This window comes from Pogona vitticeps, chromosome 2 (genome assembly GCF_051106095.1).
Source record: "Pogona vitticeps strain Pit_001003342236 chromosome 2, PviZW2.1, whole genome shotgun sequence".
Lineage (NCBI taxonomy): Eukaryota > Metazoa > Chordata > Lepidosauria > Squamata > Agamidae > Pogona > Pogona vitticeps.
The window spans coordinates 12,896,765-12,964,228 of record NC_135784.1 but is presented as its reverse complement, the minus strand read 5'-3'; the positions used below and the strand labels follow the sequence as shown (position 1 = coordinate 12,964,228).

Sequence of the window (67,464 nt, the reverse complement as noted above, 5' to 3'; positions counted from 1 at the left end):
CCTGCTGGCACTTTGCAAAAGGAGTGGTGGGGACTCCAAGGGGGGGGGCTCCTCTCCCTCCAATCCCATCATGCAACATAAGCCCCCGGGAGGAAATGAATGGACATCGGCTGAGCTTCTCCACGTGGGTCTCCAGCACCTCCTGCCCAAAGAGTTCAATGGGGCAACCCCTGCACTGGCTGCACCATTCATCTTTAGTGATGTAGTGGCCGTAGATGTGTGTGTGTGTGTGTAGGAACCTGTGCAACACTTCCTCATCACCTGCTGCCATCATATGCTCAGCCCCTCCCCCACAAAGGCCTTGGGGGGGAGATGACTGGCCCTCTGTCTCCACAGGCTGCTTCTTTTCCCTTCTTCTTTGGGCTCCTGCACAAGACGTCAGAGCAGGGGGTCTACCACTCTCTCCGAGGCCAGATAAACTCCAGTGTGTGGCTGTGAAAGTGGAATACAGGGGGGTTGCCATGCCTTTCCCCCATTGGGGCACCTCTTGGCTGGTTACACCTCCATCATTGGTGGCTTTAATGGGGGGGCAAAATGTTCCCTATGGGTGGAAAAGGGATGATCCTGCAGAACGAGGGACACTGCAGGGGACAGGCTGGTTGCGACTATTTGTGAGTGCTGAGTCTGCAATGGGACAGCACTACGTTCTCCCAGGTCGCCACCAGAATCCCGCCCCCCCATGCCTGAAGTCTTCTCCTTGATGTCCTTTTGCTCTCTTGCCAGACGACGCCTCGCTCCACGTGCTCTGAGAGATACGCCCCTGGATATGTCAAGGAAACCCAAGAAGGAAAGCCATCTTGCTGCTACAATTGTGCTCGGTGTCCAGAAGAGACCTTCTCCAGTCGGGAAGGTAGGGGACATCCGAGGGAGAGTCATCTAACGTGCACTGGGAGAGAATTAAAGGGAGGCCCCATATTCTGAGACCCTCTTCTGACCCCTCACAACCAGGCGGCCAATATCTGAGCAGTGCCAGGATAGAGTCCCCTAAAAAGAACAGAATCAACTCTTTTCTGGCTGGCTGTTAGCCAGTTTCTCAAATATCCTGCTTTTGAAACAAGGAAAGAGCTTCAAAAGCAGGGAAACGGAGATCAAAGAGCCCTTTCCGATGTCCCTTTTCGCTCCTGTAAAAGTGCCTTAAACTGTTTGAAACCTGTTTTAAATGCTTGGCATCAATAGTCCAGCTTGTGAAACGTATGCAAACTTAATTTGGTGCGTTCAATGGCTTTCAATGGAGAAAACAAAAAATCACCAAAAATTAAGGACGCCTCAGAACAACACCAAATTAAGTTTGCATAGGTTTCAGGAGGTGGGCTAACGATTGCAAGCATTTAAAACACTTTTCAAACAGTTTAAGGCACTTTTACAGGAGCGAAAAGGGACTTCGCAAACCCATTCAAATGCATTGAGTCGGCTTCAATGCATTTCAGTTGGGGAACAGCGTTTCCCTCAACGATGTTTCCTATGGGGATTTTCGCTTAAGGACGGCAATTGTTCCAATTGGAACGGATTAACCGGTTTTCAATGCATTCCTATGGGAAATGGTGTTTCACAGAACGATGTTTCACAGAATGTTTTTTTTTTGAAACCAATTAACATAGTTGTGCGAGGCACCACTGTAGTAACCTCTTCTCTTCCTCTTCCATGACAGATGCAGACTGTTGCACCAGATGTCCAGAAGATCAGCATCCAAACAAGGAGCGAGATCAATGTGTCTTCAAGATGCTCACCTTTCTCTCCTATGAAGAAACTTTGGGGATCACCCTGATCTCCTTTGTCCTACTCTTGTCCTTAATTACTGGTCTTGTGTTAGGAATATTTCTCAAATTCCTAGAAACTCCAGTCGTCAAAGCCAACAACCGGGACCTCTCCTTCCTTCTCCTCGTCTCCCTCCTGCTTTCCTTTGCATCTTCCTTCCTCTTCATCGGCTGCCCAACGAAAGCCACTTGCCTCCTCCAACAAACAGCCTCCAGCCTCATCTTCACAGTTGCCATCTCTGCTGTCTTATTTCCCAACCTTATGCCCCCAAATGTTGTGGGACTACAACTCCCAGAAGCCTTTGCCAGCACAACTAGTGGTGAAGGCTGCTGGGAGTTTTGTTAGTGCAAAACTGGTGGAAATTAGCAGTTTTGTCCAGTCCAGGCAGTCCAAATAACTCATGCACACACAGGCAGCTTCTCCCAACACCAAAGTGTATTTACAGCCTATTTACAGCAGTTCCAACTGGCAGCACGACAGGAGATAGCATTCAAGTAATAGATCAGGATACATCTTCAGTACAACTTCACATATATATACATATACATATCTGCATATAACCATTCACAGCAGAGGTTGCATCACCCATGACTCAGCATGACTCAGTATTCCTGCACACCTGTACAAACACGGCTGCTCATTAATACAAACCTTGTTCTGCCTCAGGTTTTGAAATTATCCTTGACAAGTTTTAGTCCAAGAACATCTGGGGACCCAAGATTTAGAAACCTTGCTCTCGATCTTCTCCAGAGGGTTGGGGTTTAAGGGTGCTGTATTTGGGGAGGGGGGCAGAGAGAATTTTTTCTGGAACCTTTTGCTGGTCTCCTTTCTATCCGTGCACGTATCCAGCTGAACCTTGGCTTCTACTGTAAACCAGTTTTGAGGAATGTTGATATTATCAGACTGTAATGATAATGGTGTATCTATTCAGAAATACTAAATACTGTACCAGAAAAACAACAACATATTGATGCAATATTTGAAAAAGTTACTTTTTGGAATTGCAGTTCCAAGAATCTCCAACATCAGAAGGGCTCCCAGTCATAAGAAAGAGAAGACTGGCTATCTTCAAACAAACAAAGAAAGAAAGATTTCAGTACTAGAACAGTTTACAAAAGTGTCTGTTTGTGGGTATACTTGCAAAAGTGCAGGAATTACTGGGACTTGACTGGATAGCTCAGTGAATCAGCTCCCTGGCTGCTGAGCCACAGGTCAGAAGTTTGATTCTCCACTCACTCTCTAGGAGCAAAGACAGATTGTGTCACTTTGAGCAAGCTGTACAGTCCCAGAATGCCCCCAGACTCCTTATTTAAATAGCAGGAACATCCTGGATTTGTCAAAAACAAATTCTTCGTTTTAGCTTTTTCTTTCCTTGATTAAGCAACCAGCTTAGTAGACTGCAGCCATAACTGATCTTGGTTCCAATAAAGCATATGACAGGGTTTCTGCCCGTCTTTCTTGTAGTGTGCCAAGATGTGTTCCTCTGTTTGTTTAGAATTCTTTATTATTTCAGTGACTTTTTCTCTTAAGTAGTTACTTGCCACTGTAGCCACTTTACAGAACTCCAGTCTTCATTTTGACCGACTTAATCTGGTGTCCTCTAGGGAGCATTTTGTACCAACTGGAATCAAGAGGATGCTTTGACTCCTCTATGAGCAAGAATGGTTTGTTGCACCCTGGGATTGAAGGAAGGCTTTTTGATGATTTTGAGAGGCCCCGCTGCTGGTCAGCTTTTCATTCCTTCCTCCTCCTTCCTCCTATGATCTATGATATCTATTTATTTTTAAGTATCAATCTGCTATTCTTGATGAGAACATGATTGAATTCCAACTGTTCTGACCACTGAAGCAGCAAGATCTTTCTTCCCAGATTTTAAGCAGCAGAACTGGGCCACTTAGGAAGATGACGTTCGTCCAAATACAATTCACATGCTGTTGTCATTGCCTGCCAGCAAATTTATTCAGATTGATGAATGACGAATCTGCAAAAATTTCCTGTCCACAAGAGTCCTGCTCAGCTCTTGCAAACTCGGGTCTGTGGCTTACTTGATGGACTGAATCCACCTCACTGCAGAAGAAGGCACATCATCATCATTATCATCATCATCATCATCATCATCCTCTTGGTATGATTTTTATTCTGTACCTAAGATATAAGGTTGCCCAATAAAAAAGAAAATACAGTTGCGAGTCCCCTCCATGCCCTCCTCAATAATGACATAATGAGTATATTCAGGAACTGCTGGGTACCTCGGTGGTTTAAGGCACTGGTTCTTAACCTTGGGTTACTCAGGAGTTTTAGACTGCAACTCCCAGAAGCCTTCACCACCAGCTGTCCTGACTGGGGTTTCTGGGAGTTGCAGTTCAAAAGCATCCGAGTAACAAAGGTTAAGAACCATTGGTTTAAGGCATCTGGCTGTGGAGCCAGAGGTTGAGAGTTCGATTCCTCTACTGTGCCTCCTTCAGAGGAGCTGGACACGATGATCCACAGGGTCCCTTCCGGCTCGGCAGCTCAAAGGTTATGTTTATTAAACAAGCTTTTTAGCAGAGCAACAAGACTCCTTCAAGGGCCAACAGGGCTGAAGACCACATTCAAGAACGTTAGCGAGCCAGGGAGGTCTCTCCCAAAGTTTTTTGGGGAAGACGAACCCCCTCAGGTCTTTCAGTGGGAGGGCCAGAGTCCAACCTCCTGCCAGTTCTAGAACATTCCTTAAGTGATCAAACACGGAGCGCCACAACACAGGTGCTGTATGCAGTCCATCAGGTGTCCTTAGAGAAGTGTGGAGCAGAGCCCTCTCCCCTGCTACATGTCCATAGTCCCATTTAGTGGTGGCTCTCGCCTAGATTTGATAATCCTCTGGAGAGGAAGGCCAAACTGAACCTGGCCAGGCTCTCCGGCATATCATGGAGCAGAGGGAGGAGATACACCATCCAATGTCAGGTTCATGGCAGTGGATAGTCTCCCAGCCGTCCACCCAATGTTCTGGCCACAGCACTACCTCTTGGGCACCTCCAAGCCTCCCCGTCCAGAGCATCAGCCCGACAGTCCTCCTCTACTGCTTCACGCTCCTGTCAAAATCCCATCCCAGCCATTGCTACACCTTTGGCCTCGAGGGCATCGTCCGTGTCTCTGCCACTGACACTCCAGTCCACAGGTGAACTGAGGCTCAGGAATCTCACCCGGACTCTCAGAAAGGTAGAGAGAGCGCACTCTCATAGATGGAGGGATTGGGGCCAGTCCCACAACAGGAAAAGTCAGCTTGACTGCTACTCAAGACTATAAACCGGAATAGGGAAAAGAAATTCTATGAAATGTGATAAAATATTTAGAAAAGTTATCTGGAACAGTTTAGTTGAGGTGCAAATGAATTAACTGAATTCCCCAATTAAAATTCTTCATTTGAAGAGGAAAGCTTATGGAGAGCTTATCCACAGATAGTCCCTGGTATTTTGGAGTACAGTATCTTTCATGAGGCACCAATGAAAACAGAATGTGTCAGCTGACAGGACAAGCTAGATATTGCGTTAGATCTCTATATATTTGAGATAAAAGTGATAAAAAGCTAAGAAGATTTTACTAATTACACAACTGTTGTGGCAATTTTTTTGTTTCTGTCCATGAAGTTTTATTGGCAAAGATACTGGAGTGGCTTGCCAGTTCCTGCTCCAGGTGTGCACCCATCTCACACACTAGCAAGGCTATGCTCAAAATCCTACCAGGTAGGCTTCAGCAGTATGTGGACCGAGAACTTCCAGAAGTACAAGCTGGATTTCGAAGGGGCAGAGGAACTAGAGACCAAATTGCTAACATGCGCTGGATATGGAGAAAGCCAGATAGTTCCAGAAAAAGATCTATTTCTGCTTCATTGATTATGCAAAAGCCTTTGACTGTGTGAACCACAGCAAACCATGGCAAGTTTTTCCAGTGTGATGTATGGAAGTGAGAGCTGGACCATAAAGTAGGCTGACTGCTGAAGAATTGATGCTTTAGAATTGTGGTGCTGGAGGAGATTCTTGAGAGTCCCCTGGACTTCAAGGAGATCAAGCCTATCCTTCCTGAAGGAAATCAACCCTGAGTGCTCACTGAAAGGACAGATCCTGAAGCTGAGGCTCCAATACTTTGGCCATCTCATGAGAAGAGAAGACTCCCTGGAAAAGACCCTGATGTTGGGAAAGTGTGAAAGCAAGAGGACGAGATGGTTGGAGAGTGTCACCGAAGCTACCAACATGAGTTTCACCCAACTCCTGGAGGCAGTGGAAGACAGAAGGGCCTAGATTGCTCTGGTCCATGGGGTCACGAAGAGTCGGTCATGACTTAATGACTAAACAACAACAAGTGGCAAATCAGATGTCATTCTCTGTGAATCAAACAGTAAATTCATTTCAAATGCTTCAGCTGACAAATGGTTACAATGAATTCCACAGATAGTAGAGATTTTGAGATTGCAACACTGACAATGATAGGTTAATCTCCTGATTTTTGATACTGACAAATTAATGTTCAGACCTAAACTTCCAAAGTGCATTGCTGAGTACATGTATTCATTGACAGGAGTCCAATGGCACATGTGTTAAAACATATCTCTGCAGCCCAAACTTTGCTCAATCCCAGGAAACCAACTTGAGGTTCATTTAGCCTTCCATCCATCCAAAGTTGGCAAATTGAGTATTCAGCTCGTTGTGGAACTGTGCAATGTGTAGCCATGAGAGTGCTTTAAGGGCTATGGGGCAGTATATAAGCAGCACAATGTTTTTTGAATCAAGGGTGGTCATTAAAAACCATCATTGGTGGATGATGACATCCAAGTACAGTGGTGCCTCGCATAGCGATCGTTCCATTTAAAGAAGAAATCGCTTTGCGATGTTTTGGGGAAAATTCACTTTGCGATGATCGCAGGGCAGCGATCATCGCAAAGCCCCCATTTTCGGCCAGCTGATTGGCAGTTCCAAAATGGCCTCCGGGTAAACAAAATGGCCGCCTGCTGTGTTGCCTCGCTTAGCAGCGATTTTTGCTGCACGGATTAATATCGCTAAGCGAGGTACCACTGTACATGAGAAGAGTTTGATAGAAATCTGTCAGGAATTTGGCGACAGTAGAAATACTCAGAGTTATTGAAGACACAAGTTCTTCTTTGTTCCAAGACGGTTGTATTTACAAGTATTTACAGTTATTTACAGGCAGGCATCTCAATAGCATGGCAGGAACTCTTTATACAATCGGACAGCATGCATGGCAGCAAGTGGTGGAAGAGGAAGAGAAAGACACAAAGACACAGTCCACTTATATACATGTACATGGCATATTTTGTCCAATCAGAAGACAGATGACTTCATCCTTTGCACCTGGTCTTCTTCTGGTTTCAAGACATTGCATCATCTCCAGAGTGATTCAGCATTCTCACATCTGTGCTCAATGGCAGCTCGTTAATGAAACACTTATACATGTTCAGGCCTACAACATTTCTATATTCTGACAAAGTCCTGAATGGAAAAGTCTCTACTTAAGCCAAATATAAAACTCTGCATAGAAATGTGTACAGTTGCTGTCAGACAAAATCAGGGAAGCTTGGTAGGGGACAGGAGTGCAAGGGTTTGGACCTGGAGCAGCACAAGATGGTCTGGATCTCTTGTAGAGGGAGGCACAATTCCCTTGCCCTTGTCTCAACAAAGGGCGATCGAGCTGACATTCTTGGTGTTTCTTTGCTTGGCTTTTTCCCTTTGAAACGTGTGCTAGAAGGCCTTTGGATGTCCCTTTGATATGACTGTTAGTCGATAAAAAGCCTATGTTAAGATGAGTTTCTTAAGCGTAGAAGATGCTACCAGACTCTTTGTTGTTATGGCTGGGAAGGGACCTTCTCACTCCCAGATCTTGAAGTGCTGAAAACATGGTGAACTGTCTCAACTTTTGTTTTTCTCTCGCTTTGCACCTGTGCCTTATGTCACACAGAAAATTTGGATCCCACTGTTACATACAGTATTCTCTGTCCCTTATAATTATCCAAATCATAATAATTCAATCCTATCCTTTCTAAAGCTTCAGAGATCTTCTCCCCCCCCCACCCCCCAAGACTGACTGGAACGCAATGATCTACACAATATAATTAAGAGGAACATGCGGAGAAGTATTTTTCAGCACTTTGGCTATAAACATTGACACATGAAATATCTCCGCAGCTGCTAAGAGCTCAGAATCAGGGGAAGACTAGAGAAACTAACCCTGTCTGAGATTTCACAGGAAGTCTTTTCCACCATGAAAGCTACACAACGCACTTAGCCCTTGCATTTTTAGAGTTCTTCATTTCTTCTCAGCAGTAGGCTGAGAGAGGGCGTCAGAAGGGAGATGCAGCCAGGAGGTCAAGCCAATGTGATCCTGGTGTTGCTGATTTTGCTGTTGTTACCTCGTGGGGTGTGTGGGATGCAAAAAAACCACCAGTGCCCCTTGAATCTGGTGCGGGATGACCACCATCAAGTGAATTACTACCGACCAGGACACCTTCTCCTTGGTGCCATCACTGCTGCTCGACATGCTTTAATTCGAGCATCCTCTGATTTCTCTAAACCCCCTTTAATCAATCTAGAGAAGTAAGTGACTCTGTCTTGGCTGCTTCATTGCTCCCCTACCGACTCCCTAGCTGCCTCTGCTCAGTGTAGACAACCGGGAATTTCTGGCACCCAATGTCCCTATAGATCAGCTCTTCGCTCTGATGTGTTATTCTAAGGAGGACTGTGGGCATCCTGGACATGCAGAGTGAAAAACTGATCTCCACTAATTGAGTCCTTCTTCAGCTATAATAAGTGGTTGAATGAGCTGTCAAGTTGGAAATGACAGACAGAAGCCCTAATAAGTCTTTCAAGGTAAGTGGGATATTGAACGAGGTGTTTTCTCAGGGCAAACTCTGCTGCCTCTATGTCTTTCCATGGCCAACTGGGTTAGTCAGAGTAACAAATGTTTTAGAATAGGGGTCTCAGCTGCGGTGGAACCAAATCCTTTGTGGGGAGAAGAATTTGGACATGGTGTATGTATGTGAAGTGCACTGCAGGGTAGTTTGAGGATCAAGGTGCAAATCAGATGTATTTCCCTATGTAGGTACCTTAGTTGGTAAGTGATCTTACCAATTCTGTTTTGTTATGTGCTGCCAAGTCAAAATCAACTCATGGTAATCCCTAAAGGTGAGATACTTAAGGAGTGGTTTTACCAGTTCCAGAACCTCCAGTGAGCTTCCAAGGCTGAGGGAGGATTTGAATCCAGGCTTCATCAGCCCTAGTCTGTGACTCTGTCCACTACACCAGACGGGGTTTCCTATCCACTCAGAAATTACTCAGCATCAATATCCCAGGACTGCCCCTGATTTGGCTGTGGAGCTGAGGATAGAGGAGTTCGCCCAGAGATAAAGGAAAAGACGAGTCTTCTTCTGCACTTGAAGTTACTCCTTTGTGTTGGGCAGAGTGTCATGTTTGATTTTTACTGAACAGAAGCTGCTGGTATGGCATTTGTTTCTTGTTGCTATAGCCAATCTAAAACCCATGGCTATTCCGCATTAGAATTGACCCGATAGACAAATCCTTGAATGGTAGGTGTATTTCTCTGTAGGAATCAACGCTTCTCTCATTTCCCCTGCCTGGAGACGCTTAATGGTTTATGAAAAAAAAATCTAAAACACCGAAATCTGCTTTCTCTTCATTTGTGCAGTGTGTCCCCTGCTTTTCTCTGGCACATCCTGTCCTTCCTGTTTGCCATTCAAGACATCAACCGGAATCCTAAGATCTTGCCCAACCTCACCTTGGGTTACAACATCTATGAGACTCATTTTGATGGAAGAATCACTTCCGATGCTTTGATGGACCTCCTGGCTGGCGGAGGGAACAATATCCCAAACTATAGCTGCAGAAGAGGAAGTCACCTGGTGGCTGTTCTCGAAAGAGGCGAATCTGAGATCTCCACCCATATCGCCCACTTGGTGGGCACCTACAAAATCCCACAGGTAGGACATTAAGAAGTCAGGAGAAAGGGTCATTCCATTGTCATTCCACTCTCTCTACCGAATTGGAGATTGAATGACTGCTCAGTCAGGGAAATCCTTTGGGGATGCAGTGGTAACCCATTCCTTGAACATCTCACTTCCCTTGAAAGCCCTATTAGGGCTCTTAGAAAGGACACGAAGGTCTAGATTTTTCAGGAAACTAGCAGACAAGAAGGTAATTTTGAAGCAACCAACAGAGCTAGATATTAATTAGTCAACAACTGCAGTGGCAATCAAGGTTTCATTCTCTGTGAATCAAATAATTTCAAACAGTAAATTAATTTCAAATGCTTCATCTGACAAATGCTTATAATCAATTCCTCAAATAGTAGCGATTTTGAGATTGCAACACTGACAATGACAGGTTAATCTCCTGATTTTTGATACTGATGAATTAATGTTCAGACCTAAACTTCCAAACTGCATTGATGAATGCAGGTATTCATTGACAGGAGCCTTGTGGCACATGGGTTAAAATGTGGCACTGAAGCCCAAACTTTGATCAATTCCAGATCAAATAGAGGTTCAATCAGCCTTCCATCCATCCAAGGTTGGCAAATTGAGCATTCAGCTCGCTGTGAGATTGTGCAATGTGTAGCTTTAAGGGCTATGGGGCGATTTATAAGCAGCACATGATTTTTTGGAATGAAGGATGGTCATTAAAAATTCATCCTTAGTGAATAATGACATTCAAGAACATCAGAAGAGTTTGATAGAAGTCCTGAACGGAAAGGTTTCTGCTTAAGCCAAATATAAAACTCTGCATAGAAATGTGTACAGTTGCTGCCAGACAAAATCAGGGAAGCTTGGTAGGGGAGAGGAGTGCAAGGATTTGGACCTGGAGCAGCACAAGATGGTCTGCATCTCTTGCAGAGGGAAGCACAACTCTCTTGACCCTGCCCCCAAAAAGGGGGAGAGAAGTGACATTCTTGATGTATCTTTGTTTGGTTTTCCTATTTGAAATGTATGGTTGAAGTTCTTTTCGTCAAGGATGGCCACCCTGAGAGCAGTGTTCTCCCAGTGGTGTCTCTATATATCATTGTTTCGAATGTCAGATCATTATCCATCTCTCTCTGTGTCTTTCTGTGTGTGTGTGTGTGTGTGAAGTAACTGGCCTTAAATAAATTGCTCCGAAATGTCTTTCAGTAAGGCAGGGTTTTTTATTCTGAGATGGCTCCAAGGCAACTCAGACGAATTCATATTCAAGGCACAATGATCAAAGAAGAGGTCCCACAGCTGGGGGGCTAGGGGGACAAGGCCCGTGTGTGTACCCCCCATCCTCTCCCCTTTTTGAGCTCTTGTATGTTGAGGCTCAGTTGGGTTGGAACATGATAGAAAGAAATTCTGCCAGTGTTAATCTTCCCATACAAACAGATGCTGTGTAGACCAGTGGTCTCCAACATTTTCCCAACCGTGGATCTGTTGGGTGTGTATGGTGTGCACATCATGGTCAAGGGGACTGCTAATCTCCCCAGGTAAGAAACATCACTGACTGAGGGAGGGGGGAGGGCATTGAACACTTGGCTACATGTGGAATTCCAAATGACTTTATATTTTAAGGGACACTAATTTATTTTATGTTTTATTTATTTATTGTATTTATATCCCACCCATCTGGTCAATTGACCACCCTGGACGGCTAACAACATTTAAAAATAAAACAATTTAAATATAACAACAATATACAACATCAGTAATCAATTGTTCAAGACAGAAAGAAAAATTTAAAAAATTAAATCAAATAATGGCTGGAGGGAAGGCCTGCTTAAACAGCTAAGTTTCCAATTGGCTTTTGAAAATGCCCAGCGTAGGGGCCATATTCATCTCAGGAGGGAGTTTATTCTAAAGGGTAGGAGCCACCCTTTTCCTTCTGGGCCTCCCTCGGTGTTAAGCTCCTCAACCTTACCTCCTGTCTAGATCAAGTGATACGGGTAGATTTTGGTGGGAGTAGGCATTACAAGGTGTGTTATGAACATCAATGATGCGAAGATACAGCCAAGCAGCCGTGAAATCCATTGTAAAATTTATTCAAATGCTTTTCGCTGCATCAAAATGATTCTTGGCAATTGTCACTGTGTCCAAACACACGGACCTCATCCTTGGTTAGATGTTATCAATTTTCATCCTCTTCTTTGTCCCCAACAAAGTGAAGCAGCTATCGCTTATTTCTGTTACCAGCTCAGTTTTGGCTTCGTTGCTCAAGTCCTTGATGAGAAAACTCGCTTCCCTTTTCTCCACCGGATGATCCCGAGAAAAGAAAGCCAGTATCTGGGGATTGTCCAAATGCTCCTGCATTTTCGGTGGACGTGGGTGGCTCTTGTTGCCTCTGAGAGTGATGATGGAGAAAGGTTCACGGAAGCCTTGACTCTGATGATGATGAGGAGAGGGATTTGTGTGGCCTTCTCAAAAAGGATACCAAAAACCAGCACAAAAGAAATATGGACCCAGTATGAGCTCTCTTTCAATTGGGAAGAAATCAATGTAGTTGTTTTGTATGCCAACACTATTGACTCTTTTGCTCTAATAAGCCTGATAGAGAGTAAACTGGAAGAGTATGGGATTGGGGCCAAAGTCTGGATCACGACAGCTTTTCAGGATATGAACATGGTCTTGTCTTACGAAACCTTGTATTTCATTTATTTCCACGGTACTTTCTCCTTGGAAATGAAAACCCAACAAAGGGCAAAATATGACTATTACGAACCCTTTTCTGCTGCTCTTGAAGAGTTTTGGAAGAAAGCTTTTTCCTGTTCTTATTCCAAGCACGTGTTGGCCGTCAAAGGCTGGACGAGGTGCAGAGAGGCAGAGAACCTGGAAACTCTGCCCCAGGAGGAGGTGGAAAGGGCCCAATCCCAAGATGGCTACAGCACCTACACCAGTGTCAAATGTGTAGCCCATGCCTTGAATGCAGCCTATTCTTCCACATCCAAATGGGGGTCGACGGCAGGTGGAAGAAGCGGGCGGAGCCCTCCACGTCTGCAACCCTGGCAGGTAATCCCTTTTATTTTCTGTGGCCTCATGGGCTGTGTTGCCTAACAATGAAGGATTGTGTTTGGCAGAAGGTGAAAAACACAAGTCTTCCCAGCTCTGATTTTGGAGCTAGAAGCAAGGAGAGCCATGAGGTGAAATTGCTGGTCCTACCTTAGACCAAGTTTGTTCGATTTTACTGCAACCTCACATGCTGCCTTCCAGCTGGTACGACCAGGAGGGACAGACAATCTGCCCAGCAATAGTTATATCCTTGGTTAGGATTCCAAAAGAGACTGCCTCTCTCCTGAGAGTTCATTTTCCTCACAGAGAGTCTGTGGATGTCGGGTGATATTGAATAGCAAAGAAATGTATTTACAGTAAGCCACCAGCTCCCATTTTTCATGGTAATTATAATCTAATGTTGTTGTTTTTATGATGACAATTGCAACTAAACTAGATTAGGCTATCATATTTCAGAACAAGCAGGAAAATCAATCATCTCTTATACATGGATGACCTAAAACTATATGCAAAAAGTTCCACAGAGATAGAATCACTGCTAAATAAAGTACAAATATTTAGTGAAGATATCCCAATGAAATCTGGAATTGACAAATGTGGAACTCTGTCTATACACCGTGGCAAGATCCATAAACTAGATGAAACGGGGTTATAAAATGGCAATATTATAAAATCACTCTCAAGTGATGAAAAATTTAAATACATAGGAATACTAGAAGCAGATAACATCGTACACACAAAAGTTAAAGAACTGACAGAAAGAGATTATATCAAAAAAACTGTGGCAAATCTTAAAATTAAAAGGTAAAAATACCACCAAAGCAATAAACACATGGTAAGTTCCACTCCTTAGATACTAGCTGGAAACATAAATTAGGTCCAAAATGATTTAGAAGAATTAAATGGAAAAATACAGAAACTAATGAACATGCATCACACACTACATCCAAGAAGTGATGTCCACAGATCCTATTTACCACAAAAAATTGGAGGCTGTGGATTACTGCAGATACAGCAGGTAGTACACTGATGAAAACACTGATGTATAGGCAGGCTTTCCCAACAGATAATCCCTGACGATTTTTCTTTTATATTCTTTGATTTCCATTTTTGTCTATTTGTAATGTTTTTAATAATTTTATTGTTGCTCCAATTGTAAGCCACCTAGAGTGGTCTAGTATGACCAGATAGGCGGGATAGAAATAAAATAAATAAATAAAGCCTAAAAGATTATATCAATACAAGCAGAGAAAAATTACTTAGGCAGTGAAAATGGAGAATAATTTGAAAACAAGAGAAACAAAGGCTCAATAAAAGAAACAACAATGTGAAAATAAATTGAACAGATGGAAAAATCAACTGCTACATGGACAACACCTGAGAAATCTTGATGGAAAGCATGATCATAATTCTTGGGCATGGCTAAAACTGGGGATCCTTAAGAAAGAAACTCAACGTTTGATTTTTGCTGCACAAGAACGAGCACTCCGAAGTAATGTGATGAGAGCTAAGAACCAAAGAATTAGTGCTGACAGCAAATGTCGACTCTGCCAAGAAAAGGATGAAACTGTGTCACATGCAGGGCCAGAGCTACCACTAGGCAAACTGGGCAACCTTCTAGAGTGCAGACCTGAGAGGCGCGCAGAACTAACCTGAGAGGGGTGCAAGTAGTTAGTCCTGCTTAGGGTCCAAAAAAGCCTGCCACCGGCCCTGGTCACATGTCATCTGTGATTGTCCAAAGACTGCACAAAATGATTTGAAAATTAAACAAAATAGAGAGTCAAAATAAATGTACTGGTTATTATGCTAAAAATATAATTTGCCAGCCTCCAAAAACTCATGGGAACATCAGGTAGAGGAGGTGTCAGAAAATGACAACGTCAAGATCTTGAGGGAATTCCAGATCCAAATGGACAGACACCTTGAACATAACATGCCAGACATAGCAGTAACGGAAGGAAGAAATGTCTGGATCATTGACATTGCAATTACAGGGAATGCAAGAGCTGAAAATAAAGAATGGCAAAACTAGCAAAGTACAGAGACCTGGCAATTGAAACATCTTGCTTGTGGATGAAACACACTTCAGGGGTCCCTGTTGTCATTGGGGCTTTGGGAATATTATCAAGAAATTTCACGTACAGTAGTACTATAAGCAGTTGCAGATCGCAGAAATTACACCATCAGCTCAAACAAAATGGCAGTATTAGGAACAGCATTGATAATACGTCGATATTAAACAGAAAATTTCGGGTTTTGGTAAAAACTTATATCTGTTATGTATGTAATACCAGCCTAAGTTTTTTATTGACTCTATCTAGTATATTTGAATAATAATAATAGGTTATCTTTGGCGGTGCTGCGGGTTAAACCACAGAAGCCTGTGTGCTGTAAGGTCAGAAGACCAAGCAGTCGTAAGATCGACTTCACCTGACGGAATGAGCTCCTGTCACTTGTCCCAGCTCCTGCCAACCTAGCACTTCGAAAGCATGTAAATGGGAGTAGATAAATAGGTACCACCTCGGTGGGAAGGTAACGGTGTTCTGGATCTAGTCGTGCTGGCCACCTGACCATGGAATAACATTTATCTTTTATACTCTTGGTGTGATTTTTATTCAATACCTAAGATTTTTTTTTTATAAAAAAAAACCTCTTTAAAAAAAGAAAATAGAGTAATATCAGCTGTATGGTAAGCCACTTCTAAGTATTCTCTACCTGGAAAACCCTGAAAAGAGTCTCAATATATTAGAATAGATTTGACTGCACATGACAATTATTGTAGTTTAGAATATTTTATGGCCTTTATAATCATCAAGGAAGGTACACTCTTTATCTTTGACGGTATTTCCATTCTAGCTTCACCATTTCCTGAGAAAAATCTGCCTTCCGAATAGTTCCACAGGCAGACAGGATGGGGACGAGAATATGGTGATGACAACCAACTTTGACGTAGTGAATTGGGTCCTCCTGCCCAATAAGTCTCACGGGAGAGTGAAGGTTGGGAGTCTAGAGGCCAAGTCACCCTCCCAGGTGAAGCTGACCCTTAACCCAGAGCTCATTGCCTGGCCCTTCAGGTTTAACCAGGTAAGGGCGTGATCTGTGTTGTCTATTACACCTGTTCTCCCACACTTAGGATTGCAGAGGTTCTGGGACTACAGTTTCTAGATGTCCTGGCCATGGGCTGCGGTGGTTTCAACGTCTGGAACTTGCAGTCCAAGAATGTTTGGTATGTCAAGATAGGAGATAGTTGATTTACTGTAGTAGAAATCAGAGGTGATTTTGTGATCATTGCCAGGACTACAGGGGTGAAGCCATGGCCGTTCCTGGGGGTGGCTCTGACTTCTGGGGCTAAAATATCTGCGAGCTGGTTGACTTCTTGCATGAGGGAGAGCTGTTATGTTCTAAGGCTTTGTGAAATAAGGCACCTGCAGTCCTAAAGGAAGTGACCGGTAGCTCTCCCTCCCACCCCCAGGAACCCCCAGCGCACCCACAACACACACAATGTCTATAACATGTAGCAACGCATCCTTCATTGGGAAAAACAACGCTTGACCTCAAACCATTCATAATGGCCTCTCGGAGATGCAAACAGCCATGTATGTGTTCCGCTTTGTTACACCTGATTTACACCAATAACCGTTTGTGGTTGTGTGTGTTCCTTCCATGACTGCCCATTTCCCTTTTGACTCAATCAAGCGTGTGTTGCTGGGAATCGGGAGTAAGATGACCAACCACGTTTCCATTAAAGGCACAATCAGTCACAGAAGGCAGATTAAAAAGAGATCGGAGGAGATTTGGGGGCCAAGGGGGAAATCTGGGGAGCTGTGAGAGTCAAGAAGCAACCCTTTGACTTCCCTTATACGGAAAAGGGGCAGGTGGCAACTTCCAGCAAGTGGGGCGGGAGATCCAGCTGGCCCTTTCCAAAGAGAATGGTGGGGGCTCCAGGGGGGGGCTCCTCTCCCTCCAGTCCCATCATGTAATGGAAGCCCCCGGGGGCAAGTGACTGGACCTCGGCTGAGTTTGCCCTCGTGGATCTCCAGCACCTCCTGCCCCAAGAGTTCAATGGGGCAACCCCTGCACTGGCTGCACCATTCATCTTTAGTGATGTAGTGGACGTAGGTCGGGGGGGGGGTCGATGGCCCTGTGCAACATTTCCTCATCGCCTGCTGCCATCATGTTCCCATCCCCCCCACACAAAGGCCTTGGGGGGGGCTGGCCCTCCGTCTCCACAGGTTGCTGCTTTTCCCTCTTTCTTTGGGCTCCTGCACAAGACACCAGAGCAGGGGGTCTCCCGCTGTCTCCGAGGCCAGATGAACTCCAGCGTGTGGCTGTGAAAGTGGAATACAGGGGGGTTGCCATGCCTTTCCCTCCTTGGGGCACCTCTTGGCTGGTTACGCCTGCAACCTGGGTGGCACATAAGGAAGGGGCACAAAGTGTGCCCTGTGGATGGAAAGGGGGTGATCCTGCAGAACGGGGGACACTGCAAGGGACAGGCTGGTTGGGACCGTTCACGAGTGCCGAGGCTGCAATGGGGCGCACTACGTTCCCCTAGGGTGCCACCAGAATCCCCCACATGCCCGAAGTCTTCTCCTTGATGTCCTTTTGCTCTCTTGCCAGATGACGCCTCGCTCCACATGCTCTGAGAGCTGCCCCCCTGGAAATGTCAAGGAAACCCAGGAAGGAAAGCCATCTTGCTGCTACAATTGTGCTCAGTGTCCAGAAGGGACCTTCTCCAGTCGGGAAGGTAGGGGACGTCCGAGGGAGAGTTATCTAATGTGCACTGGGAGAGAATTAAAGGGAGACCCCATATTCTGAGACCCCTCTTCTGACCCCCTCGTAACCAGGCGGCCAATATCTGAGCAGTGCAAAGATAGCACCTCCTAACAAGAACAGAATCCACTGTTTCTGGTTGGCTGTTAGCCAGTTTCTCAAATATCCCGCATTTGAAACAAGTTAGGAAAGCCAAACTGTGAACAAGGCCCTCTCGTTTACCAATGCATCTCCATCCTCGTGGAGAAAGCAATGAGGAAAGTAAAAGCTATGCCCTGCTGTCTAAGGATTTTTTTTGGGGGGGGGAAACACCAATTGACAACTGAAAAAGGTGGTTGGCAGTCCCCTCCTCTCTCCCAAGTTCCCCAACCAGACTATAGAATCATTTGTTGGTATTGCAATAACCTCTCTCTCCTCCACGTCAGACGCGGACCGTTGCACCGGTTGTCCAGAAGATCAGCACCCAAACAAGGAGCGAGATCAATGTGTCTTCAAGATGCTCTCCTTTCTCTCCTCTGAAGAAACTTTGGGGATGACCCTGATCTTCTTTGTCCTACTCTTGTCCTTAATTACTGGTCTTGTGTTAGGAATATTTCTCAAATTCCTAGAAACTCCAGTCGTCAAAGCCAACAACCGGGACCTCTCCTTCCTTCTCCTCGTCTCCCTCCTGCTTTCCTTTGCATCCTCCTTCCTTTTTATTGGCCGGCCAACGAAAGCCACTTGCCTCCTCCGATAAACAGCCTCCTGCCTCATCTACACAGTTGCCATCTCTTGTGTCTTGGCCAAAACCATCACTGTGGTGCTGGCCTTCCTGGCCACCAAGCCACGGAGCAGGACAAAGAAGTGGCTGGGAAGGGCTCTGGCAAAGAACATCATATTTGTTTGCTCTGGTGTTCAAGGGGTGATCTGCTCCACCTGGTTGGGCATCTCCCCACCATTCCCAGACTCTGACCTCCACTCCCGGCCTGGAGAGATAATCCTGCAATGCAACGAGAGGTCTGTGGCCATGTTCTACACTGCCCTTGGCTACCTGGGTCTCCTGGCTGCCATCTGCTTCGTGGTGGCCTTCCTGGCCAGGAAGCTGCCTGGGGCCTTCAACGAGGCCAAGCTAATCGCCTTCAGCATGATGGTCTTCTGCAGCGTTTGGGTGTCTTTCGTGCCCACCTACCTGAGCACCAGGGGGAAGTACATGGTGGCCGTCCAGGTCTTCTCCATCCTGGCCTCCGGGGCTGGGCTTGTGGGCTGCATCTTTTTCCCTAAATGCTACATCCTTGTGCTGAGGCCTCACCTGAACACCAAGGAGCACCTTAGGCTGAAAACAAAAAGATAAATGGTTTCAGACAGAGTATCATTTGCTTTGAGGAAAGGGCTCATTCCATTTTAGCATAAGCTCAAGAGAAATACTTTAAATGTGGTTGATCACATGGACCGGTGATCACTGCACACAAAAAAATAGCTAACAACTCCCATCAATCACAGTGACAGATCATCTCCCCCTTATCACAACGGTACACCCATAACAAAAAAACACCCTGCTCACCATAATCACCCAATCTCCTGAAAAGGACAAAAAGCTGATCCCACAGCTACCAATACTCAACTGCCCCACACACTACACCAGAACACAGACAGAGTTCTAATTCCTGTCCTCTGAAGATGTTGGCCACAGAGGCTGGCAAAACGTTGGGAAGAAAAACCTCCAGAACATAGGCAAACAGCCTGAAAAACCTAGAACAACCATTAGATGCCAGCCCTCAAAGCTTTTGAGAATACTTTAAATTTTCTTTGCAGTGTTCTTCAATGGTTTGTTTCTGCTGCTTTCCCCTTGCGTTTTATGCTGTCTCTGACTAGGATATATTTGGGTCCTTGTGCTGACAGAAAGCAGTTCCAGGAAGGGGTGAGAGCTGGTAAGCGGGGACATGCGCAGATAGCCCATGACTGGCTGACAGCCAGTTAACAACAACAACAACGATAATTTTTAAAAGACATCTTAGTTATCTGGCATGTCAGACAGCCCGGGGCCATCGGCGCATGTCCCTGTTTCCCTGCTGAGAGATGGGGTCATGCGCAGATGGCCCTTGGCCTGTGGTGGGGTTTGTGAGATGGCCGTGGTAGCTGAGGAAGAGGAGGCACTGGCAGGAAAAGGTAGGGAGATAATGGGGGCTGTGGGAAGGGTGCGGGGCGGAGGGGATAGGCTGCGGGCAACAAACCAGAAGTTCATAAATTCACCCAAAATTTGTTGGTTCGGAAAAGTTCAGGAGCTCCAGTTTAGATGATCTCGAACCAATCTGAATCAATGGATTAGCAATGTTGGATGACTCTCCTGGTTCGATTTAAATTCCATCCCCATCTCTAGTAATTTCCCCTTTTTTTTGTTCCTGATGGGGTATGATATAAATCGTGTCTCCCCACCCCACCCCCAGGTCCAGCCCTCCTACCCCTACCCCCAAGCGGCTGGTTCCTGAAAGAAGGGCTGAGTTTCTGGAGCAGATTTTGCTCTGTGCTGGCGCCAGGGGTTGAGGGTCCTGCTCCACGTGGGCACCAGGGCATAGACTGGCCTCCCATGACTTGGTAGGTAGAGGGAGGTGGGGTGACCCAAGTGGGGGAGAAGGAAGAGGGGAAGGAGGGATGCAAGGGCGCCCTATAAATAAGACAAAAAAACCCAAATACAGGCAGTTCTCTCTCTGCATGTTCTGATGCTCACCCACTCCAGAGTCCAGCCAGACACTGGAGAACTGCTGGATAGCTTAGGGGTTTAGGCCTCTGGCTTGGGAGCCAGAGGTTGGGAGTTCAATTCCCCACTATGCCTCCTTGACAGGAGCTGGACTTGATGATTTACAGGGTCCCTTCCATCTCGGCAGTTCTAAAGCCGTTGTTATCCCAGAGGCACCAGAAAAAAAGGTTTCTCCCAGAGGAAGGGATCAGCATCCTTCCATGTGCTCTCTCTGTTTGGCTGCTCCTCCATCCATTGTTCAATTATGTTCTACCTAAGCGGGGCTTCTCAAGACACCCACCTCAAGCCGCCTGAAACTTTTGCCAATGGTGAGTCAGGAGGGGAAGCTACATTGAAGTGGGAAAGGACAGGCTAATAGCACAGCCTCCTAAGCAAAGCAAAGTGTGCTGCTTATATACCGCCCATAGTGCTTCAAGCACTCTCTGGGCGGTTTACAAGTTAATTATGCAGGCTACACATCCTGGGTACTCATTTTACCGACCTCGGAAGGATGGAAGGCTGAGTCAACCTTGAGCCGGCTACCTGGGATTGAACCCCAGGTTTTGAGCAGTTTTGGCTGCAGTATTGCATCGGATTGTCCAGGTCTATATACGGTGGGACGTACGTACGTACGTGTGTGTGTGTGTGTGTGTGTGTGAGAGAGAGAGAGAGAGTGAGTGAGTGAGTGAGAGAGAGAGAGAGAGAGAGAGAGAGAGAGAGAGAAACCACGTTTCATTCTTAAATAAATGCAGGGGACCCTATCCAGAGCAGGCCCTTAGTGATGGGAGTCGGCTGCATTTTTAAAACTCTTGCTTCCTGGATCTGGATTAGGAGAAGCTCGTCTCTAGATCAGATTATCAAAAAGCCAGCCTCTGTATCAAGTTGTTGACTTTGGAGCAATTGAAGTTGACAGTGTGGTTGGGCTCATGACAGGAAGCGAGCGGGGTAGGTCCTTCTTCTGTCACTCTGCATCCAAACCCTACAAGCAAACTAAAATGAACACCCCCCCCACTCTATGACTCCGGGGTGCAGAATATGAAACCACCGTTGCCAAACTACACAATATGTTTTCATCCTTAAAGCAAGTTCAGAGGTTCCTGTTCTCAACTGGGAATTGTGTGTGCATGCGCCCTGTTCCCACATGTTCATTTATTCCGGGTTGCTACTGGTGAGCAGTTCCCGCCCAGGCTGCGTTGAACCAAATCATGCTGGAAGGTCTGGATCAGGGCCAAAGTATGAAATGGGAACCAGAGCCTAGGAAAGACAGCTCAAACTCGGGAGAAATATAATCCCTTGGAAAAAACAGAACTGTCCCCAAAACCTCTTCAGAACAGTCTCTATTTTTGCACAAGGACAAACTTAACGCCCGAAGGCTCCCCAACAGACAAAATCTGGTCCTCCCTGCCCAAAAAAACCCCCCAGAGAAAAGAGACAAAAGAATCTTTCTCCTGAGACATAACTGCTTTTGTTCAACCAGCACCCATTATTCTTCCAGATTGCCTCTTTCCTCATCCCTAACATGCCATTCTGTTGGTGGCGAGCCAGGAACAAGCATGTATATTATTATTTCATTATTATTTTGTTGGCTGAAGGGTTTTTAATCTCAGCGCTCATGCAAGAGGGGTGGGGGTGACTGAGGGAAAGAGAAGGGCAAACAATCAAATGGGCCAAGCGGGAAGAGTCTGGGAAGGACAAGGAAGTACAAAGGTTTTTCACAGGAGTTAAGATTTTGCTTATTCAGCCCCCAAAGAGATTTATTCTCATGATCAGTGGTGTTGATGGAAATTTGTGAGATGCAGTGGCTGAAATCCTGTTACTTAGTGTAGTGAAGTCACTATCTGTCGAATCAATGGGATTCAGCGAGTCAGCTCCTCCGAAAATTCCAACGATTCAGTAGACCTCTTTAGTTGTGACTTACTACGTGAAGCAACAGTAATTTTTCAGCGTCGAGCAGGGAGCTGGACTCCACGGCCTTATAGGCCCTTCCCACCCCATTATCCTATGGTTGTATGAATCTGAGAAGTGTGTCAGCTTGGGAGATGTTGCTCCACTCAAGACATCACTATTTTAAGTTCATGGACACTCCAAAGCGTAGCCAGCATGTGAATTAAAAGAGCAAAGTTTATTCAATTCAATGTTGAAAATAAATCATGCAGTAAAGAACAATAACAAAAAAGAGAGATTTTAACCACAGTGGTGCCTCGCAGTACATTAATTCATTCCAGCAAAATCGCTGTAGAACGAAAATGTCGTAATGTGAAAAGAAAAAACCCATTGAAATGCATTAAAACCCGGGGGTGGGGCCTAGGGGTGGGACTTCCTGCTTTAAAAGAGCGTGTCCCAGGACCCTGGATCCTTTTCCCTAGGAAGCTGGGCTGAGGGCGAAGGCCAGGTCTGTTTGCATGGATACCTTGCTGAGTTTTTTTTCCTGGGCTTTCTTTTTGTCTCCTGACCACATGGCCTGGGGGTGGGGCCTAGGGATGGGACTTCCTGCTTTAAAAGAGCGTGTCCCAGGACCCTGGACCCTTTTCCCTAGGAAGCTGGGCTGAGGGCGAAGGCCAGGTCTGTTTGCATGGATGCCTTGCTGAGTTTTTTTCCTGGGCTTTCTGTCTCCTGACCACATGGCCTGGGGGTGGGGCTTAGGGGTGGGACTTCCTGCTTTAAAAGAGCGTGTCCCAGGACCCTGGACACTTTTCCCTAGGAAGCTGGGCTGAGGGCGAAGGCCAGGTCTGTTTGCATGGATGCCTTGCTGAGTATTTTTCCTGGGCTTTCTTTTTGTCTCCTGACCACATGGCCTGGGGGTGGGGCCTAGGGGTGGGACTTCCTGCTATAAAAGAGCGTGTCCCAGGACCGTGCGCCTAACGGCGTGCGAAATTCTCAAATTGTATCTCTGGCCTTAATATGGTAAATAGGAAAACCAATTAGATTTGCATAAGCCTGGGAGTTAGGAAAGTTTTAAGGATCAGATCATACTTTTGCACTATTAAAGAGCAGGCCGGGTAGGTGGGGCTCGTCAGCCATGGAAGGCAGCCCATCTAGGAGAAGGAAAACTCTGATTTCAAACCTCCACTGCCTTGTGGCTATATCCACTCATGGAAAAGGCTTCAGGAGTTAACCTCGAGGCAAAATCCGGAGCTGCAGTCCCGAAGGCAGCATGTGTTGTTCTGCCAACTCCTGCGACGTTGCTGGAACCAGTTGTATTGGCTCTTGCCTTTCCATTGGACCATTTCAGCAATGTGGAGAGGGGGGATCTGCTGCTTGGGTAACAGCCTATCCTCCATATTACCTTACCCGGGCTTCATGCTCTGGAGAGGACACTCCTCGATTCAGAGCATGTTACCATAGTCTCTCGAGACTGAAGGATGCCTATACAAAATGCGTTCCAAGGGGCTGTAAACTCATCGTCCAGCGAAGATCCTCCATAGGTCGGCCATTTTCGCTGCCTGTGCAGCAAGGAATCCGTCCCAGAAAACAGTGGGGGCCATTTTGTTTACCCAGCAGCCATTTTGAAACTGCAGGTCAGCTGTTGGAAAATCGTTGTTTTGTGAAGAATCGGTTCCCGAAGCAGGACCCGATTTTGCTGGCAATAGGGACTGATCATTCTGAAGCCCTCTCTGTCTCGTGTAAAGGCAGTTCTAAGGAACGCTTTTACCACAGTTCTAAGGAACGCTTTTTTCCTCCTATGATCTATGATGTCTATTTATTTCTAAGTATTAATCTGCTATTCTTGATGAGAACATGATTGAATTCCAACTGTTCTGACCACTGAAGCAGCAAGATCTTTCTTCCCAGATTTTAAGCAGCAGAACTGGGCCACTTAGGAAGATGACGTTCGTCCAAATACAATTCGCATGCTGTTGTCATTGCCTGCCAGCAAATTTATTCAGATTGATGAATGACGAATCTGCAAAAATTTCCTGTCCGCAAGAGTCCTGCTCAGCTCTTGCAAACCTGTGGCTTACTTGATGGACTGAATCCACCTCACTGCAGAAGAAGGCACATCATCATCATCATCATCATCATCATCATCATCATCATCATCATCATCATCATCATCATCATCATCATCATCATCATCATCATCCTCCTCCTCTTGGCATGATTTTTATTCTGTACCTAAGATATAAGGTTGCCCAATAAAAAAGAAAATACAGTTGTGAGTCCCCCCCCCCATGCCCTCCTGCATAATGACACAATGAGTATTTTCAGGAACTGCTGGGTACCTCGGTGGTTTAAGTCGTCTGGCTGTGGAGCCAGAGGTTTAGAGTTCGATTCCTCTACTGTGCCTCCTTCAGAGGAGCTGGACTCGATGATCCACAGGGTCCCTTCCAGCTCGGCAGCTCAAAGGTTATCTTTATTAAACAAGCTTTTTAGCAGAGCAAGAAGACTCCTTCAAGAGCCAACAGGGCCAAAGACCAGATTCAAGAATGTTAGGGAGCCCAGGAGGTCTCTCCCAAAGTTTTTTGGGGAAGAGGAACCCCCTCAGGTCTTTCAGTAGGAGGGCCAGAGTCCGGCCTCCTGCCAGTTCTAGAACATTCCTTAAGTGATCAAACATGGAGCGCCACAACACGGGTGTTGTATGCAGTCCATCAAGTGTCCTTAGAGAAGTGTGGTGCAGAGCTCTATCCCCTGCTACATGTCCATAGTCCCATTTAGTGGTGGCTCTCCCCTAGATTTAATCATCCTCTGGAGAGGAAGGCCAAACTGAACCTGGCCAGGCTCTCCGGCATATCATGGAGCAGAGGGAGGAGATACACCATCCAATGTCAGGTTCATGGCAGTGGATAGTCTCCCAGCCGTCCACCCAAAGTTCTGGCCACAGCACTACCTCTTGGGCACCTCCAAGCCTCCCCGTCCAGAGCATCAGCCCGACAGTCCTCCTCTACTGCTTCACGCTCCTGTCAAAATCCCATCCCAGCCATTGCTACACCTTTGGCCTCGAGGGCATCGTCCGTGTCTCTGACACTCCAGTCCACAGGTGAACTGAGGCTCAGGAATCTCACCCGGACTCTCAGGGAGGTAGAGAGAGCGCACTCTCATAGATGGAGGGATTGGGGCCAGTCCCACAACAGGAAGATCAGCTTGACTGCTACTCAAGACTCTAAACTGGAATAGGGAAAAGAAATTCTATGAAATGTGATAAAATATTTAGAAAAGTTATCTGGAACAGTTTAGTTGAGGTGCAAATGAATTAACTGAATTCCCCAATTAAAATTCTTCATTTGAAGAGGAAAGCTTATGGAGAGCTTATCCACAGATAGTCCCTGGTATTTCGGAGTATCTTTCATGAGGCACCAATGAAAACAGAATGTGTCAGCTGACAGGACAAGCTAGATATTGCGTTAGATCTCAATATATCTGAGATAAAAGTGATAAAAAGCTAAGAAGATTTTACTAATTACACAACTGTAGTGGCAATTTTTTTGTTTCTGTCCATGAAGTTTTATTGGCAAAGATACTGGAGTGGCTTGCCAGTTCCTGCTCCAGGTGTGCACCCATCTCACACACTAGCAAGGCTATGCTCAAAATCCTACAAGATAGGCTTCAGCAGTACGTGGATCGAGAACTTCCAGAAGTACAAGCTGGATTTCGAAGGGGCAGAGGAACTAGAGACCAAATTGCTAACATGCGCTGGATATGGAGAAAGCCAGATAGTTCCAGAAAAAGATCTATTTCTGCTTCATTGATTATGCAGAAGTCTTTGACTGTGTGAACCACAGCAAACCATGGCAAGTTTTTCCAGTGCGATGTATGGAAGTGAGAGCTGGACCATAAAGTAGGCTGACTGCTGAAGAATTGATGCTTTAGAATTGTGGTGCTGGAGGAGATTCTTGAGAGTCCCCTGGACTGCAAGGAGATCAAGCCTATCCTTCCTGAAGGAAATCAACCCTGAGTGCTCACTGAAAGGACAGATCCTGAAGCTGAGGCTCCAATACTTTGGCCATCTCATGAGAAGAGAAGACTCCCTGGAAAAGACCCTGATGTTGGGAAAGTGTGAAGGCAAGAGGACGAGATGGTTGGAGAGTGTCACCGAAGCTACCAACATGAGTTTCACCCAACTCCTGGAGGCAGTGGAAGACAGAAGGTGTGGGGAAAATTTATGCTGTTATGCTGTTACAATGTATATGTCTGTGGCAGTAGCAAATGTATATCTATGACAATGGCAGACCTCATGCTAAAACTGCAAGTCACTAGTTTCCAGTAAGGATGATCATTAACCTGCTGTCTATTGTCTCTGGGTAATGTAGTTACAGTGTCTACCTGAGGAATGTTTACATTGGCTGTGTATTTGAAGTTAGCTGTGTCTGTTTACTGTCTGTTTGCCAGCCTGTCTGTTTACCAACCACTGTGTTTGCTGACGCCTTTGTGTTCAAGGAAATTAGCTGTCTCTGTTTACCAGCACTCTGGTTGCTCTGTTGTGTATTCAAGGAAATTAGTTACCTCTGTATTGATTAACTAGAGCAAATGTAGTAGGGGGATACAATAAAAGAAGAGGAGGCGGGGGAACAGGAGATTCCGCCTCTGAACAGCTGCCATACACTCGAGTGTCCCGTCTTTTCTTTTCCCCCTTGCTGGTCAAGGAGAAAGATCCCTGCCCCTGAGGCTTCATCTGCAAGACCCCTACTTTCCTTCATCTTGCAGATCCCGACAAAATGGTGCCCTCTCTGAGGTAATTCACCTCTCTGAGGTCCATTCTAGAAGACCACCTACTCATCACGCCCGGTATGGAAGGGCTACAGCGCGCGCATGCATCCTCTGGATCCCGATGAGTAGGACTGAGGTCAACTTTCGACAATTCGCACTCATCTCGCCTGGCACAGGCCCCAAGACGCGTCAATCATCCGCAAGGATCCCTCGGGTGAGTGGAATTTGTCAAGTAAGACATCTACACGTTTAGCAACATGGGAACTTCTTTATCAAATCTTCAGGAACAATTTGTAGTGTGTACTTGCCTTCAAGACACACGTAACATCTTTTTCGATCCAGAATTCGAGGCTAATCTAATCAAACAGCTCCCTCAAATTCTGCCTCCGCTCCCTTCAGCCTCTTTGGCTTGCCTGGAGCAGCATGAGAACAATTCCTGGAAAATCCAGGCTGAATTGAAAGCATTGCCATCTCAGGCAACTGAGATTGATAACCATCCTTCAACGGATACAACAGGTGCTTGTGCAGAAACTGGTGTCATTTCTGCCCCTCCTGTCATTGAGGGAGCAGCAGAAGCACAGAGAGATGTGCCAGCTGTTGCTGCTAGTTGTGAATTGTTCCCAGCTCAAGGCATCCACAAACTGCAAAGCAGTAACCAGGACAATGGGATGGACTCTTTATCTGCCCCATGGTTTAATGACTGCAAGGCCTTGACAAAAGATTCCTTTCCACCAGCAGAAGGACTCACTTGCCTTCCAGAATGGCAAGATTTAGCATTTAAGCAAACAAAAATTAATGCTGGTACATCCCCTGATGGTCCTCTAATGTTTATGGGAGGAGCTGCATTTGCTACTACTGTTCAGCAAGGCTCCGCGACAACAGCTCTAACTCAAGCAGTAGGAGTATCTATAAATGCATTCCAATCAGCAAATCAAACTGCATGCCTGACTCCCTTCCTTGCTGGTCTGAAAGAAGCAGCAGCTACCTCAGTATCTCCGCCTGTTCAGCCAAAGTTGCATGATATTTCATGGAATTGGGACCCAGGCCCAGATTTCTTTGATATCATAGACTGGGGGTACAAAGCAGCTTTACAAGCATTTGATGGATCATATAAGGAAGGGGAGAAGGAAGAGAATCTAAGGGGGGTAACTGTTACACACCAACATGAAGCTTGTTTTGAACTGCTTTTTCCATGTGCTAATCCTGTTTGAATGAAAAATCCTACTCAGCCGGACATGGCAGTTATACAGATCACCAAAGAATGCCTCCCACCTGGACAGTAGAGAGACTAATGCTGCATATTGGGGTGGGAGGAGGCGAACCAGAAAGTTTTCCCCCATTACCTTCCAATTTGGAGAAAGCATTGTTTACACCCAAGCCACTTGTAAGGATCCAAATGATGTCCTGCACACTCTAGGTTCCATGTTCTTAGAACTACAAATCACATCACACCTTGCATTGCTGTGAGCATATGGGACTTCATACAAGCCTGCATTCCTGTCTCTGCCTTCCAGGAGTAACAGTGTCACATCCCTGAGAAAATGTTTGTTCCAAATGCTGTAAATTGTCAAAAATGTTTGTTTTTCTTTCTGCAGGAGAAGAGTGCATGACATGTGTGCTCTGTTAGCCAGATCTTAAAGTATTGAATTTTAGAGAAGCAATTCTTAGTTTTATGCGCAGAATTAAATGCAGTTTTAGCCTTTGAGTTTTTCCTAATATGAATTTAATTTTGTTGTAGACACTGTATGTTTATTCTTTTACATGTCACAGTTTTCCTTGAAAATTATTTTCTAATGTAATATGAAAATTGTATCTGTTTATCCCTGAGACAGAGAAGCATATTATTCCCTACAAGTAGGCCCCACAGTAGGCAATTTTGTACACTGTGATGCTGATACATCTGACATGCTTGCCTGTAAAAACATATTTTCAGTCCAAGGGAAATTTAAGGGCACTAGCAGGCAACTTTTTTAATTCAGTCAGTTGTACAGTTTAAGAACTTTGTCCCAGAGCAAGGCAGATGCATACCAGCATCATTCTTTACTACTCATCCCTCAAAATAAGTTGCTGTTCTTTTGCCAAGCTCTATATGTATCTCTCCAGTCAAGTGTCATACAAGAAATTCATGGTGTGTGTGTCTTCAGTGGGGAAGTTGTCTGTGTCACATATTTCTATGCAAAAATTCTGTATACCTTAAAGTTTTTTGCTTTTGCCTCTTAGCAGTATATTGTGCTTATATATCTGAATAATATGCTTTCAATATGTTTTCTTTTCCTGAAAAGTATTAGGTACTCTTGTTATGCATATCTTATTATAATTGTACTTTTAGCTATCCAATATTGTGTTTTCTTTAATCTACACTGTAAATTTAATTCTCTTGCCAAGATTCCAGGTTTATTCCATCAGAACAATGTTTTAAGGTTGTAAAGAGTTTTGGCTCTCAGTGCAACAAGGAAGCAGGTTTGGCTATTGGAATGCTTCCCTAATTCCCAGTGGCCTGGAACATGCTATGCCACCCTCTGCTGAAGATGAACCAGACTGTCTGCTATCATACCTGCACCGGAGCCCCCTGGATTCAGAAGATTCAAGAGTCGACAACAGCCATTGTCTTCAACAAAATAAATAAAAAACGGTTGGGATGTGGGGAAAATTTATGCTGTTATGCTGTTACAATGTATATGTCTGTGGCAGTAGCAAATGTATATCTATGACAATGGCAGGCCTCATGCTAAAACTGCAAGTCACTAGTTTCCAGTAAGGATGATCATTAACCTGCTGTCTATTGTCTCTGGGTAATGTAGTTACAGTGTCTACCTGAGGAATGTTTACATTGGCTGTGTATTTGAAGTTAGCTGTGTCTGTTTACTGTCTGTTTGCCAGCCTGTCTGTTTACCAACCACTGTGTTTGCTGACGCCTTTGTGTTCAAGGAAATTAGCTGTCTCTGTTTACCAGCACTCTGGTTGCTCTGTTGTGTATTCAAGGAAATTAGTTACCTCTGTATTGATTAACTAGAGCAAATGTAGTAGGGGGATACAATAAAAGAAGAGGAGGCGGGGGAACAGGAGATTCCGCCTCTGAACAGCTGCCATACACTCGAGTGTCCCGTCTTTTCTTTTCCCCCTTGCTGGTCAAGGAGAAAGATCCCTGCCCCTGAGGCTTCATCTGCAAGACCCCTACTTTCCTTCATCTTGCAGATCCCGACAAGAAGGGCCTAGATTGCTCTGGTCCATGGGGTCACGAAGAGTCAGACATGACTTAATGACTAAACAACAAGAAGTGGCAAATCAGATGTCATTCTCTGTGAATCAAACAGTAAATTCATTTCAAATGCTTCAGCTGACAAATGGTTACAATGAATTCCACAGATAGTAGAGATTTTGAGATTGCAACACTGACAATGATAGGTTAATCTCCTGATTTTTGATACTGACAAATTAATGTTCAGACCTAAACTTCCAAAGTGCATTGCTGAGTACAGGTATTTATTGACAGGAGTCCAATGGCACATGTGTTAAAACATATCTCTGCAGCCCAAACTTTGCTCAATCCCAGGAAACCAACTTGAGGTTCATTCAGCCTTCCATCCATCCAAAGTTGGCAAATTGAGTATTCAGCTCGTTGTGGAACTGTGCAATGTGTAGCCATGAGAGTGCTTTAAGGGCTATGGGGCAGTATATAAGCAGCACAATGTTTTTTGAATCAAGGGTGGTCATTAAAAACCATCATTGGTGGATGATGACATCCAAGTACAGTGGTGCCTCGCATAGCGATCGCTCCATTTAACGAAGAAATCGCTTTGCGATGTTTTGGGGAAAATTCACTTTGCGATGATCGCAGGGCAGCGATCATCGCAAAGCCCCCATTTTCGGCCAGCTGATTGGCGGTTCCAAAATGGCCTCCGGGTAAACAAAATGGCCGCCCGCTGTGTTGCCTCGCTTAGCAGCGATTTTTGCTGCACGGATTAATATCGCTAAGCGAGGTACCACTGTACATGAGAAGAGTTTGATAGAAGTCTGTCAGGAATTTGGCGACAGTAGAAATACGCAGAGTTATTGAAGACACAAGTTCTTCTTTGTTGCAAGACGGTTGTATTTACAAGTATTTACAGTTATTTACAGGCAGGCATCTCAACAGCATGGCAGGAACTCTTTATACAATCGGACAGCATGCATGGCAGCAAGTGGTGGAAGAGGAAGAGAAAGACACAAAGACACAGTCCACTTATATACATGTACATGGCATATTTTGTCCAATCAGAAGACAGATGACTTCATCCTTTGCACCTGGTCTTCTTCTGGTTTCAAGACATTGCATCATCTCCAGAGTGATTCAGCATTCTCACATCTGTGCTCAATGGCAGCTCGTTAATGAAACACTTATACATGTTCAGGCCTACAAAATTTCTATATTCTGACAAAGTCCTGAATGGAAAAGTCTCTACTTAACCCAATTATAAAAATCAGCATAGAAATGTGTACAGTTGCTGCCAGACAAAATCAGGGAAGCTTGGTAGGGGACAGGAGTGCAAGGGTTTGGACCTGGAGCAGCACAAGATGGTCTGGATCTCTTGTAGAGGGAGGCACAACTCCCTTGCCCCTGTCTCAACAAAGGGCGATTGAGCTGACATTCTTGGTGTTTCTTTGCTTGGCTTTTTCCCTTTGAAACGTGTGCTAGATGTCCCTTTGATATGACTGTTAGTCGATAAAAAGCGTATGTTAAGATGAGTTTCTTAAGCGTAGAAGATGCTACCAGACTCTTTGTTGTTAAGGCTGGGAAGGGACCTTCTCACTCCCAGATCTTGAAGTGCTGAAAACATGGTGAACTGTCTCAACTTTTGTTTTTCTCTCGCTTTGCACCTGTGCCTCATGTCACACAGAAAATTTGGATCCCACTGTTACATACATTATTCTCTGTCCCTTATAATTATCCAAATCATAATAATTCAATCCTATCCTTTCTAAAGCTTCAGAGATCTTCTCCCCCCCCCCACCCCCCAAGACTGACTGGAACGCAATGATCTACACAATATAATTAAGAGGAACATGCGGAGAAGTATTTTTCAGCACTTTGGCTATAAACATTGACACATGAAATATCTCCGCAGCTGCTAAGAGCTCAGAATCAGGGGAAGACTAGAGAAACTAACCCTGTCTGAGATTTCACAGGAAGTCTTTTCCACCATGAAAGCTACACAACGCACTTAGCCCTTGCATTTTTAGAGTTCTTCATTTCTTCTCAGCAGTAGGCTGAGAGAGGGCGTCAGAAGGGAGATGCAGCCAGGAGGTCAAGCCAATGTGATCCTGGTGTTGCTGATTTTGCTGTTGTTACCTCGTGGGGTGTGTGGGATGCAAAAAAACCACCAGTGCCCCTTGAATCTGGTGCGGGATGACCACCATCAAGTGAATTACTACCGACCAGGACACCTTCTCCTTGGTGCCATCACTGCTGCTCGACATGCTTTAATTCGAGCATCCTCTGATTTCTCTAAACCCCCTTTAATCAATCTAGAGAAGTAAGTGACTCTGTCTTGGCTGCTTCATTGCTCCCCTACCTACTCCCTAGCTGCCTCTGCTCAGTGTAGACAACCGGGAATTTCTGGCACCCAATGTCCCTATAGATCAGCTCTTCGCTCTGATGTGTTATTCTAAGGAGGACTGTGGGCATCCTGGACATGCAGAGTGAAAAACTGATCTCCACTAATTGAGTCCTTCTTCAGCTATAATAAGTGGTTGAATGAGCTGTCAAGTTGGAAATGACAGACAGAAGCCCTAATAAGTCTTTCAAGGTAAGTGGGATATTGAACGAGGTGTTTTCTCAGGGCAAACTCTGCTGCCTCTATGTCTTTCCATGGCCAACTGGGTTAGTCAGAGTAACAAATGTTTTAGAATAGGGGTCTCAGCTGCGGTGGAACCAAATCCTTTGTGGGGAGAAGAATTTGGACATGGTGTATGTATGTGAAGTGCACTGCAGGGTAGTTTGAGGATCAAGGTGCAAATCAGATGTATTTCCCTATGTAGGTACCTTAGTTGGTAAGTGATCTTACCAATTCTGTTTTGTTATGTGCTGCCAAGTCAAAATCAGCTCATGGTAATCCCTAAAGGTGAGATACTTAAGGAGTGGTTTTACCAGTTCCAGAACCTCCAGTGAGCTTCCAAGGCTGAGGGAGGATTTGAATCCAGGCTTCATCAGCCCTAGTCTGTGACTCTGTCCACTACACCAGACGGGGTTTCCTATCCACTCAGAAATTACTAAGCATCAATATCCCAGGACTGCCCCTGATTTGGCTGTGGAGCTGAGGATAGAGGAGTTCGCCCAGAGATAAAGGAAAAGACGAGTCTTCTTCTGCACTTGAAGTTACTCCTTTGTGTTGGGCAGAGTGTCATGTTTGATTTTTACTGAACAGAAGCTGCTGGCATTTGTTTTCTTGTTGCTATAGCCAATCTAAAACCCATGGCTATTCCGCATTAGAATTGACCCAATAGACAAATCCTTGAATGGTAGGTGTATTTCTCTGTAGGAATCAACGCTTCTCTCATTTCCCCTGCCTGGAGAGGCTTAATGGTTTATGAAAAAAAAAAAAATCTAAAACACCGAAATCTGCTTTCTCTTCATTTGTGCAGTGTGTCCCCTGCTTTTCTCTGGCACATCCTGTCCTTCCTGTTTGCCATTCAAGACATCAACCGGAATCCTAAGATCTTGCCCAACCTCACCTTGGGTTACAACATCTATGAGACTCATTTTGATGAAAGAATCACTTCCGATGCCTTGATGGACCTCCTGGCTGGCGGAGGGAACAATATCCCAAACTACAGCTGTGGAAGAGGAAGTCACCTGGTGGCTGTTCTTGAAAGAGGCGAATCTGAGATCTCCACCCATATCGCCCACTTGGTGGGCACCTACAAAATCCCACAGGTAGGACATTAAGAAGTCAGGAGAAAGGGTCATTCCATTGTCATTCCACTCTCTCTACCGAATTGGAGATTGAATGACTGCTCAGTCAGGGAAATCCTTTGGGGATGCAGTGGTAACCCATTCCTTGAACATCTCACTTCCCTTGAAAGCCCTATTAGGGCTCTTAGAAAGGACACGAAGGTCTAGATTTTTCAGGAAACTAGCAGACAAGAAGGTAATTTTGAAGCAACCAACAGAGCTAGATATTAATTAGTCAACAACTGCAGTGGCAATCAAGGTGTCATTCTCTGTGAATCAAATAATTTCAAACAGTAAATTAATTTCAAATGCTACAACTGACAAATGCTTATAATCAATTCCTCAAATAGTAGCGATTTTGAGATTGCAACACTGACAATGACAGATTAATCTCCTGATTTTTGATACTGATGAATTAATGTTCAGACCTAAACTTCCAAACTGCATTGATGAATGCAGGTATTCATTGACAGGAGCCTTGTGGCACATGGGTTAAAATGTGGCACTGAAGCCCAAACTCTGATCAATTCCAGATCAAATAGAGGTTCAATCAGCCTTCCATCCATCCAAGGTTGGCAAATTGAGCATTCAGCTCGCTGTGAGATTGTGCAATGTGTAGCTTTAAGGGCTATGGGGCGATTTATAAGCAGCACATGATTTTTTGGAATGAAGGATGGTCATTAAAAATTCATCCTTAGTGAATAATGACATTCAAGAACATCAGAAGAGTTTGATAGAAGTCCTGAAAGGAAAGGTTTCTGCTTAAGTCAAATATAAAAATCTGCATAGAAATGTGTACAGTTGCTGCCAGACAAAATCAGGGAAGCTTGGTAGGGGACAGGAGTGCCAGGATTGGGACCTGGAGCAGCACAAGGTGGTCTGGATCACTTGTAGAGGGAAGCACAACTCCCTTGACCCCGCCCCCCAAAAAGGGGGAGAGAAGTGACATTCTTGATGTATCTTTGTTTGGTTTTCCCATTTGAAATGTATGGTCGAAGTTCTTTTCGTCAAGGATGGCCACCCTGAGAGCAGTGTTCTCCCAGTGGTGTCTCTATATATCATTGTTTCGAGTGGCAGATTAGTATGCATCTCTTTCTCTCTTTATGTTTGTGTGTGAAGTAACTGGCCTTAAATAAATTGCTCCGAAATGTCTTTCAGTAAGGCAGGGTTCTTTATTCTGAGATGGCTCCAAGGCAACTCAGACGAATTCATATCCAAGGCACAATGATCAAAGAAGAGGTCCCACAGCTGGGGGGCTAGGGGTACAAGGCCCGTGTGTGTACCCCCCATCCTCTCCCCTTTCAAGCTCTTGTATGTTGAGGCTAAGTTGGGTTGGAACATGATAGAAAGAAGTCCTGCCAGTGTTAATCTTCCCATACAAACAGATGCTGTAGACCAGTGGTCTCCAACATTTTCCCAACCGTGGATCTGTTGGGTGTGTGTGGTGTGCACATCATGGTCAAGGGGGCTGCTAATCCCCCCAGGTAAGGAACATCACTGACTGAGGGAGGGAGGAGGGCATTGAACACTTGGCCACATCTGGAATTCCAAATGACTTTATATTTTAAAGGACACTAATGTATTTTATTTTTTATTTATTTATTGTATTTATATCCCACCCATCTGGTCAATAGACCACTCTCGGCGGCTAAGAACACCAAAAAATAAAACAATTTAAATATAACAACAATATACAACATCAGTAATCAATTGTTCAAGACGGAAAGAAAAAAATTAATCAAATAGTGTCTGAAGGGAAGGCCTGCTTAAACAGCTAGGTTTTCAATTGGCTTTTGAAAATGCCCAGCATAGGGGCCATATGCATCTCAGGAGGGAGTTTATTCCAAAGGCAAGGAGCCACTGCTGAGAAGGTCTGGGCCTCCCTCGGTGCTAGGATTCTCAACCTTACCTCCTGTCTAGATCAAGTGATACGGGTAGATTTTGGTGGGAGTAGGCATTACAAGGTGTGTTGTTAACATCAATGATGCGAAGATACAGCTAAGCAGCTGTGAAATCCATTGTAAAATTTATTCAAATGCTTTTCGCTGCATCAAAATGATTCTTGGCAATTGTCACTGTGTCCAAACACACGGACCTCATCCTTGGTTAGATGTTATCAATTTTCAGCCTCTTTGTTGTCCCCAACAAAGTGAAGCAGCTATCGCTTATTTCTGTTACCAGCTCAGTTTTGGCTTCATTGCTCAAGTTCTTGATGAGAAAACTCGCTTCCCTTTTCTCCACCGGCTGATCCCGAGAAAAGAAAGCCAGTATCTGGGGATTGTCCAAATGCTCCTGCATTTCAGGTGGATGTGGGTGGCTCTTGTTGCCTCTGAGAGTGATGATGGAGAAAGGTTCACGGAAGCCTTGACTCTGATGATGATGAGGAGAGGGATTTGTGTGGCCTTCTCAAAAAGGATACCAAAAACCAGCACAAAAGAAATATGGACCCAGTATGAGCTCTCTTTCAATTGGGAAGAAATCAATGTAGTTGTTTTGTATGCCAACACTATTGACCCTTTTGCTCTAATAAGCCTGATAGAGAGTAAACTGGAAGAGTATGGGATTGGGGCCAAAGTCTGGATCACGACAGCTTTTCAGGATATGAACATGGTCTTGTCTTATGACAGCTTTTATTTCATTTATTTCCACGGTACTTTCTCCTTGGAAATGAAAACCCAACAAAGGGGAAAATATGACTATTACGAACCCTTTTCTGCTGCTCTTGAAGAGTTTTGGAAGAAAGCTTTTTCCTGTTCCTATTCCAAGCACGTGTTGTCCGTCAAAGGCTGGACGAGATGCAGAGAGGCAGAGAACCTGGAAACTCTTCCCCAGGAGGAGGTGGAAAGGGCCCAATCCCAAGACGGCTACAGCACCTACACCAGTGTCAAATGTGTAGCCCTTGCCTTGAATGCAGCCTATTCTTCCACATCCAAATGGGGGTCGATGGCAGGTGGAAGAAGCGGACGGGGTCCTCCACGCCTGCAACCCTGGCAGGTAATCCCTTCCGTTTTCTGTGGGACTGTTGGCTGTGTTGCCTAACAATGAAGGATTGTGTTTGGCAGAAGGCGAAAATGTTCCACCTCTATCTTGATTCTGAGATGAAAAACACATGTCTTCCGAGCTCTGATTTTGGAGCTAGAAGCAAGGAGAGTCGTGAGGTGAAATTGCTGGTCCTACCTTAGGCCAGGTGTGTTGGATTTTATTACAAGCTCATGTGCTGCCTTCCAGCTGGTATGACCAGGAGGGACAGACAATCTACCCACCAATAGTCATCTCAGTGGTTAGGATTCCAAAAGAGACTGCCTCTCTCCTGAGAGTTCATTTTTCTAACAGAGAGTCTGTGGATGTCGGTTAATAGTGGATAACAAATAAATGTATTTACAGTAAGCCACCACCTCAAGTTTTTCATGGTAATTATAATATAACGTTGTTGTTTTTTTATGACGACAATTGCAACTAAACTGGATTGGGCTACCATATTTCAGGACAAGCAGGAAAAATCAATCATCTCTTATACATGGATGACCTAAAACTATATGCAAAAAGTTCCACAGAGATAGAATCACTGCTAAATAAAGTACAAATATTTAGTGAAGATATCCCAATGAAATCTGGAATTGACAAATGTGGAACTCTGTCTATACACCGTGGCAAGATCCATAAACTAGATGAAACGGGGTTATAAAATGGCAATATTATAAAATCACTCTCAAGTGATGAAAAATTTAAATACATAGGAATACTAGAAGCAGATAACATCGTACACACAAAAGTTAAAGAACTGACAGAAAGAGATTATATCAAAAAAAAAAACTGTGGCAAATCTTAAAATTAAAAGGTAGAAATACCACCAAAGCAATAAACACATGGTAAGTTCCACTCCTTAGATACTAGCTGGAAACCTAAATTAGGTCCAAAATGATTTAGAAGAATTAAATGGAAAAATACAGAAACTAATGAACATGCATCACACACTACGTCCAAGAAGTGATGTCCACAGATCCTATTTACCACAAAAAACTGGAGGCTGTGGATTACTGCAGATACAGCAGGTAGTAGAGGAGGGGAAAAGAAGCCTAAAAGATTATATCAATACAAGCAGAGAAAAATTACTTAGGCAGTGAAAATGGAGAATAATTTGAAAACAAGAGAAACAAAGGCTCAATAAAAGAAACAACAATGTGAAAATAAATTGAACAGATGGAAAAATCAACTGCTACATGGACAACACCTGAGAAATCTTGATGGAAAGCATGATCATAATTCTTGGGCATGGCTAAAACTGGGGATCCTTAAGAAAGAAACTCAACGTTTGATTTTTGCTGCACAAGAACGAGCACTCCGAAGCAATGTGATGAGAGCTAAGAACCAAAGAATTAGTGCTGACAGCAAATGTCGACTCTGCCAAGAAAAGGGTGAAACTGTGTCACATGCAGGGCCAGAGCTACCACTAGGCGAACTAGGCAACCTTCTAGAGTGCAGACCTGAGCGGGGCGCAGAACTAACCTGAGAGGGGTGCAAGTAGTTAGTCCTGCTTAGGGTCCAAAAAAGCCTGCCACCGGCCCTGGTCACATGTCATCTGTGATTGTCCAAAGACTGCACAAAATGATTTGAAAATTAAACAAAATAGAGAGTCAAAATAAATGTACTGGTTATTATGCTAAAAATATAATTTGCCAGCCTCCAAAAACTCATGGGAACATCAGGTAGAGGAGGTGTCAGAAAATGACAACGTCAAGATCTTGAGGGAATTCCAGATCCAAATGGACAGACACCTTGAACATAACATGCCAGACATAGCAGTAACGGAAGGAAGAAATGTCTGGATCATTGACATTGCAATTACAGGGAATGCAAGAGCTGAAAATAAAGAATGGCAAAACTAGCAAAGTACAGAGACCTGGCAATTGAAACATCTTGCTTGTGGATCAAACACACTTCAGGGGTCCCTGTTGTCATTGGGGCTTTGGGAATATTAGCAAGAAATTTCACGTGCAGTAGTACTATAAGCAGTTGCAGATCGCAGAAATTACACCATCAGCTCAAACAAAATGGCAGTATTAGGAACAGAATTGATAATGTCGATATTAAACAGAAAATTTCGGGTTTTGGTAAAAACTTGTATCTGTTATGTAATACCAGCCTAAGTTTTTTATTGACTCTATCTAGTATATTTGAATAATAATAATAGGTTATCTTTGGCGGGTGGTGGTGCTGCGGGTTAAACCACAGAAGCCTGTGTGCTGTAAGGTCAGAAGACCAAGCAGTCGTAAGATCGAATTCACCTGACGGAATGAGCTCCCGTCACTTGTCCCAGCTCCTGCCAACCTAGCACTTCGAAAGCATGTAAATGGGAGTAGATAAATAGGTACCACCTCGGTGGGAAGGTAACGGTGTTCTGGATCTAGTCGTGCTGGCCACCTGACCATGGAATAACATTTATCTTTTATACTCTTGGTGTGATTTTTATTCTATACCTAAGATTTTTTTTTTAAAAACCTCTTTAAAAAAAGAAAATAGAGTAATATCAGCTGTATGGTAAGCCACTTCTAAGTATTCTCTACCTGCAAAACCCTGAAAAGAGTCTCAATATATTAGAATAGATTTGACTGCACATGACAATTATTGTAGTTTAGAATGTTTTATGGCCTTTATAATCATCAAGGAAGGTACACTCTTTATCTTTGACGGCATTTCCATTCTAGCTTCACCATTTCCTGAGAAAAACCTGCCTTCCGAATAGTTCCACAGGCAGACAGGATGGGGACAAGAATGGGGTGATGACAACCAGCTTTGACGTAGTGAATTGGGTCCTCCTGCACAATAAGTCTCACGGCCGAGTGAAGGTTGGGAGTATAGAGGCCAAGTCACCCTCCCAGGTGAAGTTGACCCTGAACCCAGAGCTCATTGCCTGGCCCTTCAGGTTTAACCAGGTAAGGGTGCGACCTGTGTTGTCTATTACAGCTGTTCTCCCACAGTTGGGACCGCAGAGGTGATTTCGTGATCATTGCCAGGACTACAGGGCTGATGCCATGGCCGTTCCTGGGGGTGGCTCTGACTTCTGGGGCTAAAATATCTGGGACCTGGTTGACTTCTTGCATGAGGGAGAGCTGTTATGTTCTAAGGCTTTGTGAAATAAGGCACTTGCAGTCCTAAAGGAAGTGACCGGTAGCTCTCCCTCCCACCCCCAGGAACCCCCAGCGCAGCCCACAACACACACAATGTCTATAACATGTAGCAACGCATCCTTCATTGGGAAAAACAACGCTTGACCTCAAACCATTCATAATGGCCTCTCGGAGATGCAAACAGCCATGTATGTGTTGCGCTTTGTTACACCTGATTTACACCAGGAAGCGTTTGTGGTTGTGTGTGTTCCTTCCATGACTGCCCATTTCCCTTTCGACTCAATCAAAAGAGTGTGTTGTTGGGAATCGGGAGTAAGATAACCAACCACGTTTCCATTAAAGGCACAATCAGTCACAGAAGTCTGATTAAGAAGACAACAGAGGGGATTTGGGGGCCAAGGGGGAAATCTGGGGAGCTGTGAGAGTCAAGAAGCAACCCTTTGACTTCCCTGAGAGGGAAAACGGGCAAATGGTGACTTCCAACAAGTGGGGCTGGAGATCCAGCTGGCCCTTTCCAAACAGAGTGGTGGGGACTCCAAGGGGGAGCTCCTCTCCCTCCAGTCCCATCATGTAATGGAAGCCCCCAGGGGACAAGTGACTGGACCTCTGCTGAACTTGCCCACATGGGTCTCCAGCACCTCCTGGCTCAACAGATTCAATGGGGCAATCCCTGCACTGGCTGCACCATTCATCTTTAGCGACGTAGTGGCTGTAGGCCGGGGGGGGAGTATTGATGGACCTGTGCAACACTTCCTCATTGCCTGCTGCCATCATGTGCTCAGCCGTCCCATCCCCTCACTAAGTTCCTGCAGAACGACACTGCAGGGGACAGGCTGGTTGGGAACATTTGTGAGTGCCGAGACTGCAATAGGGCAGCACTACGCTCTCCCAGGTTGCCGCCAGAATCCCGCCCCCCATGCACGAAGTCTTCTCCTTGATGTCCTTTTGCTCTCTTGCCAGATGACCCCTCGCTCCACGTGCTCTGAGAGCTGCCCCCCTGGAAATGTCAAGGAAACCCCAGAAGGAAAGCCATCTTGCTGCTACAATTGTGCTCAGTGTCCAGAAGGGACCTTCTCCAGTCGGGAAGGTAGGGGACGTCCGAGGGAGAGTCATCTAATGTGCACTGGGAGAGAATTAAAGGGAGACCCCATATTCTGAGACCCCTCTTCTGACCCCCTCGTAACCAGGCAGACAATATCTGAGCAGTGCAAAGATAGCACCTCCTAACAAGAACAGAATCCACTGTTTCTGGTTGGCTGTTAGCCAGTTTCTCAAATATCCCGCATTTGAAACAAGTTAGGAAAGCCAAACTGTGAACAAGACCCTCTCCTCTGCTGTTGCATCTCCATCCTAATGGAGAACGCAATGGGGAAAGTAAAAGCTACGCCCTGCTCTCTAAGGATTTTTTTTTGGGGGGGGGGAGAAGCAGCAATTGACAAGTGTAAAAGGTGGTTGGGCTCCCCTCCTCTCTCCCAAGTTCCCCAATCAGATTATAGAATCATTTGTTGGTATTGCAATAACCTCTCTCTCCTCCACGTCAGACGCAGACCGTTGCACCAGTTGTCCAGAAGATCAGCACCCAAACAAGGAGCGAGATCAATGTGTCTTCAAGATGCTCTCCTTTCTCTCCTCTGAAGAAACTTTGGGGATCACCCTGATCTTCTTTGTCCTTCTCTTGTCCTTAATTACTGGTCTTGTGTTAGGAATATTTCTCAAATTCCTAGAAACTCCAGTCGTCAAAGCCAACAACCGGGACCTCTCCTTCCTTCTCCTCGTCTCCCTCCTGCTTTCCTTTGCATCCTCCTTCCTTTTTATTGGCCGGCCAACGAAAACCACTTGCCTCCTCCGACAAACAGCCTCCTGCCTCATCTACACAGTTGCCATCTCTTGTGTCTTGGCCAAAACCATCACTGTGGTGCTGGCCTTCCTGGCCACCAAGCCACGGAGCAGGACAAAGAAGAGGCTGGGAAGGGCTCTGGCAAAGAACATCATATTTGTTTGCTCTGGTGTTCAAGGGGTGATCTGCTCCACCTGGTTGGGCATCTCCCCGCCATTCCCAGACTCTGACCTCCACTCCCGGCCTGGAGAGATCATCCTGCAATGCAACGAGGGGTCTGTGGCCATGTTCTACACTGCCCTTGGCTACCTGGGTCTCCTGGCTGCCATCTGCTTTGTGGTGGCCTTCCTGGCCAGGAAGCTGCCTGGGGCCTTCAACGAGGCCAAGCTAATCGCCTTCAGCATGATGGTCTTCTGCAGCGTTTGGGTGTCTTTCGTGCCCACCTACCTGAGCACCAGGGGGAAGTACATGGCGGCTGTCCAGGTCTTCTCCATCCTGGCCTCCGGGGCTGGGCTTGTGAGCTGCATCTTTATCCCCAAGTGTTACATCCTTGTGCTGAGGCCTCACCTGAACACCAAGGAGCACCTTGGGCTGAAAACAAAAAGATAAATGGTTTCAGACAGAGTATCACTTGCTTTGAGGAAAGGGCTCATTCCATTTTAGCATAAGCTCAAGAGAAATACTTTAAATGTGGTTGATCACATGGACCGGTGATCACTGCACACACAAAAATACCTAACAACTCCCATCAATCACAGTGACAGATCATCTCCCCCTTATCACAATGGTACACCCATAACAAAAAAAACACCCTGCTCACCATAATCACCCAATCTCCTGAAAAGGACAAAAAGCTGATCCCACAGCTACCAATACTCAACTGCCCCACACACTACACCAGAACACAGACAGAGTTCTAATTCCTGTCCTCTGAAGATGTTGGCCACAGAGGCTGGCAAAACGTTGGGAAGAAAAACCTCCAGAACATGGGCAAACAGCCTGAAAAACCTAGAACAACCATTAGATCCCAGCCCTCAAAGCTTTTGAGAATACTTTAAATTTTCTTTGCAGTGTTCTTCAATGGTTTGTTTCTGCTGCTTTCCCCCTGCGTTTTATGCTGTCTCTGACTAGGATATATTTGGGTCCTTGTGCTGACAGAAAGCAGTTCCAGGAAGGGGTGAGAGCTAGTTTTTTTTTTTTTTTTAATTTTTAATTTTTTAATTAACATATCCATACATAACCATTTCTCTTATCTTTACATAGTCATCATTTCTCCTATTTATTTCTACCCCCTTATCCCACCCCCCCAAAGAAAAAAAAAAAAAAGAAAAAGACCATTTAATTTTAAATCTGCAACCATGAGCACACCTTTTGGAGTTTAACCAATATAACATTATTGGCCCCCCCTTCTCTTACCCATCTTACATATCCCGACCATTTCTTTCTTATCTCTAATGTTTTTTCTTCCCATACCTTATCCTGTGTCAAAATCGACAGTATGTCTGATTGAATCCATTCATATAAATACCAATTCCATCTTTCCAAAGTCCATTTTGATGCATCCTTCCACCCATAAGCTATTACTGCATGTGCTGCTATAATCATAGCTTTAAATAAATTCTGTTTAGGTTTTTTTACTTTATTATTCCCCAGAACTCCCATAAACAAGATTTTCCCAGTCAGCTGCAAGTTAATATTACATACGGCGTTCACCTTTTCTAAAATCAGCTGCCAAAATTCAATAACCTTAGGGCATTCGCACCAAAGATGTGCATAATATCCCTTACTCCTCTTACAATGCCAGCAACTTGAATTCAAACCTTTTATCATATAAGACAACTGAGGGGGTGTCCTATACCATTTCAATATTAATTTCATCTCCAATTCTCTAAATTTATCCATTTTGATTTCCAATATGCCTTCCATTAACCCATCTATTTCGTATGCTGACAATGTCATTTCTCTTTCCCACTTCGTTTGTATTGTCCCAATCATATAATCTTTATCTGTATTTATCAAGTTATACAACTTCCTTGCAATACCCTTCTTATTATCCTCTTTATTATTATATAGTTTTTCTAGCGGGGTATCCTCTTTATTTAGTATTCCAGAATACCTTCTCTGTTTCAAAATATTGTATAAAGCCATAATCTGTAACCAGTATTGTCTTCCAACTTGTCCTACTACATTTTGTGCCGGAATCTGTATCCCCTGAGGGTTGTATAAATCCTTCACTCTATAATAGCCAGTTTCTTTTAGTTTCTTCCAAAAAGTTTTCTCAATTTTCAAATCCTCACCTAGAGATTCTAGTGGGGTCCATTTGGAAAGACTTGGCATCCAATTAAGTTGCCTTTCCCCCCATATTATTAATGCTGTCTGTCTTGGACCTATTGTATTTTTAATGTCTTTTTTAACCTTCTGTGTAAATATTCCAAATTTACCTACTTCTTTATTTATTGTATCCTCCCATCTTACCCATTTCTCCACACTTTTCCCATCTAATTCCAATAGCATTTTAATTTGAAAAGCTTCGTAATAGCTTTCCAAATGTGGGAGACCCCACCCTAAATCTTCCTGTGGTGAATATATTACCCTCTTTACTATTCTAGCTTTCTTCTTCCCAAAAACCCAATTTTTTAATTCTTGGTCCCATACAGCTAATTATTTTTTAGGGATGTACTCCGGGAGTACCTGAAATAGATATAACATCTTTGGTATTATAAACATTTTTATTGCCCTTATTTTCCCTAAAATACTTATATATCTATTATCCCATTCATTTAGTTTTTCCTGTATCCTTCTCCAAGTTATTTTATAATTAGTTCCCATCAAATTTTTAATACTTTTTGTTATTGTTATACCTAAATACTTTAATCTCCTAATTCCTAATTTCATACCTGTCAGCTTTGCTATTTCTTTTTGTTCCTTTAAATCTATCCTTTTAAACATTATTTCTGATTTCGAAATATTTACTCCTAAACCTGAATATTCTTTAAACTCTTCTAAAATTATCAGTAGTTCTCTTATTGCATCAAGAGGATTTTGTAACACCAATATTATATCATCCGCATACAGATTTAATTTAATTACCTCTTTCCCTACTGTATATCCTCTTATTTTACTACTACTTCTAATTTTTTCGGCTAAGGGTTCCATAGATAACACAAACAGCATTGGGGATAAGGGACATCCCTGCTTCACTCCTCTCTGGAGCAAAATTTCTTTTGTATAATTATCATTAACTTTAATCATTGCCTTCCCTTCTCTATAAATTTCTTTTAATGCTATCAAAAAGGGACCGTCAAATCCAAATTTACTTAGTACTTGAAATAAATACCCATGACTTAGAGTGTCAAATGCCTTATATACATCTAATTTTAAAAGGGCAAATCTTCCTTCACTGTTTCCGTGATGTAGAGTATTAATCACATTCCTTATAGGGTGTCCAATATATCTCCCTTTAACAAAACCATATTGATCCTCTCCTATTAATCTTGGGAGTGTTTTCTCTAATCTATTTGCTAAAATTTTTGCAAAAATTTTATAATCCTGGTTTGTTAAACTAATAGGCCTATAAGAGTTGGGGTCCGTCGGGTCTCGGGGTGAGAGCTAGTAAGCAGGGACATGTGCAGATAGCCCGTGACCGGCTGACAGCCAGTTAACAACAACAACAACGATAATTTTTAAAAGACATCTTAGTTATCTGGCATGTCAGACAGCCCGGGGCCATCGGCGCATGTCCCTGTTTCCCTGCCGAGAGATGGGGTCATGCGCAGATGGCCCTTGGCCTGTGGTGGGGTTTGTGAGATGGCCGTGGTAGCTGAGGAAGAGGAGGCACTGGCAGGAAAAGGTAGGGAGACAATGAGGGCTGTGGGAAGGGTGCGGGGTGGAGGGGATAGGCTGCGGGCAACAAACCAGAAGTTCATAAATTCACCCAAAATTTGTTGGTTCGGAAAAGTTCAGGAGCTCCAGTTTAGATGATCTCGAACCAATCTGAATCAATGGATTAGCAATGTTGGATGACTCTCCTGGTTCGATTTAAATTCCATCCCCATCTCTAGTAATTTCCCCCTTTTTTTGTTCCTGATGGGGTATGATATAAATCATGTCTCCCCACCCCACCCCCAGGTCCAGCCCTCCAACACCTACCCTCAAGCGGCTGGTTCCTGAAAGAAGGGCTGAGTTTCTGGAGCAGATTTTGCTCTGTGCTGGCGCCAGGGGTTGAGGGTCCTGCTCCACGTGGGCACCAGGGCATAGACTGGCCTCCCATGACTTGGTAGGTAGAGAGAGGTGGGGTGACCCAAGTGGGGGAGAAGGAAGAGGGGAAGGAGGGATGCAAGGGTGGCCTATAAATAAGACAAAAAAAAAAAACAAATACAGGCAGTTCTCTCTCTGCATGTTCTGATGCTCACCCCCTGCAGAGTCCAGCCAGACACTGGAGAACTGCTGGATAGCTTAGGGGTTCAGGCCTCTGGCTTGGGAGCCAGAGGTTGGGAGTTCAATTCCCCACTATGCCTCCTTGACAGGAGCTGGACTTGATGATTTACAGGGTCCCTTCTAGCTTGGCAGTTCCAAAGCAGTTGTTATCCCAGAGGCACCAGAAAAAGGTTTCTCCCAGAGGAAGGGACCAGCATCCTTCCATGTGCTCTCTCTGTTTGGCTGCTCCTCCATCCATTGTTCACTTATGTTCTACCTAAGCGGGGCTTCTCAAGACACCCACCTCAAGCCGCCTGAAACTTTTGCCAATGGTGAGTCAGGAGGGGAAGCTACATTGAAGTGGGAAAGGAGAGGCTAATAGCACAGCCTCCTAAGCAAAGCAAAGTGTGGTGCTTATATACCGCCCATAGTGCTTCAAGCACTCTCTGGGCGGTTTACAAGTTAATTATGCAGGCTACACATCCCCCCCAGTGAGCTGGGTACTCATTTTACCGACCTCGGAAGGATGGAAGGCTGAGTCAACCTTGAGCCGGCTACCTGGGATTGAACCCCAGGTTTTGAGCAGTTTTGGCTGCAGTATTGCATCGGATTGTCGAGGACTATATACGGTGGGACGTGTGTGTGTGTGTGTGTGTGTGTGTGTGTGTGTGTGTGTGTGTGTGTGTGTGTATGTGTGTGTGTGTCTGTGTGTCTGTGTGTCTGTGAGTGAGTGAGAGAGAGAGAGAGAGAGAGAGAGAGAGAGAGAGAGAGAGAGAACCATGTTTCATTCTTAAATAAATGCAGGGGACCCTATCCAAAGCAGGGCCTTAGTGATGGGAGTCGGCTGCATTTTTAAAACTCTTGCTTCCTGGATCTGGATTAGGAGAAGCTTGTCTCTAGATCAAATTATCAAAAAGCCAGCCTCCGTATCAAGTTGTTAACTTTGGAGCAATTGAAGTTGACAGTGTGGTTGGGCTCATGACAGGAAGCGAGCGGGGTAGGTCCTTCTTCTGTCACTCTGCATCCAAACCCTACAAGCAAACTAAAATGAACACCCCCCCACCACTCTATGGCTCCGGGGTGCAGAATATGAAACCACCGTTGCCAAACTACACAATATGTTTTCATCCTTAAAGCAAGTTCAGAGGTTCCTGTTCTCAACTGGGAATTGTGTGTGCATGTGCCCTGTTCCCGCATGTTCATTTATTCCGGGTTGCTACTGGTGAGCAGTTCCCGCCCAGGCTGCGTTGAACCAAATCATGCTGGAAGGTCTGGATCAGGGCCAAAGCAGGAAATGGGAACCAGAGCCTAGGAAAGACAGCTCAAACTCGGGAGAAATATAATCCCTTGGAAAAAACAGAACTGTCCCCAAAACCTCTTCAGAACAGTCTCTATTTCTGCACAAGGACAAACTTAACGCCCGAAGGCTCCCCAACAGACAAAATCTGGTCCTCCCTGCCCAAAAAAACCCCCCAGAGAAAAGAGACAAAAGAATCTTTCTCCTGAGACATAACTGCTTTTGTTCAACCAGCACCCATTATTCTTCCAGATTGCCTCTTTCCTCATCCCTAACATGCCATTCTGTTGGTGGCGAGCCAGGAACAAGCATGTATATTATTATTTCATTATTATTTTGTTGACTGAAGGGTTTTTAATCTCAGCGCTCATGCAAGAGGGGTGGGGGTGACTGAGGGAAAGAGAAGGGCAAACAATCAAATGGGCCAAGCGGGAAGAGTCTGGGAAGGACAAGGAAGTACAAAGGTTTTTCACAGGAGTTAAGATTTTGCTTATTCAGCCCCCAAAGAGATTTATTCTCATGATCAGTGGTGTTGACGGAAATTTGTGAGATGCAGTGGCTGAAATCCTGTTATTTAGTGTAGTGAAGTCACTATCTGTCGAATCAATGGGATTCAGCGAGTCAGCTCCTCCGAAAATTCCAACGATTCAGTAGACCTCTTTAGTTGTGACTTACTACGTGAAGCAACAGTAATTTTTCAGCGTCGAGCAGGGAGCTGGACTCCACGGCCTTATAGGCCCTTCCCACCCCATTATCCTATGGTTGTATGAATCTGAGAAGTGTGTCAGCTTGGGAGATGTTGCTCCACTCAAGACATCACTATTTTAAGTTCATGGACACTCCAAAGCGTAGCCAGCATGTGAATTAAAAGAGCAAAGTTTATTCAATTCAATGTTGAAAATAAATCATGCAGTAAAGAACAATAACAAAAAAGAGAGATTTTAACCACAGTGGTGCCTCGCAGTACATTAATTCATTCCAGCAAAATCGCTGTAGAACGAAAATGTCATAATGCGAAAAGAAAAAACCCATTGAAATGCATTAAAACCCTGGGGGTGGGGCCTAGGGGTGGGACTTCCTGCTTTAAAAGAGTGTGTCCCAGGACCCTGGATCCTTTTCCCTAGGAAGCTGGGCTGAGGGCGAAGGCCAGGTCTGTTTGCATGGATACCTTGCTGAGTTTTTTTTTTCCTGGGCTTTCTTTTTGTCTCCTGACCACATGGCCTGGGGGTGGGGCCTAGGGGTGGGACTTCCTGCTGTAAAAAGAGCATGTCCCAGGACCCTGGACACTTTTCCCTAGGAAGCTGGGCTGAGGGCGAAGGCCAGGTCTGTTTGCATGGATGCCTTGCTGAGTTTTTTTCCTGGGCTTTCTGTCTCCTGACCACATGGCCTGGGGGTGGGGCCTAGGGGTGGGACTTCCTGCTTTAAAAGAGCGTGTCCCAGGACCCTGGACACTTTTCCCTAGGAAGCTGGGCTGAGGGCGAAGGCCAGGTCTGTTTGCATGGATGCCTTGCTGAGTATTTTTCCTGGGCTTTCTTTTTGTCTCCTGACCACATGGCCTGGGGGTGGGGCCTAGGGGTGGGACTTCCTGCTATAAAAGAGCGTGTCCCAGGACCGTGCGCCTAACGGCGTGCGAAATTCTCAAATTGTATCTCTGGCCTTAATATGGTAAATAGGAAAACCAATTAGATTTGCATAAGCCTGGGAGTTAGGAAAGTTTTAAGGATCAGATCATACTTTTGCACTATTAAAGAGCAGGCCGGGTAGGTGGGGCTCGTCAGCCATGGAAGGCAGCCCATCTAGGAGAAGGAAAACTCCGATTTCAAACCTCCACTGCCTTGTGGCTATATCCACTCATGGAAAAGGCTTCAGGAGTTAACCTTGAGGCAAAATCCGGAGCTGGAGTCCCGAAGGCAGCATGTGTTGTTCTGCCAACTCCTGCGACGTTGCTGGAACCAGTTGTATTGGCTCTTGCCTTTCCATTGGACCATTTCAGCAATGTGGAGAGGGGGGATCTGCTGCTTGGGTAACAGCCTATCCTCCATATTACCTTACCCGGGCTTCATGCTCTGGAGAGGACACTCCTCGATTCAGAGCATGTTACCATAGTCTCTCGAGACTGAAGGATGCCTATACAAAATGCGTTCCAAGGGGCTGTAAACTCACCGTCCAGCGAAGATCCTCCATAGGTCGGCCATTTTCGCTGCCTGTGCAGCAAGGAATCCGTCCCAGAAAACAGTGGGGGCCATTTTGTTCACCCAGCAGCCATTTTGAAACTGCAGGTCAGCTGTTGGAAAATCGTTGTTTTGCGAAGAATCGGTTCCCGAAGCAGGGAACCGATCATCGCAAAGTGAAATTCCCCCATAGGAAACATTGTTTTGCGATCGCAAAAGCGATTGTAAAAAGTTCATCGTAATGCGGTTTCGTCATTAAACGGGGCAATCGTAAAGCGAGGCACCACTGTATACCCTTATGCAAATTGATTGGTAACAACCACAATTGACACACAACAATTTGTTTCTAGTCTACCATGTCTGTACTCGACCTTATCCAGCAGCAACCACTACCGCCTTTCTGTCTTGGGATCTGAAACTTCTCCTCCAAAATGAGGCTATTAACAGAATCCCATAACCTACAGGACTCAGGATCTCTCTGGGTTTCTTTGATGGCCCTTGCTTCTCCTCTTGCTTGAATTCTATGATGTCTCAGATGGTCTGAGCACTGGTTGACGCTCTTTCTCCCTTCCGCACATCTACAGCTCTTCTCCCCTGCTGGACCCCTTAGATGTGAGAAGCCAAGTCAGAACTGGTGCGGCTTCTTCTCTGTGTGGATTCTTTGACCCAATCCAAAGTTCAAGGGAAAGTTCCTTCCATACACTGAACATTTTGTCCTCTGTGTGGATTGTGGATTCTGGAGAACTGCTGGATAGCTCAGTAGTTTATGTCCTATGGACATAAAGTGCGGCACCATGAGTGCTACACAGACCTTCTCCCCACCCCTTGGGCCGGCTGGGCTACTTACATACCTGCTCTCGTGTGTCACTGGGGGTCTCTTGCTCCAGCGGCGCAGCAATCTGAGCAGTAGCTTGGGCTGCTTTTCTCCACCTCCTCCAGCAGCTGACCATTCCATCAACCACTCTTGATTCTCCCTGTGCAGCCAAGGAGCGGTCTGTTGCCTGAGGAGGTGGAGAAGTGCTAGCCAGGTTCCTGCCCAGATTGGCACGCCACTGGAGAAGACGACTCCCAGCGACAACAGGAAAGTGGCCCAGCCATCCCAAGGGATGGGGAGAAAATCCGCGTGTCACCTGTGCTGCCACACTGACAGCTTCATAGGAAGCTGTCAGGTGCACAAAGCACCCATCTCTAGTTTAGGTATCTGACTGTGAAGCCCGAGGCTGGGACTTCTGATTCCCCACAGTGCCTCCCTGAGAGGCTGGACTTGATGATCCATAGGGTCCCTTCCAATTCTGCAGTCCTAAGATTACTATTATTTGATGCTTTCTAAATCTGTATCTCCAGCTGAAGGTCCTCCCACACGCCAGGCATCTTGAGGGCTTGTCCTAGGTGAACTCTCTGGTGCCTTTTAAGGGTGGAGCGTCGGCTGAAGCTCTTGCCACATTCGGCACACCCGTGGGGCTTCTCACCTGAGTGGACGCTTCGGTGCGAGTAAAGATGGGAGCTGCATCTGAATTGCTTGGCGCACTCCGAGCATTTATACGGCTTCTCCCCGGTGTGGATCCTCTGGTGATTTTGCAGACCGGTGCTCCGACTAAAGACCTTCCCACACTCGGGGCATTTATAGGGCTTCTCCCCAGAGTGAGTTATCTGATGGCTCTTCAGGTGCGCTATCCGAATGAAGCTCTTGCCACACTCGGCACATTCGTGGGGCTTCTCCCCCGTGTGGACCCTCTGATGCAATCGGAAGCTGAAGTTCCGGCTGAAGCCCATCCCACAGACCAAGCATTTGAAAGGCTTCTCCCCCGTGTGTATTCTCTGATGGTTCTTCAGGTGGGTGGTGTGCCTGAAGTTCATCCCGCACTCGGAGCATTGGTACGGCTTCTCCCCGGTGTGAATGCGGTGGTGCCTTTTAAGGGTGGTGCTGTAACTGAAGCTCCGACCGCAATCGGAGCATTGATAGGGCTGTTCCCCCGTGTGGATTCGCTGATGCAGCCTCAGGTTTCTTCTCGCACTGAAGGTTTTTCCACATGTGGGGCACATATAGGGCTTCTCGCCTGTGTGGACGTGTTGGTGCCTCTTGAGAGAGGAGCGCAGGCGGAAACTCCTACCACACTCAGCGCACTCACAGGGCTTCTCCCCGGTGTGAAGTTTTTGATGGGAGTAAAGTTCGTTGTTGCATCTGAATTCTTTCCCACATTCCGAGCATTTGTAGGGCTTCTCCCCCGTGTGGATCCTCTGATGGACCCCAAAGCTAAATCTCCAGCCAAAGTGCTTCCCACACTCTGCACATTTGTAAGGTTTCTCCCCTGTGTGGATTCTTTGGTGACTTTTCAGGTGTGCCATCCGAATGAAGCTCTTTCCACAGTCTAAGCATTTATGCGGCTTCTCTCCAGTGTGGGTCCTCTGGTGCCTTCTCAGGTCAGCCGTTCGGCGGAAGTTTTGCCCACATTCTGAGCACGGATAGGGCTTCTCTCCGGTGTGGATTCTTTGATGCAACCGAAAGCTGAATCTCCAGCTGAAACCCATCCCACACTCCAGACACCGGTAGGGCTTTTCCCCTGTGTGAATCCTTCGGTGATTTTTCAGGTGGGTGCAGTTGCTGAAGCTTTTCCCACACACAGAGCATTTGTAGGGCTTCTTCCCTGTATGGATCCTCTGATGCGTTACGAGCGTGGTCCTGTGCCTGAAACTCCTCCTGCAGTGCAAGCATTTATGGGGTTTCTCCTCCGTGTGGATTCTTTGATGGCTTTTAAGGTGCGAGAGTCGAATGAAGCTCCTACCACAGGCTGGACATTTGTAGGGCTTCTCTCCCGTGTGAGTTCTTTCATGCCATTTCAAGCTTGCTTTGTGCCTGAAGCACTTTCCGCAGTTTAAACATTCATAGAACTTTTGCCCGGCGTGAATTCTTCGATGCGACTCAAGGTGTTTGCTCTGAATGAAGGTCTTTCCGCACTCCGAGCACTTGTTTAGCTCCTCGGCAGTCGGGAGCCTCTGATCCAAGTTAAGGCCTAAGCTGGAACCAACTTCCTTCCCACTCTTCAAAGAACTACGGGCTCCAGCTTCCTCTCTACTGCTGTTTCTTTCCTGCTTCCCATCCTCTTCATTCTTCAGCAGGTTCTCGCCAAGGCAAAGATCCCTTTTATTTCCATCACAGAGGCTGACACCTTTAAAAGCAGTCGAATTGTCCCCCCTCAGTCGTTTTAACTGAGAGTTCCTTCTTTGTAATTCACTCACTGTGGAGGCCTTGCTCCCATCACCTGGGAAAAAAGAGAGAGAGAAATTCAGTCAGAAAGTATTAAACCCTTTATAATCCAGGAAGATGAAATGGTCTCTAACTAGGGTGAAAGAAGAAATGTCATTGATCTTCGATAAAAAAAACTTACACGTTTTTAATTTAAAGGAATGCAAATACATGCATGGAGACCATTGATAGCTCAGTACAGTGGTGTCTCGCATTACAACGTTAATTCGTTCCAGCGAAATCGCTGTAGAACAAAAACGTAATGCAAAAATAAAAAGCCCATTGAAACGCATTGAAACCCCTTCAATGCGTTCCAATGGGCTGGAAACTCACAGTCCATTGAAGCTCCTCCATAGGGTGGCCATTTTCGGTGCCTGTGCAGTGAGGAATCCGTTCCAGAAAACAGCAGGGAGCCATTTTATTTACCTGGTGGCCATTTTGAAACCGCCAATCAGCTGGAGGAAAATCGCCATTTTGCGAAGAATCGGTCCCTGAAGCAGGGAACTGATCATCGCAAAGTGAAAAAAAACCCCATTCAGACCATCGTTTTGCGATCGCAATTGCGATTACAAAAAGATCGTCATAATGTGGTTTTGTCGTAATCTGGGGCAATCGTAAAGCGAGGCACCACTGTAATTTAGATATCTGGTCGCGAAGCCAGAGGGTTTGGAGCTCGGTTCCCCACGGGGCCCCCTACGGAAGAAGGGAATGGTGGAGCCCTTCTGAATACTCTCTTACGCAGAAACCCCTGAAAAGAAGTCACCATAAGTCAGAATCAAGGTGGTGGCACATTATTATTATTAAATACATACAAACAGGAGAAACTCAGGGTGAAAGAATTAATAAGAATTGGAAAAAGAAAATCCCACAGCTCTTTATCAAATACTGGGGTCCACAGCCCACAGAAGTACCACAGATAGAACACATGGATCTTCCTTTTTTTAAAAAAAGTATCGGATGGCAGACACATCAAACAGGAGTTGGAACCGCTCGACTAGTAACAAAAAGAGATGCAGATAGGACTGGCTAAACACCACTGACTGTAAATGTTTCCTGAAAAAAGTTAAGAAATTTTTGTGAATTTATTCCCCCGCATGATCACAGACAAACTGAGAGATGATTGGTTTTGATTTCTTAGAATTATTAAAGTACTGCAATATTTTGAGGCATCTATGTCTAAGCCCCTAGATTCCAAAATAGTATTTAAAACTATTCTGCTTTCATCGCACAATGTCAGTATCCTGACCTGGCCATAATCACTTCTGAAGGATGGACAATACAAGATTTAGAACAAGTCCAGACCTCTGCTTCATCATCTCAGCACCAGCAGAAAACCAGTCTCTACTCATTGGCTGACATAGAGGTATTATATACCAGAAAGATCTGTATGTCCCGGACAACCCAGAGAGTGTGGTTGCTGACCTTGAGCCAGACATCCTGGAGAGTGAAGTCAAGTGGGCCTTAGAAAGCCTGGCTAACAACAAGGCCAGTGGAGGTGATGGCATTCCAGATGAACTATTTAAAATCTTGAAAGATGACGCTGTTAAGGTGATACATTCAATATGCCAGCAAGTTTGGAAAACCCAACACTGGCCAGAGGATTGGAAAAAGATCAGTCTACATCCCAATCCCAAAGAAGGGCAGTGCCAAAGAATGCTCCAACTACCGCACAGTTGCACTCATTTCTCACGCTAGCAAGGTTATGCTCAAAATCCTCCAAGGTAGGATTCACCAGTATGAGGACCGAGAACTCCCAGAACTACAAGCTGGATTCCGAAGGGGCAGAGGAACTAGAGACTAAATTGCTAACATGCGCTGGATTATGGAGAAAGCCAGAGAGTTCCACAAAAACATCTAGTTGTTTCATTAACTACGCAAAAGTTTTTGACTGTGTGGACGACAGCAACCAATGGCAAGTTTTCAAGAAACAGGAGAGCTTGACCACCTATCTCCTGACAAATCTACATGTGGGACAGGAAGCAACAGTTAGAACTGGATATGGAACAACTGATTGGTTTAAAATTGGGAAAGGAACATGACAAGGCTGCATTATTTATTTATTTATTTATTTATTTATTTATTTATTTATTTATTTATTTATTTATTTATTTATTTATTTATTTATTTATTTATTTATTTATTTATTTATTTATTTATTTATTTATTTATTTATTTATACCCCACCAATCTGGTCAATTGCGACCAATCTAGGCGTATATTGTCTCCCTGCTTATGTAACTTACATGCTGAATGTATCATGAGAAAGACAGGACTAGAATCCCAAGCCAGAATTATGATGCCAGAAGAAATATCAACAACCTCAGATATGCAGATGATACCACTCTGATGGCAGAATGATTTTACTTTCTTGGGCTCCATGATTACTGCAGATGGTGACAGCAGCCACGAAATTAAAAGATGCCTGCTTCTTGGGAGGAAAGCATCTTAAAAAGCAGAGACATCACTTTGCAGACAAAGGTCCGCACAGTCAAAGCTATGGATTTTCCAGTAGCAATGTATGGAAGTTACAGCTGGACCATAAAGAAGGCTGACTGCCGAAGAACTGATGCTTTTGAATTGTGGTGCTGGAGGAGACTCTTGAGAGTCCCCTGGACTGCAAGGAGAACAAACCTACCAATTTTGAAGGAAATCAACCCTGAGTGCTCAGTGGAAGGACAGATCCTGAAACTGAGGCTCCAGTACTTTGGCCATCTCATGAGATGAGAAGACTCCTTGGAAAAGACCCTGATGTTGGGAAAGTGTGAAGGCAAGAGGAGAAGGGGACGACAGAGGACGAGATGGTTGGACAGTGTCATCAAAGCTACCAACATGAATTCAGTCCTTAAAGGGCAAAATATAAGTAAGAAAAAACCTCTTTGGTTTCCAACTGTCATAATGCAAGCAAGGGAGAGGCTACTGATTCAGAGGACTCCACACTATGAAAAAAAAATGAAATTCTAAAACACTTTATAAAGGAATCCTCCCATGAGTTGTGTCCTAATACACTCAGCAATTGCACTTTCAAGAAAATTAAGGAACATTAAAAAGGGGGTTTAAATCTGGGCTGCATGAGTGTAAGAGGGGCACATCTGTCGTCCCCCTGGTGGGTCATCCATCCACGGGCTGACTATCCGCAAATGTGATTCCCTGCACCCTCTGGTCCAGGTCATTCATAAAAATGTTGAAGAGCACCAGACTCAGGACTGAGCCTTGGGGTACCGCACTTGTTACCTCCTCCCAGTTAGAGAAGGAGCCATTGATAAGCACTCTGGGATTACGATTCTGTAACCAACAGTTTATCCACTGGACCGTTGTTTTATCCAGCCCACACCTAGTTCGTTTGCTAGCCAGAATATCAAGGGGCATTTTGCTAAGGCTTTGGGGTCTGCAACTGGAACCCAGAAGAATAGTTTTTCACTAGTGTTTGCTTTTTAAAGAACTAAAACACATACAACACCCCCACAAACAAACATATGTGCTTAAACTGCTACCCAAAGCCTGCCCCCATCTTCACAGGAACCACACCCCCCACCAGCCAGCAACCACTTTTCTATTTCCACACCTCACCTGAGCGGCCCCCTGTTGATCCCTCTCCATCTGAGGAGTCCTGGACAAATGGATCATCCCCTTCCTCCAGCCGGGAAATGAGGCCAGGTCTGGGAACTTGGGGGGGGGGGAGAGAGAGAGAAACAGATGAGAGTTATCTGCTGTTGAACACAACATGGACACTCGCTTCCCCCTTCTGCCATGAGGGGGTCCCTGCACAAAACAGCAAAGGAAGGACAGATCCTTACCCAGAGAGGCCACATTCCCATAATTCTCCACCAAAACCTGCTGGCAGAGCGCCCGCTGGCCCTGATCCAGGAGGTCCCACTCCCCTTGGGAGAAATACACAGCCACCTCCTCATAGGAGATGGGGAGCTGAAAGAGAAAGGAAACCAGTTTAGCATTAATCCTCTCTGTCCCGAACTTGGCTCCCTCCTAGAAAGTTGTCGTTGAAGAAACAAAGAGGTTTCTTTCCCTCAGAAGTACCTCAGTCCACCTCCTCACAACCCCAGGGAGACCAGGGGGGCAGAGGTGGGAGGGGGCGGCACTTTAAGCTTTCTCTTACCCAAGGGGGCTGCCCGAGAGATCTTGCTGCTCCACCTGGAAGAGGACAAGATCCAGACGGCGTCTCTGAAGCGGTTGTGGTTCCTGTTGTGGAGGACAAAGAAAGAATGAGAAAACTCTTTGGGAGGCGGCTGACGAGAAATCTCAAGAAACAGGGACAGGCAATGCCCGTTTTCGGCACTCCTCCCCCCCCCCGGGTGTGAGAGGGTGGCCTCCACGGCCACTCAGTAGCCATGTTTTGAAACCGGACAGCCATCCACGCTTCTCCACGTTCACCCGCTGGGAATGCTGCCGGATCGAATGATCATTGGAAGTAGGGTGGTACGGCACAGAAGCTGCGCCCATGGCATGGGGGTCTGGTTGGTTGTCCACCTGCCTCCCCGTGGTACCGTCACAAACGGCCACCGTATCCGTTTAGCCCTTGGGGACCCATCCACGGACGACCCGGGGAGGCTTACCCAGAGCAGCCACGTTCTGGAAATTCTCCAGCATGACCTCCTTGTAGAGAGCTCTCTGGCCCGGATCCAGGAGCGCCCACTCCCCCCGCGTGAAATACAGAGCCACTTCCTCAAAGGAGACCGGGCGCTGAAAGGAAAAGCAGGCATTGTTTGTGTAGCCTTTTAGGCGACGAAGTTGGAGGAAGGAGTTCACACTCTTTGAACAAACAACTGCTGTCTTTTTTTTCTTTTTGCTACCCAAAAATCAAAGTGGTAAACTCAGAGCCCTGGCCCCTCCCACAAACTCCACAGAACGTGGCAACGGGGTGGATCAGGGCCTCTTCTGTCCACAGCACAGGCCGGACTGATATGGCCTTACGCAGCTGCTCTGAGGATACGCCAAACGCCCCTTTTTAGGGAAAAGGCAGCTGGTCAAAACAGGAACTGAAGGAGGATGCTACCTGAGCATGTGCAGAGTGCATTTTCTTTCCTTGCGGAGGCTGCTGGGAGGAGGAGATTTAAGGCTCACCAAACCGGCCTTCGTCCTTCATGCCAGTAATAGCCGGCTGGGGGGGGGAGAGAGACTGGCTCCTGCCACCATTCCTCCCACCCCCCTCGCCTTGCTTCTTTAAATGGGTCCCACCAACCCACTTACCCCAAATAATCTCTGGCCCAGCTGCAGGGCTGCTGTTTCCATCCTGCCCCAAAGAGCAGACCGTGTGGAAAGGGGCACGGATGCTGTCCCCACCGCAGGATCACGACCAGGGGCTTCCAGAGCTCAAGCTTCTCTTCATGTGCGATCCCCACCCGTTTCCCAGGTGCTGGTTCTGACCCAGAAGTGCCTGTGTGGGGCAAGGAAGAGAGAGAGGAAGTCATAATCCAAAAATTCCAACCTGGACCGCCAAATACTAAATATAGAAGCTCTCTCTCTCTCTCTCTCTCTCTCTCTGCTTCTTCCTTTGAGGATGCTCAGGGGAGGGAACCCCTAATAAACATATTTTCTCGAGTATTTCTCCCAGGATCCCTGGCCAAGTTGAATGGGGGGGGGAGATCCTGGTACTTGGAACCCTCCAACTGCCGCCGCCCCCTGCAAAAAATGGCATTTCCCAAACTTGACAGAGCTTTTGATTTTCTCTCCTTTTTTCCCTGGCCGGAGAAGGCAAAGACGCAGATTCGCTTCTCTCCCTCTTGCTGTTCCCACGGCCCCTTCTGCATTCGAGGGGCATTTTCTAAAGCACTGGTCCCCGACCTTGGGCTTCCAGATGTTCTTGGACTACAACTCCCAGAAGCCTTCACCACCACTTCTGCTGGCTAGGATTTCTGGGAGTTGAAGTCCAAGAACATCTGGAGGCCCTAGGTTGGGGACCACTGCCCCCCCCACGGGTTGCCTTGTCAAAAACAAACAAACAAACAAACAAAAAACACCTTGTGCAGGGTTCCTATTCTGGCACTCCGATGCTTGTCTTCCGAGTTAGCCCCCCCCCCCCAAAAAGGCCAGGCAGCGAGGGCCTCCTTTGCAGGGGGAGCGTGCAACTCATGGCAAACCCTCTGGTGCGTGTGCGGGGGGGGGGAGGGGAAAGAAGAAGGTCCTCACCCCCTTCCACCCCTCCCCTCCCCTCTGGGATTCCGCCCCGCCCCGCCCACCTCTGATCGCCTCGCCTTTGTTTTTGCCTCCCCGAAGCCTCGCGCCATCCAGCTGTTCCTCCGCTGGACCTCCAAGCGCATTCACGGAGACCACAGAGGTAGGGAAGGAAAAGGCGCGGGACACCGGCTTGTTCTTCCGGTTCCCATTCAGCGAGAGAGACCCATAGGTTCATTTGGGGAGGGGGGGCTGGAAAAGAAGATTGGGGGGGAGGGTCTTCCTTTCCATCTTCAATCTTATTCTGAAGTCAAAACCTTGGATCCCTTTCACGACCCTAAAATTTCCCTTATAAGCTCTTTCTGCTTTCTGTCCATGCGCTGGTTATCATCATCATAGGCATCCTTCAGTCTCGAGAGACTATGGTAACATGCTCTAAGTCGAGGAGTGTCCTCTCCAGAGCATGAAGCCCGGGTAAAGTAATATGGAGGATAGGCTGCTACCCAAGCAGCAGATCCCCCCTCTCCACATTGCTGCAATGGTCCAATGGAAAGGCAAGAGCCAACAATACAAAATATATAGTTTTTGCAATACAGTAATACTGGAGGCGGGAGGCTTTTTTCTGAATGATCCCTTCCCCACCCCCCACCCCGCTTCCGTTTGGCTGCCTTTCATTCCCTCGCTCCGCCTAAGCCTCTCTCCATTCATAAAAACATTCGTAAGAATGTAACAAAGGGAGGGAACGTAGAGCGACGAAAATGGTAGAGCAGCTCCTCCCTTTCATGCATTAAAAAAAAGAACCGGAAATGGAATCAGGGCGCCTGCGGCCTCTCCTGGCTTCACCTCTATGGTTTCCAGAGGACACGGTGGGGGAGGGCGCGCTCTCTCTCTTCGCATCACGACCTGGGAGGAGGTGGGTAGTTGGGGGTCCAGGGAGGGATACGAGGGGTTGCAAGACCCCACTCAGCAGGGAACACCCCCCCCGGGCATCTTCCTGCACCGCTTGCTATGCATCTTGCAAAGTAGGTCTCTCTCTCTCCACCCCCCCTCCCCGCAGTAGCAAGTCGTGTCTGATCCTGTTCATGTTACAGAATTGTATGTTAAATTGTAATTGTATTTTAATTGCCCTGAATTTTTATTGTATTTTAAATGCTGTAAGCCGCCCAGAGACCTTTGGGTAGTGTGGGTGGCATATAAATAAAATAAAATAAAATAAATAAATAAATAAATAAAATAAATCATCAGAACTGGTTGTTTCTATTGGTCTCAGCAACATCACAGGTGCATTTGACGGGGACACGGGAGAGGGCCTTCTCTGTGGCTGCTCCCAGACTTTGGAACTCCCTCCCACTGGAGGCCAGCCGGGCCCCATCTTTGCTGTCCTTCCACCAGCAGGCAAAGACCTTTCTGTTCAGAGAGGATGTCCTTCAGCTACCAGTGTGTGATTTTTTAAATTGATTGTTATAAACTATTGCTTTAGCTAGCTTTTTAGTCCTACTTGTGTTTTCCATTTTTGTATTTTACATTTCTGATAGTGACTTTTTTGTATACTTACTGATCTTTGCCTTAATATTGCCTGTTAGTGTGGTAAGATGCCTCCTTATTCATCGTTCATGGTTTTAAATAATTGTCTTATAATGATGTTAACCACTGTTGTGTACTCATTGTTTTCAGCATTAAACAGTGTCTTTCATTGTTTTTAAGCTACCTTAGGTCCTTTTCACGGAGAAAGGCAGGGTAAATAAATGAATGGATGTTATGGACATTTTGTAAACTGTAGGAAAGTGAATGGGATTTGAGTCAATGAGACAAGAACATGTAGAAATTCCTACAAGCTGAAAATCATAAGGTAGCAAAGGGGACATGAGAGCAATCCGTAAGAGTTATAAATATGGTGATAAGGGACACACCTCCATGAATGAGAAAACATCCATTGCAACTCCACACACTTCGGGTACCAGCCATCAGAGAAAAGGTAGCAGCTTTTTTTTGTTTCCAGATGTTACAAGGACAGCCAGATGGACATTACATTTGGCTGGATAAGAAAATGCCTTTCTGTATGTGGTTTTAACATGCTTAAAGGTTAAGTAATTCTTTATACTTTATACATCTTTACTGTTAAAATTATTATTATTATTATTATTATTATTATTATTATTATTATTATTATTATTATTATTATTATTATTATTATTATTATTATTATTATTATTATTATTATTATTATTTATTTATTTATTTATTTATTTATTTATTTATTTAATTTATACCCCGCCTATCTGGTCGGTGAGGACCACTCTAGGCGGCTAACAACAATAAAATACAATAACAATATAAATAAGGAATTCTAATTAGTAAAAACACTACAATACATTACATAGAGTGCAAAACAGAAACAGTAAAGAGGGAAGAAGGAGGTCAAGAGGAATATGATGGAAAGGCCTGCCCAAACATCCATGTCCTCAATTGTTTCTTAAAGATACCCAGCGAGGGAGACCCACAAATCTCAGGAGGGAGATTGTTCCAGAGGAGAGGAGCCACCGCCGAGAAGGCCCGATTTCTTGTCTTCTCCTTCCGGGCCTCCCTCGGCGTTAGGCTCCTCAACCTCACCTCCTGGCTCGCACGAGTGACATGGGTAGAACTTGTTGGGAGTAGGCGTTCTGCCAGATATCGAAGCCCTAAACCGTTTAGGGCTTTGTACATAAGCGACAGCACTTTGAAGTCGATGCGGAATCGTATGGGCAGCCAATGCAATGCAGCCAGAGTGGGTGAGATATGTTGGAATTTCCTCACTCCACTAAGTAATCTGGCTGCCGCATTCTGCACCACCTGTAGTTTCCGCAGCAGCCTCAAAGGAAGCCCCACGTAGAGCGCATTACAGTGGTCTAATCTTGAGATTACGAGCGCATGTACCAAGATGGTGAGTGCCCCCAAATCGAGGTAGGGCCGCAGCTGGGCTATCCGCCTAAGGTGAAAAAAGGCGGAGCAGACTACCGACGCCACCTGTGATTCCATGGTGAGCACCGGGTCCAGGTGGATCCCCAAGCTGCGAACCCCGTCCTTGGCAGGCAGGGTCACTCCCTCAAAAAAGAGTTTCCCAAATCCCCAACTGTGGGAGGCACCCTCAGGACCTCCGTCTTGTCCGGGTTCAGCCTCAGCCCATTCTCCTGCATCCATTTCAGTATGGTCCCCAGGCAGCGCTGAAGGGACAGAACAGCATCTCCTGCAGAAGGTGGAAAGGAGATGTAGAGCTGAGTATCATCAGCGTACTGATGACACCGAGCTCCCCTGATGACCCCACCCAGTGGCCTCATGTAGATGTTAAATAGCATTGGGGAGATAATCAACCCCTGTGGAACCCCACAATTGAGATTCCATGGGGCCGAGACACTCTCCCCAAGCTGCACTCTCTGGGGACGGTCCTCCAAGAAGGAACGGAGCCAGGCCAAAGCCAGGCCACCTATTCCCAACTCAGAGAGCCTCCCCAGGAGGATACCGTGGTCAATGGTATCAAAGGCCGCTGAGATGTCGAGGAGAACCAACAGGGACACTTTGCCCCTGTCGGCCTCCCTCAGTAGGTCATTGCACAGGGCGACCAATGCTGTTTCTGTACCATGGCGCGGCCTGAAGCCCGAGTGAAATGGATCCAGGGCATCTGTTTCATCCAGGAGTGCTTGAAGCTGATCGGCCACCACCCTCTCCACCTTGCTTAAGAAAGAAATGTTGGCGACGGGTCTATAATTGCCAATTTCATCCGCCGCCAAACTAGGTTTCTTCCTAATGGGCCTAATGAGTGTCTCCTTGAGGGCAGATGGGAATCCATTGATTATTACCGTGGCCCATTCCGTTGTTAAAGGCCTGGCTGCTTTGATTAGCTAGGCCGGGCAAGGGTCCAAGGAGGAGGTGGTGGCACGGCAGCGATCAATCACCCTGGCCACAGAGTCAGGCGTGACAGGCTGAAAAGAGTCAAGTGTCACTGGGCAGGACGGAGCGCTGGACATCTCAACTCGATTCACTGTATTCAAAAAAGGAGAGAGGTCCCGGCGGATGGCCTCCACTTTTGATTTAAAAAATGCTGCAAATTGGTCTGGCGAAAAGCTAGGGGGAGGCCCATCACCCAGACCAATTCCGGATAGGTCGCGTACTATGCGGAATAATTCCGCCTGCTGATTGAACGCCTCGCTTATCCGGTTAGCGAGGAATGATCTATTGGCAGCCTTTACCTTGGAGAGGGTGTTCAGGAGCGATCGTGTCAATGGCCCTAGTCGCTGCGGCAAACCAGCCGTCGACCAGAGCCTCGACAGGAGCGCCAGCCAGGTCAGCCAGTACACCTCTCATGGCTTCCTGAAATCCAATCTGATCCAGTAGCCTTCGAGGGCGGACCATAACAATAGGTCCCTGCTCCCTGCGAGGGGGGAGAGCCATTTTAAGGGCGTATTTTATTAGGTGGTGGTCGGACCATGACAAGGGTACCGACTCAAGGTCAGTCACCATCGGACCACTCTCGCTCCCATTAGTGGAAAAAACCAAGTCAAGCGTGTGGCCACCCACGTGGGTGGGGCCGTTAACATATTGATACTTTCCCAAGCTTTTAAAGTAATGCTTACCATTATGTTCCCCCCCTTTAACAATGTTACCACCTAGAGATGTATTCTTTGCCATTATCAACTCTGAAGCTTTTGTATCTTTGTAATGTAACCTAAAATACTTTTAAAGTGGTGCCCCGCATAGCAAGGTTAATCCGTTCCGGATTAACCCTTGCTATTCGGAAACATCGCTAAATAGATTAAAAAAACCCCATTGGAATACATTAAACATCGTTTAATGCGTTCCAACGGGCCCCAAACTCACCGTTCAGCGATGTTCCTCCATAGCGCAGGCATTTTTGGGCCCTCGGTAAGCGAGGGCAGGGCGCGAAAACACTGCGCGTGGCCATTTTGGGTGTTCCGGTGGCCATTTTGGAACCGCCGAACAGCTGATCCCCCGACATCGCAATGCGAAGATCGGTAAGCAAAACGTTTACCAATTGTCGCAATGCAATGTTTAACCCATTTAAACATCGCAATGCGATCGCATTAGCGACCCCAAAAAACGGGCCGCTATGCGAATTCGTTGTTAAACGGTGTGCTCGTTAAGCGAGGCACCACTGTATTGTTCTTTTCTACTCTAAAAGAGATGCTCCTATATTTTGGACTAGAGATGGAGACAAAGCGCCAAAATGGCACTTCGTCTTTGTTTGTGTGTCATCAAACTTGGTTTAAGGGTGGTCAAAGGGCTGTGGGATCTCTTTGATCTCTTTTCCCATCTTCTTGCTATGCCCTGTGGGACATAGCAAGAGGAGGCAAAGCAGGGATCAAAGCAATCCCACAGCACTTTGATCCCTTTTCCTCTCCTCTTGCTATCTCCCCCCCCCAGGAACAACTGATCTGTGGGGGCATAAGCAGATAGAGAATGAGGAGATGAATATTAAAGGGTTACAGTGGGGTCTCTACTTAAGAACGTCTCTACTTAAGAACAATCCAACTTAAGAACAGCTCCATTTGCTAAATTTTGCTTCTACTTGAGAACAGAAATCCAAGATTAGAACAGGAAAAAAAACTTTCCTGCTCTTTTTTTAACCTTAGGTCATCTTAGGTTAAAAAAAATTCTCCCCCTAGTGGTAGAGTACATATTAACCAGCTTTGCATTAGTTCCTATGGGAACTAATGCTTCAATGTACGAACGCACCTCTACATAACAAAAAAAAAAAAAAAAAAACAGCCAGAACGGATTTATTGGTTTTCAGTCCATTCCTATGGGAAATTTTGCTTCAACTTAAGAACGTTTCAACTTAAGAACACCATTCCAAAACGGATTAAGTTCTTAAGTAGAGGTTCCACTGTAGTTTCTATGGACGGAAAAGAGCAGATACGGATTAAATGGTTTTCAATGCATTCCTATGGGAAATGCAGATTCAACATAAGAACTTTTCAACTTGAGAACCACCTTCCAATATGGATTAAGTTCTTAAGAAGAGACCCCACTGTATATTCATTGCTTCGTATTCGTTGGGGTCTCTGGACCCCAAGAATACGAAGCAACGGATATCTGACGAATCAGGGATATTTAACGACTATCCTGATTCATTTTTATATTCATTCCCCCTGTTTATTTTGGACTTAAGTATCTGCCTAAGTTCAGTCTGTGAGGGTTCAGTATTTTGCTCCAACTCTTTTTCAAAGAATGCACCCACTTTCCTTGGCTTAGAAACAGGGGAAACATTTATTGGGGTGTTTAATAACAGTCCAGTGTCCACAAAGGCATTCCAAACATCCTCTCCCTTAGACAACAGGTCTGAAGGGAGGGTCCTGTCGTCAACCTTGAAAGGGTTCTTACCCTGGCTATTCCAGGGTCCAGGCCACTCCGGCGGGGTATCAGAGTTCAATAGTAGTCCCTCCTCTCCTTCCAGTAAGGTGATAGTGTCTTCTTCTCAAATGTCCACCCAGTCACACTCTCTGGGGGGGGGGGGGTTCCCCCATCTGTCACAGGAGTCCAAGAACTCACACTGTTGGTTCTCCCATATTCTCCATTCTAACCTCTCCCTTCGTTCTCTTTCCTCTCTCTCCCTCTCTTCTCTCAATTTCCTCCTCCACTCCTTTGTCTCCCATTTACCCCAATACAGTGGGGTCTTGACTTGAGAACTTAATTCGTATTGGAAGGTGGTTCTCAAGTCAAAAAGTTCTCAGGTCAAATCTGCATTTCCCATAGGAATGCATTGAAAACCATTTGATCCGTATCTGCTCTTTTCCGTCCATAGAAACTAATGGGAAGCTGCTATTCTGCCTTCGACCACTAGAGGGGGATATTTTGTTCCTTTTTTTTCTTAGGTCAAGAAAGGTTCAGGGAAGGCAGGGAAAATACAGTCCAGGCAGTACAGTACCAGGCAGTCTGAAGACTGTCTCCCAATCCACTCTCTAAACGCTGGGAGGAGTGAGGAAGCAGACAGGCACCCTTTTCACTGGCCAACAGTTAACTGAAAGTTCAAATTTTGCACTTTCCCTGCCTCCCACGTGATTTTGTTTCAGTTCTTAACTCAAATCTAAGTATGTAAGTCAAGTCAATATTTTCCTATGAGAGTGGTTCTTAAGTCAAAATGTTCTTAACTCAAGCCGTTCTTAAGTCAAGACCCCACTGTATGATGGTTTGGGGTTTGACTCACGCCGCCTCCGGGCGTCTGCTTCCTCCTTGGGAACACGCCGTTTCTCTGTAATCCCTGTCCATGGATCTTCCACCCAGATCCACTCCCAGCCTACTGCTAACTCTCCTTCTCCCCTTTTTTAAATCCCTTAACCCCGCCTCCACTATCTCCCACCCTTTTTCTCCCATGCCTGCCAAGATAGTACAGTGGTGCCTCGCTTAACGAGCGCCCCGTTTAACGAAAAAATCGCATAGTGATGGCTTTTTTGCCATCGCTTTTGCGATCGCACAACGATCTTGCCTAGGCACGATTTTCCCCCAGCTGAGCGGCGGGAGCTTTGAAGCCCCGCCGCTCAGCTGGGGGAAAATGTCGGCAGTGGGCTGCAGCCTTGGAAGGACCCCAAAGCCACCGTCCCCTGCCGACAATTCCCTTCCGAGCTCTCAAAGGGCCGCCTCCGATATTGGAGAAAGCCCTTTGAGAGCTCGGAAGGCTCTCAGTGGCGGTGGGGGAAGGGTACGGGGGTGTCGAAGGCTTCCAGGCCTTTGCCTGGAAGCCGTGCGGACACCCCCCCACCCTGTCCCCGCCACCGGCAGCCTCCCCACGCCGCCTACCCCGACCGTTCTCGGACGCCTGGAAGTCCAAGAACGGCTGGGGAAAGTGGCGCGGGGAGGCTTCAAGCATCGGGGACAGGGTGGGGGTGGATCGGGAAGCTTGAAGCCTCCCCGCGCCACTTACCCAGGCCATTCTCGGACTTCTGGAAGTCCGAGAACGGCCGGGGTAGGTGGCGCGGAGAGGCTTCAAGCTTCCCGGTCCACCCCCCAGCCTGTCTCCGATGCGGGTAGCCTCCCCGTGCCGCCTACCCGGGCTGTTCTCGGACACCTAGGTGTCCGAGAACGGCCGGGCTAGGCAGTGCAAGGAGGCTTTAAGCGGCGGGGACAGGCTGGGGGGTGGATCGGGAAGCTTGAAGCCTCCCTGCGTTGCTTACCCAGGCCGTTCTCGGACTTCTGGAAGTCCGAGAACGACCGGGGTAGGCGGCGCGGAGAGGCTTCAAGCTTCCCGGTCCACCCCCCAGCCTGTCTCCGCCGCTTAAAGGGTAACCGGCGGTTGGTGGGATCCAAGCCCGGGATGCCTGAAAGGCATCCCAATCCCACCACCCTCCCCCCGCAGCTTGGATCTGAGCCGCAGCGGCTACCCCAGCCATGGCCGGACTCTAGGGAGTCCAGCCATGGCTGAGGTAGCCGCC

At 46.0% G+C, this 67,464-nt stretch overlaps 2 protein-coding genes, 1 long non-coding RNA gene and 1 pseudogene across 5 annotated transcripts; 3 read left to right on the top strand and 1 right to left on the bottom strand.

Moving 5' to 3' along the window:
- The first annotated feature begins 15,691 nt into the window (after positions 1-15,691).
- LOC144587162 (vomeronasal type-2 receptor 26-like) lies at positions 15,692-19,258 on the top strand (annotated as a pseudogene). Its single transcript, XR_013542373.1, has 3 exons — positions 15,692-15,850; positions 17,384-17,510; positions 17,962-19,258. The product of XR_013542373.1 is annotated as a vomeronasal type-2 receptor 26-like (transcript).
- Positions 19,259-19,638: 380 nt separating this feature from the next.
- Positions 19,639-42,496, top strand: LOC110070922 (vomeronasal type-2 receptor 26-like). The gene is made up of 5 exons (XM_078386768.1): positions 19,639-19,681; positions 33,569-33,807; positions 39,531-39,758; positions 40,914-41,040; positions 41,495-42,496. Exons 1-5 carry the CDS (start codon positions 19,639-19,641, stop codon positions 42,397-42,399), a joined length of 1,542 nt encoding a protein of 513 aa, XP_078242894.1. The 3' UTR covers positions 42,400-42,496.
- A 5,867-nt stretch (positions 42,497-48,363) lies between these two features.
- On the bottom strand, positions 48,364-59,214 carry LOC110070813 (uncharacterized). 2 transcript variants are annotated; one of them, XM_072987213.2, is made up of 7 exons: positions 59,110-59,214; positions 58,121-58,307; positions 57,487-57,613; positions 57,030-57,112; positions 56,713-56,839; positions 56,486-56,581; positions 48,364-52,934 (listed from the first exon to the last, which is right to left on the bottom strand). In XM_072987213.2, exons 2-7 carry the CDS (start codon positions 58,160-58,162, stop codon positions 51,001-51,003), a joined length of 2,409 nt encoding a protein of 802 aa, XP_072843314.2. In that variant the 5' UTR covers positions 58,163-58,307; positions 59,110-59,214; the 3' UTR covers positions 48,364-51,000. The 2 variants fall into 2 exon arrangements, with proteins under 2 accessions (XP_072843314.2, XP_072843313.2); XM_072987212.2 differs by lacking the exon at positions 59,110-59,214 and adding an exon at positions 58,891-59,076.
- Positions 59,124-60,747, top strand: LOC140703925 (uncharacterized). Its single transcript, XR_012083106.2, has 2 exons — positions 59,124-59,207; positions 60,315-60,747. It is a non-coding gene; the product is annotated as an uncharacterized LOC140703925 (long non-coding RNA).
- The last annotated feature ends 6,717 nt before the right edge of the window (positions 60,748-67,464 follow it).

Coding starts and splice junctions, on each gene's coding strand:
- LOC110070922 (XM_078386768.1), top strand. CDS start 19,639: ATGGCCGTGGTAGCTGAGGAAGAGGAGGCACTGGCAGGAAAAG. Junction 19,682..33,568: donor GGAGGCACTGGCAGGAAAAG/GTAGGGAGATAA, acceptor TTGCCATTCAAG/ACATCAACCGGAATCCTAAG. Junction 41,041..41,494: donor GACCTTCTCCAGTCGGGAAG/GTAGGGGACGTC, acceptor CCTCCACGTCAG/ACGCAGACCGTTGCACCAGT.
- LOC110070813 (XM_072987213.2), bottom strand. CDS start 58,162: ATGGAAACAGCAGCCCTGCAGCTGGGCCAGAGATTATTTGGG. Junction 57,614..58,120: donor TGGGCCAGAGATTATTTGGG/GTAAGTGGGTTG, acceptor TTTTCCTTTCAG/CGCCCGGTCTCCTTTGAGGA. Junction 57,113..57,486: donor CCAGAACGTGGCTGCTCTGG/GTAAGCCTCCCC, acceptor CCTCCACAACAG/GAACCACAACCGCTTCAGAG.